The 70185-nt window shown below is 54.9% G+C and overlaps 1 protein-coding gene across 2 annotated transcripts; it reads left to right on the top strand.

Annotated features, from left to right (window-relative positions):
- Positions 1–21263: 21263 nt before the first annotated feature.
- Positions 21264–60067, top strand: LOC135978248 (maestro heat-like repeat-containing protein family member 7). Of its 2 annotated transcripts, none has more exons than XM_065579251.1 (22): positions 21264–21691; positions 22652–22752; positions 24360–24476; positions 25736–25815; positions 27221–27341; positions 27964–28050; positions 30303–30407; positions 31583–31712; positions 35446–35552; positions 36791–36940; positions 38101–38255; positions 38627–38762; positions 44365–44528; positions 44636–44773; positions 46191–46305; positions 48170–48310; positions 50520–50696; positions 56400–56555; positions 57437–57538; positions 57807–57909; positions 58354–58413; positions 59420–60067. In XM_065579251.1, the coding sequence occupies exons 1-22, from the start codon at positions 21577–21579 to the stop codon at positions 59602–59604; spliced, it is 2745 nt and encodes a 914-aa protein (XP_065435323.1). In that variant the 5' UTR covers positions 21264–21576; the 3' UTR covers positions 59605–60067. The 2 variants fall into 2 exon arrangements, with proteins under 2 accessions (XP_065435323.1, XP_065435322.1); XM_065579250.1 differs by having other exon boundaries at positions 21265–21691; positions 27218–27341.
- The last annotated feature ends 10118 nt before the right edge of the window (positions 60068–70185 follow it).

Here is a 70185-nt window from a genome sequence, read left to right as displayed (position 1 = left end):
CGTGTCAAGATCTTTACAGCTCACCTCATTATTCAAAAATCATTGGAAAACGTGTTGCACAGAGAGAATGCTTTGTGTTTCTCAGCTGTTCATTGCTCATTTGCCGGCTCCATGTTATAGGCCTTGTTCAGTCTATTTCTAAATGTGTGTGAATTAGGTTTTTCTATCATATTGTAACTTTGTCACAGGACAGAGCTCTCCACTGAGTACTTAGGGTTATACCTGTGTTGGGGTCCACTAGGTATAGCTACCAGGTAACTCCGGAGAGCGGAAGGCCAAAAGTGCTGATGAAGCTCTTTTGCTCTGGGCCTACCTGAACCACAGTGACTCCATCTTGGGAACTCTCACCTACTTCTGTGCTAACTGCTTACATGCTCTGAAGTAGGCTGAAGCAGAAATGTAATGTCAGCTTTTTAACAGATGGCTGCAGTTTCACTCACACTAGCAGAAATAATAGAGATAAGAAGCGAGGGAAAGGAGGGGTAGTTAGTTTGCAGGCGTCTAACTCAAGGTCGCAAAGACTGAGAAAGTTCTCTCACAAGCTTATGTAGAGCTTATTGTAACAGTTGTCTGGAAGAGAGGGGTAAGGGGGAACAGCCAGACAAAGAGATGTATGAAAACAGTTTGAAGTATAAAAGGTAAAATTTGTTTGTATTTGTTGCACTAGATTTGAGACATGCCGGTCTCCTAGTGCCATTTCAGAGCTCTGAAATAAACTTGGCTTGCTTTCTCCCCTCGGTGTCTTTATTGGTGCCAAGCACACCGGGCAACGAACCCCCTGTTTGCCATCTCGGGCCCAGTTCTGGGCAGGCAACACCTGTGTACAAGAACTTCCCATACATTCTCCCCTTTTTCCAACCAGCATGGATGCCTTCCCTCTACGGTAGCTCTCCATTTTGGAATGGATACTTTTGAGGGGCTCCATCCTCATAAGGAGATACCATTACCAGAAGCACGACTATTATATTGAAATGAATCTCTTGGTACTGAGGACTAGCCCAAATACAACATCTTCTGCATCTTCTCCTTTTGAATTCTCCTGAAGTATGTCTGTCTACTTGCAGCTTCCATTCAAGCAGCCAGAGAGAGGCACGTGTTCATTAAAGGTTGACTTGTCAACCGGACATTATCTCTCTCTCTCTCTCACACACACACACACACACACACACACACACACAAGCAGAGGAGAGTTCGAAAGCGAAAAGACAGATTGAAAAACAGAGTTTGATGATTTTTTTTAAAAAAAATCTCACTGATTGTGGGGCCAATCACATGATTTTAGAGGATGTGAGTCATGGTCCTGCTTTGAGCAGGGGGTTGGACTAGATGACCTCCTGAGGTCTGCTCCAACCCTGATCTTCTATGATTCTTGATCTCTTGAGGTTGGCAATACTGCTATTGGGTGAGAATCTCTAATTCACGTATCCCCTGTTGTTAAGAGGGAAAACGGAGCAAACCAGTTTAATACTCTATTAAGAGAAGCCCCCCACTCTCTCACTAAGTGGCTTGCTGATCTGCATGTGATTTGCATCCATAGCCTCCCAATAACTCTGTACCCAGCTAGCATTCCTTCCACAGCCAACTCCCAGGTCACCTCCACACCTGCTGCTCCTGCTCACGCACAGCCTCTTACTCCTTGAGGGAATTCTGCGCCGCCACACAATGCACAATTTTGCAGAATTCCGTTGCCACTGCAAAAACAACAAGGAGTCTGGTGGCACCTTAAAGACTAACAGATTTATTTGGGCATAAGCTTTCGTGAGTAAAAACCTCACTTCAAAATACAGACTAACACGGCTACCCCCTGATAGTTGCCACTGCAGAATTTCTAACTGCCACTAGGGGCCGCTGGACTCTGCAGAGTGGAGCACTTTGATGCTCATTCTCCCAGGGATGGAGAGGGCCTTGGAGATGCAGCCAGCTCTGGCAAAGGCTGAGGAAGGACACGGCTGCACCACACCATGTCCCCGGTGGGACAGTAAAGAAGCTGGGGGGAGTAAAGGCTCTGGGGGTGCCAGGGAGTGCCCCGCGACTGGGCTCTGCGGGGAGGGGGCGTTGGTCTCTGGGCAGGGAATGCCCTGCGGCTGGGCTCTTCGGGGAGGCGGTGTTGGTCTCTGGGCAGGGAGTGCCCCGCGACTGGGCTCTGCGGGGAGGGGGTGTTGGTCTCTGGGCAGGGAATGCCCCGCGGCTGGGCTCTGCGGGGAGGGGGTGTTGGTCTCTGGGCAGGGAGTGCCCCGCGGCTGGGCTCTGCGGGGAGGGGGTGTTGGTCTCTGGGCAGGGAATGCCCTGCGGCTGGGCTCTGCGGGGAGGGGGTGTTGGTCTCTGGGCAGGGAGTGCCCTGCGGCTGGGCTCTGCGGGGAGGGGGTGTTGGTCTCTGGGCAGGGAGTGCCCTGCGGCTGGGCTCTGCGGGAAGGCGGTGCTGGTGTCTGGGCCAGGGGGTGCAGTGTGGCTCGTCTCTGGGGACGGGAGTGCAGGTGTCTGGGCTCTGGGGGGGCCCCACACAACTCCTTCCAGCACCCCTCAACTGGAACTGGGTCATCATAGAGGTTTCTTTAATTCTCTACTCCTGGAAGAATCTTTTTTGCTGTTGTCTGCATTTTGTTGACATACTTGTTGACAGGTATTTTGAAATAAATTACCAAAATAATTGAAACTAAAGTGATTATATTGTGTCATTTTGACAAATAAAATATGCAGAATTTTTAAAATTTTGGCACAGCATTTTTAAAATTTTGGTGCAGAATCCCCCCAGAAGTAGCCTCTGTCTTCCTCCTGAGCCCGGCCCCGTCTGCTCCATTCCACCGTGATCTTGTCCCTCTTTATTAAGTACAGTTGAATATGACATCTGAGTCCCACACCCCCACTCTGGCCAGTCCCCCCAGCTGGGTCCCTCACTCCCACTGTGGCCAGTCCCCCCAGCTGGGCACCTCACCCCCACTGCGGCTAGTCCCCCTAGCTGCCCCCAGCCCCACTGAGGCCAATTCTCCCATCTGGGCCCCTCACGTCCACTGCAGCCAGGCCCCCCAGCAGAGCCCCTTTCCCCCACTTCAGCCAGTTTCCCATCAGTGGGGCCCCTCGCTCCCATCGAAACCCAAACTGAGCCCTGGTTTTGCCCAGGGCTGTGCTTGATGGGTTCGAGCTAGGGTGACCAGGTGTCCTGATTTTATAGGGACAGTCCCAATATTTGGGGCTTTCTCTTATATAGGCACCTATTACCCCTCACCCCCGTCCCGATTTTTCACACTTGCTATCTGGTCACCCTAATTCCAGCTCCCTTTGTGTTCCTGCCCCCACTAGTGGCAGGAAACTGAGGTTTGGCAAACCAGGGGAAGGGGAGAAAACCCCTAAACTCCATTTGGGCAGAGAGGATGCTGCCCCCCTCCTCTCCTGCCTTCGTCCAGAGGCTTTGCTGTCTGGTGCTTCAACTGACCCAGCGCAGCTGCCTGCGGCCATCAGGGCCCAGAATAGTTGCTGCGTTTTGCACCGGGCACAGCAGTGCCGGCCGCCTATCCATTACCCCAGCTGACGCTAATCACTGCCTGTTGCTGGGGCCTCTTCCAGGTCAGGATTTAAATACTTTAGATCCAGCCAGTTATTGGGGGGGAGGGGAGGTATTTATATTTATGTTTTTACATTCACACCCCACAATAACAGGGCTGGGAGATTCCCCACTTTCAGTTTGCTCTGGGGGCCGCTGAAATCCTGACCCCACCTGGTATTACACCCTGAATGCTCTTCGGAGCCAGACTCTAAGACAGATGCCCATCTCCTGCTGCCATCAATAGGGGTGCATGCCAGGTTTGGCCCACACATATCTTCCTAAGTATTCATTTGACTGGTAGATTAGAAAATACCAGAACTGAAAGAGTGAATTCACCTTAACAAAGGATGGGACCCAGGATTGAAATCTCCCGCCTCTAGGTGATGTGCAAGAAATCAGGCCAAAGCCCATGTAGCTCCCTTTTCACCTCCACACAGACAGCAAACATGCCAGGTATCACTGTATAGCTAGCAGCCCCATTCCATATTGTGACCCGAGAACCTGTTAATGCCAACCAACAAGGAGGTACAGAGGGGTACAGGTGTACCCTGAGGCCAGTATGCACCTTCTCATTCACCCAAGAATGTCATGAGAGGTATCCACAGAAAGCCAGTGTCACATTGGTTATTGATATCATTGTGAGATGGATGTACTGATATTATGTAAGGAGTTAGAATCATTGAATATCGGGGTTGGAAGGGACCTCAGGAGGTCATCTAGTCCAATCTCCTGCTCAAAGCAGGATCAAAGTATATATACTGAAAACATGGTCTTATAGAATGGATTAAGGTGTGGTGGAAATCTATGAAGTCTGGGCTACAGACTTAAAACTGCCTTCACCAAACAAGGGCACTCCACCAGAGAAACAGATCACATCAAGGAATGACCCCACACTGGAACCCATGTTGGACATCATCCAACAGTTACAACCTATACTCGATGGGGACCACCTCCTGAAAGAGCTTTCCTGAACTCTCTCTTCTGGCCTTCAAACAAGGCCCCCATCCTCTCCAAACTCATCATCAGAAGCGAGCTCCTCACGGACTAGGACACACCGACTCAAAGTGGCACCAGAACTGCCAGAACAACAGATGTAAAACCTGCAGACATAGCTCCACTGCTGCAATGACCAACACCCCACACAACACACCTTTCAAGATCCCTGGGTCCTACACATGCCTATCACAACATGTGGTGTACCTCACCCAGTGCCCAACAACAACTATGTGGGTGAAACCAAACAATCACTACACTCTCAAATGAACTTGCACAGTAAAATGATAAAAAACAAAAACACCCAATCACCTGCGGGCAAACACTTTTCACCAAACGACCACTCTGTATCTGACCTCTCAGTTCTCCACCTCAAAGGAAACCTGCACGACGCTTTCAAAAGACGAGCCTGGGAGCTTAAATTCATAAGGTTCCTAGACACCAAAAATCACCATCTTAATAAAGAGGCTCTGGGGTTTTTTTACCTTCCTCTGCAGCGTGGGGCATGAGTCACTTGCTGGAAGATTGTCTGCAACTTGAAGTCTTTAAACCATGATTTGAGGACTTCAATGGCTCAGACACAGGTTTGATACAGGAGTGGGTGGGTGAGATTCTGTGGCCTGCGTTCTGCAGGAGGTCAGACTAGATTATCTTAATGGTCCCTTTTGACCTTAAAGTCTGAGTCTATGACACTGGATTTATGGCTTATTACAACAATCTGTAACCCACTAACCCCCTTTGTTTGTCCCATGACTGCAGAGGTGGTAACGGGCCACTTCACCTTGAATGGTCCCTTAGAATATGTGCGAGACTAGGTGGGTGAATGTGTTAACTACTTATGCTAAATCATCTGTTCCACCTTGTATTTAGTACAGAGCACCTTTCCCAGACCCGAAGAAGAGCTCTGTGTAGCACCAAAACTTGTCTCTCTTGCCAACAGATGTTGGTCCAATAAAAGATATTCCCTCACCTGCCTTGTCTCTATAGTCTTTTTAAGCAGAGCAGAATCCCCTCCCCGGCTCTGCTTTCTACAAGTCTCTTTGGGTCTGTACCCACAGCCCATACACTCCATGTAGCAAGGTCTTATAGACCAACACTGGCTAGCCATGTGGCACATGTTTGTCTCATAGCTGTCCAGTAGGCCACCCCTCCTACTGCCAGTGGACTACTCTCCCCTCTGCCACAGTATTCACGCTGGCAACACACAGGGGACAAGGCAGGGAGGTAGGTGACACTGCAGGCATTAGGGTTTCCAGGGTAGGATGTATGCAGGGAATTGCTCATACATGGGCCATGGCCCAGTTAAATCTGGCAGCCAGAGTGCTGACCTGCAGGATCCAGACATGCATGGATAGGATAGACCCTCACGCCTCTGATACCCATTTGTCCTACATGCCAAGTACACATGTAAGCATCCCTCCTGCCAGGCCAACACGCCCCCTGGGTGTGTGAGTCACACCAACCTGCCAGTCTGTGCCTGGCACCTCAGCTCAAAATGCCCCTTTAGCAGTGACGGCAGTTCAGATATTGGAGAGGGGTGTAAATTCCAGTCCCCGCTCATCCCACCCCCTCCTCCTGCAGGGACCCTGGGTCTCCCTTGGCTGGGAAGTCTCCCCACTTTCTGACCCACACAGTGTGTGAGCCAGTGCTGCCAGGGGTCAAGTTCTTGGTGGACTCCCCTGTGTTCCACGGCACAGCAACAGACGCCCTGTGTGCCAGGTCACAACGCCATCTGTCGGTACAGGGGGGCAGCAGGCCATTGTCAGTGAATGGCATTACAACCCCCAGGTTGCCCAAGGGCATCCAGCAGCGCAGTGGCACAGCTGGGTCTCCTCACGCCCAGCCCAGTGCCTCACCCACTAGACCACACTGCCTCTTGGGCACCTAGTGCTATAGAGACTGATGGAGGATAGGAGTGTCTGTGGACAGCATGGTCCTGTGCTCCTTACTCAGCCCACTGTCAATCAGGTGTGACACCAATCGGATTATGCCGGTGTGAATGGGGAGCGAGAGGAGAACCAGGCCCTGGCTTCTTTTCCTGGAGCCTCAGCACTAGGGTTACCATATTTCAGCAAGCAAAAAAGAGGACGGGAGGAGCCCCGCCCTAGCCCCGGCCCCGTCCTGCCCTAGCCCTGCCCCATCCAGCCCTAGCCCCACCCCTGCCCCTCCCACTTTCCCCCCTCAGAACCCCCAACCCTCCACCCGCTCCTTGTCCCCCTGACTGCCCCCTCCTGGGACCCCTGCCCCTAACTGCCCCCCAGGACTCCACCCCCTACCTAAGCCTCCCTGCCTCTTGTCCTCTGACTGCCCCCTCCTGAGACCCTCCCCCAATCCTAACTGGCCCCCTAGGAATCTACCCCCTACTTGTACCCTGACTGCCCCAACCCTTATCCACACCCCCACCCCCAGACAGACCCCTGGGACTCCCACGCCCCATCCAACCACTCCCCACCCCCTGACAGCCCCGCCCCATCTAAACTCAACTCCCGACCCATCTAAACCCCTCTGCTCCTTGTCCCCTGACTGCCCCCTCCTGGGACCCCTGCTCTTAACTGCCCTCCAAAACCCCACCCCTACCTAAGCCTCCCTGTTCCTTGTCCCTTAACTACCCCCCGCAAATGCCCCCCAGGACCCTACCCCCTACCTGTACCCTGACTGCCCAAAACCTTATCCACACCCCCACCCCCAGAAAGCCCGCCCCCAGAACTCCAGACCCCCCCCGTCTCTTGACTGCCCCCTCCAGAACCTCCCTACCCCTTCTCCGACCCCCTGGCTCCCTTGTCATTGGCCTTCGGCTAACGTCTCTGTGAGCCGTTCTCCCGGCAGGCTGGCTGGCGGGGGAGGAGCTCCAGACTGCCGGAGGCGATCTGCGAATGCAGGGAGGGAGGGAGAGAGTGATCTCAGCTGCAGGGGGGAGGAGGGGGAAGTGGAGGACGGGCTCTCTCCGGCTGTCAGAGCCCCATGTAAGTGACACCATCCGGCCAGCTGCCCTGTTAGCCGCGCGCGCTCTGCATGGGGGGGGGGGAAGTCCGGACATTTACAAATCCCCCCCGACGCTATTTTTAGCTCAAAAAGCCGGACATGTCCGGGGGAATCCGGACGAATGGTAACCCTAAGCTTGCCTGAACTCCCAGAGGTCCTGCACGCAGTTGCCTGTGCACCCCACATCGGGCTCTCCTCTCTCCCCATGTTCATGGAAGCCCAAGCGGGTGCCAGAGCCCGTCGCTCTGTGCTGTGGTGTCGGGGAGCCCTGCCCAGCTCTGCCCAGTGGGCCGAGCCCGGCCCCCATTGGCCTCTCGCTCTCACAGCGCAGGAGCTTGTTCTATTTGTAAGCCTGTGTTAAAGCGCCCAGAGCTCTTCCTGCCCTTGGGGACAGTTCCCTGCGCTTCCTGGGGGGGTCAGCAAGGCCCAGCGGCTGGGGCTTTGAGCGCAGCCTCTCAGCTCTGGGTCTCTGCTTTAACTCCGGCCCAGGTCCCCAGGGAGGTACAAGAAGGTGAAAACCCCAGCCAGCCTCAGCCAGCTCCCAACCCCAGCCCAGCCGCAGGCAGCTCCCAACCCCAGCCCAGCCGCAGGCAGCTCCCAACCCAGCCCAGCCGCAGGCAGCTCCCAACCCAGCCCAGCCGCAAGCAGCTCCCAACCCCAGCCCAGCCGCAGGCAGCTCCCAACCCCAGCCCAGCCGCAGCCAGCTCCCAACCCAGCCCAGCCGCAGGCAGCTCCCAACCCAGCCCAGCCGCAGGCAGCTCCCAACCCAGCCCAGCCGCAGCCAGCTCCCAACCCAGCCCAGCCGCAGGCAGCTCCCAACCCCAGCCCAGCCGCAGGCAGCTCCCAACCCCAGCCGGCCTCAGCCAGCTCCCAACCCCAGCCCAGCCGCAGGCAGCTCCCAACCCAGCCCAGCCGCAGGCAGCTCCCAACCCCAGCCCAGCCGCAGGCAGCTCCCAACCCCAGCCGGCCTCAGCCAGCTCCCAACCCCAGCCCAGCCGCAGGCAGCTCCCAACCCAGCCCAGCCGCAGGCAGCTCCCAACCCCAGCCCAGCCGGAACCAGCTCCCAACCCCAGCCCAGCCGCAGGCAGCTCCCAACCCAGCCCAGCCGCAGGCAGCTCCCAACCCCAGCCCAGACGCAGCCAGCTCCCAACCCAGCCCAGCCGCAGGCAGCTCCCAACCCAGCCCAGCCGGAACCAGCTCCCAACCCCAGCCGGCCTCAGCCAGCTCCCAACCCCAGCCCAGCCGCAGGCAGCTCCCAACCCAGCCCAGCCGCAGGCAGCTCCCAACCCCAGCCCAGCCGGAACCAGCTCCCAACCCCAGCCCAGCCGCAGGCAGCTCCCAACCCAGCCCAGCCGCAGGCAGCTCCCAACCCCAGCCCAGACGCAGCCAGCTCCCAACCCAGCCCAGCCGCAGGCAGCTCCCAACCCAGCCCAGCCGGAACCAGCTCCCAACCCCAGCCCAGCCGCAGCCAGCTCCCAACCCAGCCCAGCCGCAGGCAGCTCCCAACCCAGCCCAGCCGCAGGCAGCTCCCAACCCCAGCCCGGCCGCAGCCAGCTCCCAACCCAGCCCAGCCGCAGGCAGCTCCCAACCCCAGCCCAGCCGCAGGCAGCTCCCAACCCCAGCCGGCCTCAGCCAGCTCCCAACCCCAGCCCAGCCGCAGGCAGCTCCCAACCCAGCCCAGCCGCAGCCAGCTCCCAATCCCAGCCCAGCCGCAGGCAGCTCCCAACCCCAGCCCAGCCGCAGGCAGCTCCCAACCCCAGCCCAGCCGGAACCAGTTCCCAACCCCAGCCCAGCCGCAGGCAGCTCCCAACCCAGCCCAGCCGCAGGCAGCTCCCAACCCCAGCCCAGACGCAGCCAGCTCCCAACCCAGCCCAGCCGCAGGCAGCTCCCAACCCAGCCCAGCCGGAACCAGCTCCCAACCCCAGCCCAGCCGCAGCCAGCTCCCGACCCAGCCCAGCCGCAGCCAGCTCCCAACCCCAGCCCAGCTGCAGCCAGCTCCCAACCCAGCCCAGCCGCAGCCAGCTCCCAACCCAGCCCAGCCGCAGCCAGCTCCCAACCCAGCCCAGCCGCAGGCAGCTCCCAACCCAGCCCAGCCGGAACCAGCTCCCAACCCCAGCCCAGCCGCAGCCAGCTCCCGACCCAGCCCAGCCGCAGCCAGCTCCCAACCCCAGCCCAGCTGCAGCCAGCTCCCAACCCAGCCCAGCTGCAGCCAGCTCCCAACCCAGCCCAGCAGCAGCCAGCTCCCAACCCAGCCCAGCCGCAGCCAGCTCCCAACCCAGCCCAGCCGCAGGCAGCTCCCAACCCAGCCCGGCCGGAACCAGCTCCCAACCCCAGCCCAGCCGCAGCCAGCTCCCAACCCAGCCCAGCCGCAGCCAGCTCCCAACCCCAGCCCGGCCGCAGCCAGCTCCCAACCCAGCCCAGCCGCAGGCAGCTCCCAACCCCAGCCCAGCCGCAGCCAGCTCCCAACCCCAGCCCAGCCGCAGCCAGCTCCCAACCCAGCCCAGCCGCAGCCAGCTCCCAACCCAGCCCAGCCGCAGGCAGCTCCCAACCCCAGCCCAGCCGCAGCCAGCTCCCAACCCAGCCCAGCCGCAGCCAGCTCCCAACCCAGCCCAGCCGCAGCCAGCTCCCAACCCAGCCCGGCCGCAGCCAGCTCCCAACCCAGCCCGGCCGCAGGCAGCTCCCAACCCCAGCCCAGCCGCAGGCAGCTCCCAACCCCAGCCCAGCCGCAGCCAGCTCCCAACCCAGCCCAGCCGCAGCCAGCTCCCAACCCCAGCCACATCCCACAAGGCCCCTGCTCCTCCCAGAGGGTCCAGCTGACATGGGCACAGAACCCAAGCCCTGCGGTCTCTCCCCTCCCCCAAGCAATAGGGCATCAGGGTCAGTCACATTCCCCGACCCTTGCAAAAACCAGCCATTTGGGTGTGACATGCCAGGGTGCCAGCCAGACCAATGAGTCACCCCTGCCCTGCACCCTGGGGTGCCCTTTCCACTGTATTGCTCCTGTCGCCTCCAACAGGGAGCCTTCAGCGTGGAAATCACTCCCAGCCATGTCTGCGTGTGCTGCAGGCAGCCAGCCACACCTGGGCTCTCACAGAGTGACCCCAACACACCCCCTGTCCCACAGTTCCCCCCAGAAATGCATGTTCTGTGGTGCCCAACCCCCTCCTGGCTGGGCAGTACTAATCTACTAAGTCCGTTATTCCTTTAAGGGAAGAATATGCACCCGAGTTGTTACCCCAAATGGAGTTACCCAGACACGACTGGAACATGCTGGATTAGATCAAACACGTGTATTACGTACAAAGAGAGATTCTCAATGAGTACAAGCAATGAGGCAGAAAAGTCAGACACAGTTACAAGAAAAATAAAGATAAAACGCTTCTGGTGCCCAACTTAACAGTCTATTAGATTCAAAACCAAGTTTTCTCACCACGTGCTTTCCGCAGTCTGACTGACCAACCTCTTCAGGATGGGACCCCTCTTCCAGATCCAACAAACGCTACCTTCGTCGCTTCAGGTGCAGTGAATGCAATGGGCAGGGAAAGAGAGAGGGGTGCCTGAGGGGGATCTGCCCCTTCCTTTTATAGTCCTGTCCCCCTTTGAGAAGCATTTCCCGATGGGAGCGAGGCACCAGGCAGGCTGTATGGGTGGGAACTTCATGCTGGTTCTTTGCTAAAATGTCGATTTTTTGCTCCTGCCAAAGAATGGCCACCTAGTAGGTAGCGATCCATCGGTCCTGTTTACACCTGGCTGAGGCGTCAGCTCGCTCTTTGTTTCCGAGGAACTGGTTCAACCACTCCCCAGACTTCTCTGGACAACATGCTTCTAGCCGGGAGCTCAGCTTGTGTTTAGCAGGTCACAGGTCACACCGCTCCGTGCACATTGCCATCGGATTATTGATCAGCAAATTATGAGTTGTGAACTGACCCACCACAAGGCGTCCCTTGCATGGACATTAGTACAAAGTGAACACAGCCATTGTATTCTGTCACACCTGGTTAAGGTCAAGGACAGGGAGGTGAGCCCTGGGGCACCCACGCAGAGAGCCCAGCATGGCCCCACAGACCCGGGAGCTGGGCTCCGTCTGCCAGGCAAAGGCCACTCTGCTGTGATTGGGTCAGGGGCAATCAGAGCACGCCCTGGGATCCCAGCAGATGGCACCACTATGTCCTTCCTCCTCACCCTGCCATACCCCCAGCTCCCCGGGCAGGGGAGAAAAGCTGGGAGGGAAGGGGCATGTCCCAGAGCCAAGCCCTCCCCACAGCCAGGGGCCACGGGGTTGGGGAGATGGGCCCAGAGGGGCTCGGGAACAAGTGCTAGGCTGTGCCCACCAGGGTGCTTTGGTGGCGAACGGGAGCAGCGAGCCAGCCAAGGCCACTGCAGCCCAGGCGACTTTGTTCCAACCAAAACAAATAAAACCCGATCGCTTCTTGCACCGGCCCGGGATGGGAGCCTGGAATCTCACAAGAGGCCGACAGAGACAGGCAGCAGGGTGCTCCCCAGGCAAAGATCTCGCCCCAGGAGCACCTCCCTGCTCCTGCACCAGGGATAGATCCCAGGGGAATCTTGGAGAGAGCCTCCTGGGAAAGGGAACCAGAGAAGCCAGGGATCAGTCAGCAGCCCCAGTCCCTGCCCCATGTCCCAGGTGTGCAACACGGAACATGGAACACACAGCCTCGGCCACAGCCACCACAGGAAGGGGTTAATGACAATGTGTGGGCTGGGCCTGTTACCAAGGGTATGTGCTTGGCATTCTTCCCCCGCCTGCAGAGCCCGCCCCCCCACGCCTGCTACAGCTCCTCAAAGCACAGACCCACCCGCCTGCTACACCCCAGCTCACTGCACAGCCTCTCCCACCTGCTACACCCCCTCACTGCACAGCCCCCCGCCTACTACACCCCATCTCACTGCACAGCCCCTCCCGCCTGCTACACTCCCTCACTGCACAGCCCCCTCTGCCACTGCACAGCCTCTCCTGCCTGCTACATCCCCTCACTGCACAGCCCCCCTCTGCCCACTGCACAGCTCCTCCCACCTGCTACACCGCAGCTCACGGCAGACCCCACCACCTACTACACCCCTCACTGCACAGCCCCCTGCCCGTTACACCCCATCTCACTGCACAGCCCCTCCCGCCTGCTACACCCCAGCTCACTGCACAGCTCCCCGCCTGCTACATCCCCTCACTGTACAGCTCCTCCTGCCTCCTACACCCCATCTCACTGCACAGCCCCCTCTACCGTTCCGCAGCCCCCTTGTCTGCTACACCCCATCTCACTGCACAGCCCCTCCCGCCTGCTACACTCCCTCACTGCACAGCCCCCTCTGCCACTGCACAGCCTCTCCTGCCTGCTACATCCCCTCACTGCACAGCCCCCCTCTGCCCACTGCACAGCTCCTCCCACCTGCTACACCGCAGCTCACGGCAGACCCCACCACCTACTACAACCCCTCACTGCACAGCCCCCTGCCCGTTACACCCCATCTCACTGCACAGCCCCTCCCGCCTGCTACACCCCCTCACTGCACAGCCCCCTGCCCATTACACCCCATCTCACTGCACAGCCCCTCCCACCTGCTACACCCCAGCTCACTGCACAGCTCCCCGCCTGCTACACCCCCTCACTGTACAGCTCCTCCTGCCTCCTACACCCCATCTCACTGCACAGCCCCCTCTACCGTTCCGCAGCCCCCTTGTCTGCTACACCCCATCTCACTGCACAGCCCCTCCCACCTGCTACACTCCCTCACTGCACAGCCCCCCTCTGCCCACTGCACATCCCATCCCGCTGAATTGCCCCTTGCCACTGCACACCCCACCCCTGCACAGCGGATCTCCCAGCTATTGGCTAGGCAGCAGCAGCAGATTCCTGGGTGGAGCTTTTGTCTGCACATCATTCCCGGGAACCCCGACCCCTCCCTTCCCCCCTTCTCTGTCCCCCCCCAGCACTCTGCTTGCCTCACCTCCCCCCTCTGCCCTTCCACCCCTCCCTTCATTCGCTCCCTTTCTCTCCCCTTCCTTGTCCCCGCTCCCCTCCCCGCCAGCCCCTAGCACTGTCTGGGTTTCACCAGCCTGCACTGGGCGTGGGAGCTGGCTGAGGGCTTTCAACCTCCCAGGAAATTGAGCTGCTGGCAGAGCAGCAAAGCAAACAGCTTTTCTCTCTCCCAGCTGCCAACATGTCTCTGCAGGGTTAGCCCTAACGGGAGCTGTGCCGCGGGGGAGCCGGGCACCCTGCCGCGCTGCTGGGGAGAACTTGGCTCCTCAGGCCTCAGCCCGTCCTCTGGATGCCCCTCTGCCGGTCTAGGCCCTTCAGCAGCAGAACGCCACAGGAGGAGGTGCAGAGAAAGAGCCAGGTGATGGAGGAGCTGAGTGAGGAAGGAGAATTGTTAGGCGCTAACTACACTGTGTAGGCTTGGCCGAAGGGCTGGGGGGAGGATGGCGACAAGCGGGTGACTGGCCCGGAGCAGAGGGCGGATGGAGGGCAGCCCGAGGGGAGAGCCAGGAGGCCTGGGGTGGAGCTCAGGAGAGGCGAACGGCTGCTGAATTCCAGGGCAGTTGCTGAATCTGGAATGTAGGGGAGCCCCAGCGGCAGGTACATTGAGTCATGGAGGCTGGGGCCAGCCCACAGGGCCCACTGGGATGGGCTAGGAACAAGGTTGGACAGTAGGGCATGGTCAGGGCCAGCCCTATCCCAGCCTGCTGAGGGATGGGGCCCAGCTCGGCAGCCTGTTGTCTACAGCACTCGGCCTTCCTGCCTGCTGCCCTGGCTCAGCATCACAGGGCAGGGCTGGAGCCTTGGACTGGGCAGGGAGCTGAATCTCACAGGTGGCCTCCCAGCGCCAGCCTGGGCGGTGGTGTGACATTGTGCAGTCTGTATGGTTTTATAAACATTGAATAAGTGAATATAATGTAACTGAGATATGCTTCGTGCAAAAGGTCTCTTGTAAGGTATCATTACAAAGCTTATTGTCTACTGAGTGTGATCATCCGATTTGTATAAATGTACCACTCTTGTATCTGAAACTAGAAATATGAAATATAGCTCTGAGGGCCTATTGTAATTATGCAAAATGTGGGCCATTAATGGTGATTTGGCATCTTGATGACTCCCATTAACTAGAAGAACAGGAGTACTTGTGGCACCTTAGAGACTAACAAATTTATTAGAGCATAAGCTTTCGTGGACTACAGCCCACTTCTTCGGTATGTATCCGAAGAAGTGGGCTATAGTCCACGAAAGCTTATGCTCTAATAAATTTGTTAGTCTCTAAGGTGCCACAAGTACTCCTGTTCTTTTTGTGGATACAGACTAACACGGCTGCTACTCTGAAACCTCCCATTAACTAGGACCATTGTCTGCAAATGGCTGTGTTTTACCTGTAAGTCTTCCTTTATACCTGTGTGCTGGCAAGTGGGTAATGAAGTCTTGCAGTGACATGTGATCATGTCCCTTGAACTGGAATCCATCTTTAACCTGGTGTCTTTCCCTTGAGAAGGAGGGGGTGGGAACTCAGAGAGGGACAAAAGGATTCCCGCCTTATGCAAAAGTTGTATAAGGGGGTGGAAGAGAGGAGACAGCCATCATGAAGAATCCCCTAGCTATCACCTGAGCTGCAACAAGAGCTGTACCAGGGGAAAGAATTGTGCCCAGGCCTGGAAGGTGTCCAGTCTGAGGAAAAAACTTACTGAAGCATCTCTGAGGGTGAGATTATCTGTATTTAGTTTGATTAGACATAGATTTGTGCATTTTATGTTATTTTGCTTGGTGACTTACTTTGTTCTATCTGTTTCTACTTGGAACCACTTAAATCCTACTTTCTGTATTTAATAAAATCACTTTTTACTTATTAATTTACTCAGAGTATGTATTAATACCTGGGGGAGCAAACAACTGTGCATATCTCTCTATCAGTGTTATAGAGGGTGAACAATTTATAAGTTTACCCTGCATTCGCTTTATACAGGGTAAAACGGATTTATTTGGGTTTAGACCCCATGGGGGTTGGGCATCTGAGTGCTAAAGACCAGCACACTTCTGTGAGCTGTTTTCAGGCAAACCTGCAGCATTGGGGCAAGTAATTCAGACCCTGGGTCTGTGTTGGAGCAGACGGGAGTGTCTGGCTCAGCAAGACAGGGTTCTGGGGCCCCAAGCTGGCAGGGAAAACAGGAGCAGAGGTAGTCTTGGCACATCAGGTGGCAGCTCCCGGGGGGTTTCTGTGATCCAACCCATCACAGGTCCCTCCCATGACCCCGGTGGGGAAGGACAGGCTCTAAAGCCCCGGCCAGGCCAAAACTAATCTGGGCTGGGGCATCCCATGGCTGGGCAGTCACACATTGGCTGGCTTGTGACTCGCCTGCCCATTGTGACATGCCCCCTGCTGGCTGCCAAAGCCTCATCCCCTCATTGCCAGGCTTGGCTCTGGCAGAGCGAGAGCTGGCACGTGCCGCTGGGAAAGCTGATCCAGCCGTTTCAGCTCCGCCACCGGCAGCAGAAAGTGGGTGGCCCATATACACGCCAGCTTCTGTCCACTCCTGACTCCAGGTAGGAGAATCTTCTATTGCCCGTCTCTGCTTTTCCATTGCATCGCCAGCCACACCGAGCCTTCCCCGAGCTCCTGGCTGGGCGGCGCACATCTACCAAGTGAAAAATCAGGACGCGGGGGGGGGGGGGGGGGAACAAGCCCCTCCCCTGTGCGCGCCTGACCCCCCCCCCCCCCAGCACCAGAGGGTGCGCTCAGGCCACATCCCCCAGCCCCCTCCCTCCACCCGCTCTCGGCCAACTGCCTCCCCTCCCGCTCCGCTTGGAACGTACCAACGCTGCAGATGGGGCTGGGGAGCCGATGACCAAACACACGCCTCCCCTCACATCCCGCACTGGGGCTGGACCGGGACGTGTGGGAGAACCCGCCCGACAGGACGCTGGGCTACTGGCCCTTTAAAGGGACGGAAAAACATCCGGTTCATGGCCGGATCGCGGTGCCCACAAGTGCGGCCCCATGGCCCTGCCCAAGGGCCGGCCCCGAGAGCACTGCCTACACCCCGGCCTCCCCATGGGTCTCCCGTCCCTGCACCATCATCATCCCATCCCGCACGGGCTACCCAGAGCAGCATCGGACCCCCCCCGTCCTCCCTCCCAGAGCCTGCCTGGCACAGCCCCCCCGCAGTGCTAGCCTCAGGATCCAGCAGGCAGGTCCCGTCCGGGGACCCCAGCACCCCGCACCCACTTACTGCTGCACTCTGGGTCGGTGCAGCGCTTGCACTCAGCGAAGCACCGGTCCAGATGCTTGGCGGCCAAGCAGAGGGGCCACTGTGCGGGCAGGAGCAGGGCAACTAGGGCGAGGAGCAGGAGGGAGAAGCGGGGCCGTGCTGCAGCCATGTTCACAGGGCTGGCAGCGGGAGGAGGAGGGAGCGTCCCTCTGGCTCCTGTCTGCGTAGCTCCGGCACGGGTCAGGTTGAGGGGCGGGGGGGCTCGTTGCTGGTGCCTACAAGCCCCGCCCCTGCCTTTGTGCGTGCCTGGGGAGTGGGGCTGCAGCACTCTGCAGGCGTCTGCCGGCCGGCCAGCCCAGCAGAAACTCAACTGCACTGCCCCAGGGCCCGGAAGAAGACGTGAGCAGTGCCGCGGTCCCCCCGATATCGGGACAAAGTGCGTCCCGACCGATGTAAGGTCGGGACGCGGGACAAGTCCCCTAAAATCGGGACTGTCCCGATAAAATCGGGACGTCTGGTCACCCTAACGGAGACAGGGAGGAGGGTTTGGCGGGGCTGGTGGCAGGGCACGGGAAGGCGACACAGGCTGGTAGATGAGGCATTGGGCTGGAATTCAAGAGAGCGGTGTTCAGTTCCCAGCTCTGCTGTAAGTCTTCTGTGTGAGATCAGGTGAGTCCCTGTCGCTCTGGGCCTCAGCAAACTAGGGAGAACAGGTCCCTGCTCCATGCGGGGGGTTGAGAGCCTAAATACAACAACACCCGCGTGCTCAGCCACTGCCATGATGGGGCCAGGTAAGGGTCCAGACAGGGAGGTAGCTGGTGACCAACATGGGCCATGTGGGGGTGATTAAAGGCAAATGGGAAGAAGCATGAGAGGTGTGTGTCATGGAGTCCCCAGACAATGCTCTGGAGCTGCTCCCTATGAAGCCACTCAGGACTCTGGTGAAGTCTCCTCTCTGTGAGCAGACTGTCTTCTGGGCCAGAAACTCAAAGGGCTTTCACCTTCCTGGGTCTGACCTTGGAGCATTCAGCATCCTCTGCCCCTCCTTGCACTTCCCACAGCGAGTCCGCCCAGGTGGGGTCCTGGGGAAGCCAGAGAGTCCTGCACCCCCACTTCGCAGTCAGACGTGACTCTTAGCCAGCCAGTAAAACAGAGGTTTATTAGATGATAGAAACACGGTCTAAAACAGCTTGTAGGTACAGAGAACAGGACCCCTCAGCTGGGTCCATTTTGGGGGGCAGTGAGCCAGACACCCACATCTGCACTTCACTCCTCGTCCCCAGCCAGCTCCAAACTGAAACTCTCCAGCCCCTTTCTCTGGCCTTTGTGTCTTTCCCGGGCCAGGAGGTCACCTGATCTCTTTGTTCTCCAACACCTTTAGCTATCCCCTTGCAGGGGGGAAGGGCCCGGCCATTAGTTGCCAGGAGACAGAGTGTTGGCCATTTCTGCACACTGGCCTTTATCCCCACACCTAGAGACTTAAGAAATGCATAGGGGAAGCTGAGGCACCCCTACAGTATTCAGAGGAAACATTAAGAACAGTCCCACTTCCTCACAGTGAGGGAGTTGGAGAATCTGTGGGAAGCCCCCTCTCTTGTGAAATCAACCACCCCCAGACGGTGCGAGCTGCTCCAGATCGGGGGAAGGGGCCAGCTGTGAATTTGGAGCCAGATCCTGGTTTGGATCTGAATCCACCGGTGCTGCGGAGCGTTCAGCTGTGGGGAGCTAGCTCCCGCCCGTGCCAGATCACAAAGTGCCACTTCAGCCAGCCGCCTGCCAGGCTCTGGCAGCGCCCTGTGTGGAGCTGCAGCTGGGCCCTCCAGAGCCGAGCTGCTGCTCCTCCTCTCTGCTGGCCAGCCAGCCGCAGCTCCTCAGCACCTGCCCGCTCAGCCCCACCTCAGTGCTCCTGCCTCCCCAATCTCCTCCCTGGCGCTGCACCTTGCCCCCTGCACCTGGCATGTCAATACCCAGAGGGCCGGGAGCCAAGCGTCCCGGGAGCCATCTGTAAGGTGCTGATTCCCTCCTGTGCTGGGCTCCAGCTAATCCACAAGCCAGGAACTGGCCTTGTGTCTCCCAGAGCAGGTATATCAGTCTCACAGCAGCAGCTCAGTCTGTTCAACATCACTCCAGGGCCAGGAACTCGCTCCTGCCTGACATTGGCAACAGGCTGAGCCTGCTCCAGCCCTGTTCCTAGTCCTACTCCAGCCCTGGTCTCGCTCCGGCCTTGCTCCACCCATGCCCTGCCCCGCCCCCTGAGTCCAGCTCCAACCACTAGGCCTGACCACCTCCATCACCTTTGCTGACACCATCACTTCCATAGGAAATGGCACTGAGGTTGCCAGGGGAACAGGAATTCTCAGGGTGCCAGGAGCCATTGTTCTATTTATCAGGACAGTCCGATGCCAGGACAGTGCCCCTGAGCACTGGAGAGGACTAGGGCTGCATTAGGACACCTGAAGTGCAGCTGCTGGAGAGTCAGCAGAACCGCCCGGAGACAGCCACGCTTGCCTCCCAGCCCGGGAAGCCCAGAGACCCAGAGCGTAGACGTCTCTCAGAGCATCTCTGCCAGCAGGAGACATTGGGTGAGGAATAGAGCCGTCCCTCCTTGGGGCAGGAGCCATTCAGGAGACCAAGCGTGGGGGGAATCGGGGGCTGTGTGTGTACAATGTCTAGCACTGCAGGGCCCTGATCCGGGACTGAGCCCTCTGGGCACTGCCGAAATACAAAGGAGAACAGCAGGGCTGGAGGATTTACAGGCTCCGTGTGAGGAGGGCTGGTTGGGTTGAGCCAGCAGTGAGTCCCCAGTAACACAGAGCTGCGCTAGTGATGGAAGATCTAGTTTGTCTTCCCTACTTAGCACAGTTCAAAACTTAGCACTGCCCAGCTGCAAGGATCCTGGCGGGCCCTGGTATGGTTGTAGCAGCAGACTCAATGTTTGGGAAAAGCGAGATATGTGCAATAGGCAATGTAGTTCCATCTGGGCACCAGCCAGCTCCTGTGCCCCAGAGAGCTCTCACAGCTCACACTGAACCAGGGGCAAAGGGGGCAGGAGGTTGGAAGAGAAGGTGCCAGCCTGGGACCCAGGAGACCCATAGTCAATTCCCAGCTCTGCCACAGATGCTCTGTGTGGCCTCGGGCAAATCCCTTATTCCCTCTGTGCTGCAGTTTCCTGTCTGTTCAGTGGAGGTAGCAGCCAGGCCCTGCCCTGCAGGGGGAGGTTAGAATAAATGCAATCGAGGTTGGACAGTGCTCTGATGCCATGGGGATGAGGGCCAGGATGGTGCCTAAGACACACCAAAGGCAAGGGGGAGCTACAGAACTGGTGGTGAGAGGGGTTTGGCCTTTGACTGTCTGCTCTGGGTGCCTGGGCTGTCAGACTCCAGCCAGCCACTGGCATTGCCAGACCTCCCTGATCTATGGTGCTGCTGCTCTCCCTGCTTCTAGGAGCCACTGCCTCCCCCTGAGCCGAGACTCTCTCAGCAATCATCTCCTGGGGCTGCCATGGCACTGAGCGGCTAGCAAGGCCTGAGACCCAGTTGGGCGGGGGCGGGGGGGGGGTGCTATGAAAGCAGTTTCTGTGTTGTTGCCGCGGTGGGAGGGGAAGCAGAGATGGGGCCATTTTACATCCTACGGCCAAGGCGCCCAGCAGCTTGGGCAAGCACAAAGAGCCGCCCGCGTAGGCTGGGAGCTGGGGGAGGGGAGCGTTCGGGAACCCCTGTTCTGCGCTGTCACAAGGAGGAGGAACCGGGATGGAACTGATTCTCCCACTCGGGGATCTGGAGACCTCCCCCCCGCCCCCGGCTCCAGCTGTATGGACGCGGGGAGGGGCTGTGGCCTGGGGTCCGCAGAAGCTGGGACTAGATGACCTGAGCGGTCCCTTCCGGCCTAAAGTCTGTGACTGTGGGGAGCGGAAGGTCCCTCCCATGACTCCGGTGGGGAAGGAGAGGCTCTAAAGCCCCGGCGAGGCCAGAACTAGTCTGGGCTGGGGCAGCCCATGGCTGGGCAGTCACACATTGACTGGCTTGTGACTCGCCTGCCCATTGTGACACGCCCCCTGCTGGCTGGCACAGCCTCATCCCCTCACTGCCAGGCTTGGCTCTGGCAGAGCGAGAGCTGGCACGTGCCGCTGGGAAAGCTGAACCAGCCATTTCAGCTCCGCCACCGGCAGCAGAAAGTGGGTGGCCCATATACACGCCAGCTTCTGCCCACTCCTGACTCCAGGTAGGAGAATCTTCTATTGCCCGCCTCTGCTTTTCCATTGCATTGCCAGCCACACCGAGGTTGCATGAGAAGGTACCAGCCTCCCTGCCGCTCTCCTGCCTTCTGCTCCTGCCCCTTCACGGGTGTGTCTGAGCAACTCCTGCTGCTCACGAGCCCGCCCCACCTCCCCCACCCCACTGGCCTCGCCCACCTGCGAACTGCCACGGCCCCAATATTCCTTGGGGAAGGGATCAGGGTCATTCCATGGGGCAGGAAGAATCCTGAGTGGTTGGATCCAGCCTGTCTGCTGTGCAGCTTGTGAACCAGGAGAAGGAGAGGTGGGAGTGACCCAGAGGAGGCCGTTTGGCCTGTGGGATGGGCTGCTGGCCTGGGAGTTCAGACACCTGGGTTCTAATCCTGGGTGACTTTGAGCACATCCCTTCCCTTGTTTCCCTGCTGGCTGCCTTGGCTAGTTAGAGTCTGAGCCCTCCAGCCCAGCGATTGTCTGCAGCACCTGGTGCAACAGGGCCCTGAGCTCAGCTGGCATCTGTAGGTGCTGGTGGGACAGAAATAACTGGGCTGGCCCTGATGCTGAACGGGGCAATCGCCTCTCGTCACTCACAAGCAATGCCTTGTCCTGGCTTCTTGTAGGATGGCTGAGGAGGGCCGCCCAGAGCCCAGGCGTGCCTGGGAGGAGACAAAACCTCCCCCAGGGAAGAGTCGGCAGAGGAGGGAATGGCAGCAGCAGCAGTGTGCGCACCATCCCGGTGAGTGGGCGCCTTCTGGGTGGGCGGAGGGGGCTGCAAAAATGGCTGTGGCCATGGCCCTGCATTGGGGTGGGACTTGGCCCCTGTGGGGGTTGGGGGGGCAAGACTAGGGTGTCATTGTGGGGAGAAGACTCCATAGACCTTGTACTGCTCTGGGTTGCCACGAGATGGAGAGACAGGAAAACCCAGGCAGGGGGGAATGGCCCCTCCTGCTGGCAGCAGCTGCAGCCACTAAAGCTGATCGGGGCATAGCGGCAGAAGCATCAGGTGGAGACTGACTGACTCGCCCACCCCGATCTGTCACGCTGCTGGGTCGGAGGATGTTTTCCACCAGTCGAAGGGGATGCTTGGTGCACGGTGGGTTGTTAAAGCCTAGGATTGCAGGGCGCCGGCCAGAGCGTAAGATGCTCCCTGATGTTGCAGCCCCATCTGTTGGCTCCTTTGTCGCATGTCGCAGCACAGGGCATTTGGGGGGAGTGTTGACGATGGGAGCCCAGTGCCTCTGGCTGATTGTTGGTGGCAGGAGAGGCAGTCAGAACAAGCAGAACGGGCAGGCCCTGGGTCCCCATATCCCATGCAGACTGGGCAGCAGTTCTCTCTCCTGCTGCAAGGACCAGACCGATTCACTCCCAGTCCCTCCGCCCCCTCCAGCAATGGGCCGGAGAGTGGGGACACCCCTCATGGCCTGACATCGTCCCTCCTTCCAGGTGTGGCGCTCCCCAAATCCCCAGACTGAGCCTGCATGCTGGGCGGGGAAGTGGGGTGGCCGCTGGGAACCAGGGCTCCGACTGGGTCTTTGCTGGGCTGGGCAGCAAAGAGGTGGGGAAGCCAGGGATCGCTGTGCCAGACCCTGCTCCCCTGCTGGGGCGGGAGTGGGGGCAAGGGTTTTCTCTAAGATCTCTGTCACCCAGACTGCAGCTTGGCAGACCCAGGTATTACCACTGCTCTGTCTTTGATCAGATTCACCATGGCCATGTAGCACCGCCTGCTTTAAGGGGCACAACTGGAAGGAGAGAGAGGCCCTGGAATGCATAGACTCCTTTCTGAAGGGCAATGACCAGGTACCAAGAGCCCTCCTCTGACCTGTCAGCTAGTGCCCTGTCCACATGCACATCTGCCCTTCTCCAGATGATGCATGGATTCTAAGGCCAGACGGAACCACTGTGACCTCCTGTATAACACAGGCCAGGGACCTGCCCCCAAATAATTCCTGTTTAAACTACAGCATTTTAAAAAGTCCCGTCTTGAGTTACAGTCCCTAGTGTGACGGGTTGCCCCCCTTTGAGGTGCCACCTGCTGTACCGGGCTACCACCGAGCCCACCTGTTCTGCCAGCCTGGGCCCCCTTTACCTCGTCTTGCTGGGCTAGGCTCACAAGCCTCTTCCAGCCATACACTCAGGCAGGGCCACGCCCAGCTGCAGAAAGACACAGACACTGAGATCAGCTCTGGGAAGACTCAGGTGAAAGGGCTTGTCCCAGTACTCTGGTGCCCACCTCCTTTGGAGTACAGACCCAAAGGTTTTATGAAATTCGCCCCCTCCCTCCATGTGGAGAGAGGTATGCACAACTCTTTGCCCCTCCCCCCAGTTGCTAATTGCACAAACTGGGTTATGGTATAAACAAGCAATAAGATTATTAACTACAAGAGGTAGCTTGTAAGTGGTTATAAGAGATAGCAAACGGTACAAAGCAGATTGCATTAGTAAATAAACACAACACGCAAACTAAGCTTTCCACACTGGATAGATAGGCTCTACATGAGCAAATTCTCACCCTGAGTGATAAACAGGTGGGCAGATTCTTAAGGGACAAGCTGCCTTGGCTTTGCAGCTTGGATTTCCCAGGTTTTCTTACACAGGCTAGGAATCTCTCTCCAGCCTGGCACCATCACTTCTCATAGTTCAATCTTTGTCCCTCAGGTGTTTCCATGTGTCTTATTGCAGGGAGCGTGAGGTCCCCCCCCGATGTCATTGTTCCCCTTTTATCTCCTCTTCCCACCCGCTGGAAAACTCTTTTGCTGTGACCTGGGTCCAACGGTTCCCATTGTGTAGCGTTCTCTCGGAGAGGTTTCTATTGTGGACAGTTCCTGGGCTAACCCTGCTGCTTATGTGCATTTCCTCAATAAGCCATTGTTTGGCGTTTTTACTGTTGTACCTGAAAGGCTGTTTTGAACCTCACAACGTGTTTCAGGAACACAGACATAGCTGAACTTCATAATTTCACATACAACGATAGCACATACAATCCAATGAGACATTAATGTCTAGCAGATAAAGACTTTTAGAATGATACCTTACAATACGTACTTTGTACAAAACATGTCCTAATGACATGACAGTGGCGAATATTGGGGTGTCAGGGTGTCCCACCCAGCTGTTCCTCCCACTCTGTCAAGCCCCCAGTAACACTGTCTGGCTGCCTAGCCCCCATGTTGCAGTTCCTCTTTGGACACCTACCCCGTGAGATCTGCTCCCTCTCTAGTCCGGTTTCACACAGAGCTGCCCTGCCCTCCCCAGATAGTCACTCCTGTTACCAGATGAATGGCCTTCTGCCACTCGGCATATCAAAGCCTGAGCAGCACTGGGGGGAAGCTTTCTAACATCTCTCCCACTGGCAGCTCCTTTCCACGCTAACCTTCCTGTTTGTGTCTCATCTCTGCGGGGCGTAGGACGAGGCCCAGAAAATGAATTTTTTGAATTCCATCCTCAACCTCGTCATAGACATCGTGGCATGGAGCCCAGAAAAAAATATGGACCGCAAAGCCCTGCTAGTGGAGAAGATAACGGTGAGTAAAACACACACTGGGGCTGTGTTACCTGGCGGGTTTAGTGATTGGCCTGGAGATTTCTGCAGATTTGTCTAACTTGAGCTACCAATCATTGGATCGTGTTAGACGTTTGTCTGTTAGACTGAAGAGCCCATTATCAAATATTTGCTCCCCGTGTAGGTACTTACAGACTGTCATCAAGTCACCCTGTAACCTTCCCTTCGTTCAGCTGAACTAATTGAGCTCCTTGAGTCTCTCACTGTCAGGCATGTTTCCCAATCCTCCAATCACTCTTGTGGCTCTTCTCTGACCCCTCTCCAATTTATCAACATTCTCCTTGAATTGTGGGCACCGGACCTGGACACAGGATCCCAGCAGCGGTCGCACCAGTGCCAAATACAGAGGGAAAATAACCTCTCTAACAACTGGAGTTTGCCCTGTTTCTACATCCCAGGATGGCATTAGCCCTTTTGGCCCCAGCGTCACACTGGGCGCTCATGGGCAGCTGATTACCCTGACTGCCAAGTCTTTTCCAGAGTCACCGCTTCCCAGGTTAGAGCCCCCCATGCTGTGAGTGTGGCCTGCATTCTTTGTTCCTAAACATAGAACTGTATGGAAATGTAGATTGTTCCCTTGCACCCAGCTTCCCAAGTCACCGGGTCGCTCTGTATACGCCAGTCTCCCTGCCCAGAGCCCCAACACTCTGCAGTCAGTGCCCACTAGGGAACTAGCAACAAATCTGCTCCATAGATTTGGCAAGTCTTTGCTCTCCAGCACTGCAGAAAGCTTTCCAGAGCTCACCTCCCTTCCCTGAACGTGGGACAGCGTGGGCTGGTGGGTGGTCCAGTGGGCTGGGGCTCAGCACACCTGGGTTCTACTCCCAGTTCTGCAGTAACACTTTGGGCAAGTCACTTCCCCCTCTGTGCCTCAGTTTCCCTTCCATGCCTTGTCTCTTCTAGTTAGCTCGTGAGTTCTCTGGGGCAGGGACTGGCTCTCACTGTGTGTGTGCAGCACCGGGCACAAGGGGGCCTGATCTCAGGTGGTGTCCCTGGGTGCTAATGCTGATGGAGCCTTTCAGTGCACTGGCGCGTGACACTGGGGCACTGACCACAGGCCCTGCACTGCGCTCCCCGGCTGGAGCCCTGCACACCATCAAGTCCACAGTAGGACGACCTGGCTGCCGAGCCCACATGTTGCAGGCCCTGCGCTTTGCTCCCCAGTCGGAGCCTTGAAGGAGCTTGGAGCCTGGCTGGCATTTCCCCACATTGTCTCCCCAGGAGATGCTTCAGCACGAGTCCGTCGACTCCCTGACCGACATGGTGCGTCAGCAAGCGATGCTCATCATCATGGAGATGAGGTACCCAGCCTGCCCGGCCCAGCCAGTGCTGTGTGCAGCCAGACACGCCAGCCTCTTGGCATGGCCAGTTCTCCAGGGCATTCCCCCCTCTGCTCCTCCCCCATCTTCTGATTCCGCCGGGCACGTGGCAGCAGGTGATGGTGCTGGTGCATGTGGGCTGGCACCAGTGGGTAGATGGTGGAGGATTCTTCGGTGCCTGGCGACCTCTCCACGTGGCCTTAGGAAGATGTGGGGGAGGGAGTGAGGGGGTTAGGACTGGTCCCCTCTGGGACCCCGCAGGAGATGGCTCTGGGGGGAGAGGGGCAGTTGGGTGCTGCTGGAGCGGAGCGACCGAAGTCACTGCCAGCTGTGCCAGCTGCGTCACACCGGCAGCTCAGCGACCCCCTGTGGCTGAGAAGTTGGGCAGGCTGAGCCCTGGCCCGTGGCACTGCCTGTGCCATGGGGGGCTCTCTCTCAGCGCCGCTGGTGCCCTGCTCTGAGCTTCCCAGAAGCCTGCCCATCAGGCGTCCGGAGGTGGCAGATGCTGCTGGCTGGAGCTGGGCTCTCGCTGGTGGCTCAATAGGTTCCCCAGGAATGGGAGGGGGAGGCAGGGCAGGCGCTGGAGCGGCTCTCCCCACTGGGCACTGGCTTCCTGACAGCGGGGCAGGGGACGGCATTGGCCACGATCCTGTCTCTGCTGGGGCGGAGGGAGGTGATTTGCGTCAGCAGTGGGCGTAGCTGCCACCTGCCACGAGGGGCGTGGCTCTGTCCTGCAGGGGGCAAGTAGTCACCTGGTACCTCATTGCATGTGCTGGGGCCATGCTCTGGCAGTGGGGGTGAAGAGGTTAATGCTGTCTGGGCTGTCTCCACCTTCCTCCCCCCCTGCACACAGCTGGGTGCCCTGTCCAGCAGGCTGAGAGCCCTGGGCAAGGGGCAGGGCTTGGATCCCTGCCTGGATTCTGCCCTGCTGCGGGCTGATGCAGCATCTCTCTGCTGGCCCGGACTGTGCAGCCGCAGTGCAGACGGCTGTGGTGGAAGAGTCTCTTTGCCCCCAGCGGGACAGGACTGGCAGGCTCCTTTGCACTGTGGCCACTTGGTTCAGAGGCACTTTGGTGCCAGCAGGCTCTAGTCTCCCGTCCGTGCCGTTTGCGGGATGTCATTTCTCGGCGAAGCGCAGTGCTCTCTGCCCCAGCTGGTGAGTCCTGGTGGGGTCACAGCAGACAGCTGCAGACTGCACTAAGTCCCTGCCTGTTGGTATGAGAGAAGGCAGCACCAGCTCCCTCCACCGCCCCCTGACCTGTTCTCGTCTGCCACCCACCAGTTGGAGCCCCCTCAGGTGTTTCCATGTCCTGGGAGCCTGACGCCAACATTAGCGCGTCAGTCCCGCCTCAGCCCTCCAATCCGCACGTGTTTCTTCTCTTAGCAGAGTGAAGCCACCGCTGCAGGACCTGGAACGATCCAGCCTGCTCACAGCCTGCTTCTCCAGCGTCTTCTCCCTGCCTCCAGCAGAGACCATGCAGGGCGAGGAGGCTGCTCTCTACACCAAGGTAAGCCCCAAACCGGCCACGCAGAGCCACCCGAAACCAAGTGGGAATCCTGCCGGTCGCTCGTGTACCTGTCCCCCGGGTAACCTGGCACTGGCACATGAGTATAATAATCACAGCTCCTCGGCAGGACTTCAGCTCAGGACCTGCAGCACCAAAGCACAGGCCCCACCACTGCAGATAAAGGAGTAACTCCCTCATAGGGTAGCAGTAGTAGGCATTTCTCCTTCACATGCACCGACAATTAGTGGGGAACAGACACTCCCTTCACAAGCACATTCATCCCCAGTGCGTGGCGGGGGGCACAGGCCTGTGATTGGCTGCTTCAGACGCACACAGGCCAGAGGAACCGAAGCTTGGCTGGAAATCTCCCCTCCAAATGTGCAGTCCTTTCTGACTCTTCCAGTGGGTTAGACTCCATGCAGTGGCCTTTCTGGGGACAGCAAAGGCAGGTGGTGTCCTGTTGCCAGGAGTTTGCAGTAGGTCCCCTGTGGGTACAAGTGAGTGGGTGAGCTGGAATACCAGGTGCTGCCGTGGCCTGGGGGGTGTCACATGCCAGGGCCTTGGTTCATCTCCTGGCTGGGTAACGCCACTTGCTCTGGTGTCTCCTCTGCTCTGCACACAGACTCTGAGAGCCATGGATCAGATGCTGAAGGCCTTGGCGTGTGAGAATCAGGAGCCCAGACTTCTGGTGGTGGAGAAGATCTTGGAGGTCTGGAGGCGTGGGGGCAGGAAGGGGACTAGTCCTGTAGCTGGGGTGGGGCTCAGGGACCAAGACTCCATTTAATCACAAGCATGGGACACTCCCCCTCCTCTTCCCCTCCCCCCCTGGTGCCTTTGGCTCCTCAAAGTACGTTCTATACAAAGGTTCTTGGGCTGGAGGGCCAAGTGCCCCCGCTATATCTGAAAAACGTCTGCACGGGGTGGGGGTGGAGGAGTGCAGGATCTGTCGTGTTTTCCACTGAGCCCCCATCTGACCCTGGCATTCATTTGTGTTCACCATGGGCCCCACCAACCTGGCCAGAGCCCAGAGCGAGATTCCCCCAACGTTCTAGTTCTGGGGCCACAGGAAGTAGATTCTGTGGGTGGTTTGTGCTCCAAAAAGAGGGAAATGTCCTTGACAGAGATTCGGTCTCCTCGATTCCAGAGCCTGGGAAGAGGGAACACAGAAGTGCAGGGCTGGAAGGGATCTCAAGAGGTCATCTACTCCACCCCCTGCACTGAGGCAGGGCCAAGCATTCCTAGACCGTCCCTGATGAGTGTTTGTCCAGCCTGTTTTTTAAAACCTCCGTGATGGGGAGTCCACCACTTCCCTAGGTCACCTGTTCCAGTGCTTAGCCACCCTTAGACTTTTTCCTAATATTTAACCTAAATCTCCCTTGCTGCAGATTAAGCCCATTACTTCTTGTCCTACCTTCAGGGGACATGGAGAATAATTTGTCACCATCCTCTGTATAACAGCCCTTAACGTATTTGAAGACTGTTACCAGGTGCCCCCTCCGTCTTCTCAAGACGAAAATGCCCAGTTTGTTCAACCTTTCTTCACAGGTCAGGTTTTCTAAACCGCTGAGCACTTTTGTCGCTGTCCTCTGGACTGGCCCCAGTTTGTTCACATCTTTCTTAAAGCGTGGTGCCCAGAACTGGACACAGTGCTACAAGCTAATACACCTCAGAATGACATTTCCCTTTTTCACAACAGCATCACACTGTTGATTCCTATTCAGTGTGAGACCCATGATAACCCCCAGATCCTTTTCTGCAGTACTGCCACCTAGCCAGTTATCCCTCACTTTGTTTTTATGCATTTGATTTTTCCTTCCTAAGTGCGTTACGTCACATTTGTTTTGACTGAATTTCATCTTGTTGACTTGAGACCAACTCTCCAATTTAGCAAGCTCATTTTGAATTCTAATCTGTCCTCCAAAGTGCTTGCAACCCTTCCCAGTTTGGTGTCATCTGCAAACTTTACAAGCATACTCTCCTCTCCGTTAACCAAGTTCTTAATGAAAATATTGACTAGTACTGGACCCAGGCACACCCCTGGGGAACCCCACTTGAGACACCCTTCCACTTTGCCAGCGAGTCAGTGATAACTCCTCTTTGAGTATGGTCTTTCCATCAGTTGTGCACCCACTTTATAGTAATCTCATCTGGATCATACTGGCTTAGTTGGCTTCTGAGAATGTCTTGTGGAACTGTGTCAAAAGCCTTACTAAACTTCATATACATCATCATATACTGCCTCCTTCCATCCACTAGGCAAGTAACCCTGTCAAAGAAGGAAATTAGCTTTGTTTGGCATGGTTTGTTCTGGACAAATCCATGGTGCTCTTCCTTATCACCCTATTATCTCCTCTAGGTTCTTACAAACTGTTTAATAAGTTGTTCAGTATCTTTCTGGGTACCAAAGTTAGGCTGACAGGTCTATAATTCCTTGAGGCCTCCTCGTTCCCCTTTTTGAAGATAGGTTCTGTGTCTGCCCTTCTCCAGTCCTCTGGGACCTCAGCCCTCCTAACGGTTCAGAGATTGCTTTGCCTAGCTCCATCTAGGGTGAATATCATGTGGCTCTGCCAGCTTGAATTCATCTAACTGTCCTAAATTGTCTTTTACCTGTTCTCTCCCGAGTCTGGCCTGTATTCCTTCCCCCTCGTTGTTAATATTGTGTTAAGCATCTAGTTGCCATTAACCTTTTTAGTGAAAACTGAAGCAAAAAAGGCATTAAACACCTTGGCTTTGTCTGTGTCATCCATTATTTGCTCTCCTTCCCTGCTGAGTAGTGGCCCCTCACTTTCCTTTGTCTTTCTCTTGCTCCGAATGCATTTATAGAGCTGCTTCTGATTGTCTTTTATGTCCCTTGCCAGTTAGAACTCATTTTTGCCTTCAGCTTTCTGATCTTCTCCCTATGTGCTTGTGCTATTTTTTGGTACTTCTCCTCAGCAATTTGTCCCAATTTGTTTCTCTCAGGCCCTGCTCCCCTGGACCGCATCCAAGGAGGTGCATGGGCGGCTGAGGGCAGTGGAAAGGATCACCTGCCTGATGAAATTCATGGCTTGTCAACCTGAATGCAAGGTGAGCAGCCTGTGACCCTGGCCGCCTCCTAACTGCACTGAGCAGCCTCGCGGTGCAGCGCTCCCTGGCAGGGAAAACCCGGGCCTAGAATAGTGACTCAGCAAGATCCTCGGTAGGAGTCCAATCTACCGAGCACTGATGTCGATGGGTCTGTCCTCTGACTCCAGTGGGCTTTGGGTCGAGCCCCATAATTCTGTCTCCAAGGACTCTCCCCGCTGTTCCCCTAGCACCAAAGTCTGCTCCACAGGGTCAGTGCATTTACACAGGATGGCCCTGAGAGCAGCCTCTGAACCCAGGTGTCTGTTCACCCCCTTTGTCAGTTGCCTGTGGGATGCTTTGGCATCAGCTCCTGCCAGGCTGCCAGAAGAACGCCCCCTGCTCTGGGTGCTCAGGGCCATTTAGCTGCTCCAGCTGCTCCATCCCCCCTGTGTCAAGGCCTCCCCTTCGGCAGCTGGAGGGGGGCGTTTGGATGATGTGCCCCCAGAGGCTGAACAGAAGGAGGGAGGTGGGAGGGGACACACCGAAAGGGATGGGAGGGACCAAAGGAGCCAGAGCACTGGGGAGTGGGTGTGGGGAGGCTGTGCAGACCCCTGGAGAGGAGGGCAAGGGGTTTGGTGCGAGGTGGGGAAGAGCAGGGAGCCAGCGCAGGTGCTGCAGGAGGGGCAAGGGAAGGTCTGGCAGGAGGGGGAGATGAGAGGACAAGGCTGCAGTAGAGAGCCGGCGGGAGAGAGCCGGCAGGCTGGGGATGGCGCAGGAAGGGAGGACTCTGGGGAACTCCAGGATGGAGTGAGAGAGGCGGGATGCAGAGCAGAGGAGTCCAAGGTGACCCCAAGCTCCTGGGCCTGAGGTCAATGGAGGGTGGGGGGTGGGAGAAGGGGCTGGGATTAGGCGCTTGCCCTTGAGATGGAGACTGGACGTTAGTTCATTCGTTACCCGGGTCCCCACTCGGGAGCAAGGTTTGCTGACTTTGCTGACCAGATTTCCCCGTCCCTGCTGAGCTTTCCTCAGCCCCTGGTGATGGGCCCCACGGCTCCTCCTGCTCTCCTTGTCCCCAGTCTCTCTGCACTGGGCTCTGCCTCCCCCAGTTCTAACCCATTGCTAGGGCAATGCCAGGGGGACACGCTGCGCTAGGCCTGCAGGGGCGAGTGACTCCCTTTGCGCCCTCTCTCCATCAGGAAGCGGAGGAGTTCAGAGTCCTGGGCCAGCTGGTGGCGTGTGTCACTCTGTGCCATCCGGAGCAGGAGATCTGCCGATCGTCTATGGAGGCATTTTACCACCTCTACTCCTTCATGCTGCAGCTAAAATGTAAGAGCCATGGAGACCCTTGTCCTTCCTAAATACACTAACATGGGGTTTCCAAACATGGAAAACATATTTCTTGAACACTTCTGCCTTTTCTGCAACCTTTTAAAGAGTCTCCATCTAGTAATGAGCCTACACCACTGCTAAGATTTCTTTTGTTCCTAAATCACTTTTTTAAAAAAACCTCCTTATTATCCTTAGTCCTGCAAGCCATGGAGTTTCCCCTGATGTCTTTAGCTTCCCCTATCTATATGCTACTCTTCATAACTCACATAAGAATGGACATACTGACTCAGACCAATGGTTCATCTAGCCCAGTATTGTGTCTTCTGATAGTGGCCAGTACCTCATGCTTCAGAGGGAATGAACTGAAGAGGGAAATTTTGAGTGATCCATCCCCTGACATCTAGTCCCAGCTTCTGGTAGTCAGAGGTTTAGGGACATGCAGAGTATGGGTTTGCATGCCCTGATTATCTTGAACCCAATTATACTTTTAGCCTTCACAACATCCCACGGCAACAATTTCCACAGGTTGCCTGTGCATTGTGTGCAGAGATACCTTCTTCTGTTCGTTTTTAACTTGCTGCCTATTCATTTCATAAAGTGACCCGTAGTTCTCGTGTTATGTGCAGGGGTAAATAACACTTTCCTATTCACTTTCTTCACACCAGTCATGATTTTATAGACCTCTATCATATCCCCCGTTAGTCATCTCTTATCTAAACTAAATGGTCCCAGGTCTATACTACAGACCTATATTGTTATAACGACATTGCTCAGGGGTGTGAAAAATCCACACCCCTGTCGCAGGAGCACCTCTCCCACTGACCTAGCTAGCGCCTCTCCGGGAGGTGGATTAAGAGCTTGTTGGCATAGGAACATCTTCACTTAAATGCTACAGCGCCAGTGCAGCTACGGCGTGTGCTGTACCCAACCAAAAGAGTGAGAACTCTGTTATTCTCCGACAGGCGATACAGTGTTTGAAGTGTAGACTTGCCCCCAGTCTTTTTCATCCTTCCTCATATGGAAGCTGTTCCATCCCCCTAATCATTTTTGTCGCCCTTCTCTGCACCTTTTACAGTTCTGGTATATCTGTTTTGAGATGGGGCGACCAGAACTGCACGCAGTATTCAAGGTGTGGGCGCACCATGGATTTATATAGAGACATTATGATATTTTTCTGTTTTATTATCTATCCCTTTCCTAATGGTTCCCAACATTCTGTTTGCTTTTTTAACTGCCACTGCACGTTGAGTGGATGTTTTCAGAGAACTATTTACGATGACTCCAAAATCTCTTTCTGCATCTGAAGAAGTGGGCTGTAGTCCACAAAAGCTTATGCTCTAATAAATTTGTTAGTCTCTAAGGTGCCACAAGTACTCCTGTTCTTCTTTTTGCGGATACAGACTAACACGGCTGCTACTCTGAAACCTTTCTTGAGTGGTAATTTAAACCCCATAATTTTGTATATATAGTTGGGATTATGATTTCCAATGTGCATTACTTTGCATTTATCAACATTGAATTTCATCTGCCATTTTGTTGTCCAGTCCCCCAGTTTTGTGACATCCCTTTGTAGCTCTTTGCAGTCTGCTTTGGATTTAACGATCTTGAGTCATTTTGTATCATCTGCAAATTTTGCCACCTCACTGGTTACCCCTTTTTCTGGATCATTTATGACTATGTTGAACTACACTGGTCTCAACACAGATCCTTGGGGGGGACCCTGCTGTTTACCTCTCAGCACTGTGAAAACTGACCATTTATTCCTGTCCTTTGCTTCCTATCTTTTAACCACTGACCCATGAGAGAACCTTCCCTCTTATCCCATGACATCTTCCTTTGGTTAAGAGCCTTTGGTGAGGGACCCTGTCAAAGGAGTCCAAGGACACTATATCTACTGGATCACCCTTCTCCACATTCTTGTTGACCCCTTCAAAGAATTCTAGTAGATTGGTGAAGCATGATTTCCTTTTACAAAAGCCATGTTGACTCTGCCCCAACAAATTGTGTTCACCGACGTGTCTGATAATTCTGTTCTTTCCTATAGTTTCAACAATTTGCCTGGTACTGAAGTCAGGCTTACCAGGGATCACATCTGGAGACTTTTTAAAAATTCACTGTCACATTAGCTATCTCATACAGAGGCCGATTTAAACGCTAGATTACATACCACAGGGCACATAAGTCTGTCTGGATGTCTCGTGAGAGCTGCAACCTTTGCACCAGGCAGGCAATTTACCATGTGGTTCTCCCAGCCATCACAAACCAAACTGCTTATATGTCTATTGATTGAATCCCCCATTATTATTACCAGGCTTTTCTTTGTAACTGGGGTTCCTACCTCAATTTGAGAGGACATCATGACTTCATCTGGAAGGTGGGTCCCAACTATGGGATCGTCTCCCTCTGCTCTAGCTCGATGTTCTCCTTCCCCGAAACTTTCACCCTCCTCAGCAGCACAGAGGCTGTCAGACTGGGGGTGGGACCACTCTACTGTGTCCCTAAAAGTCTCCTCTATGTACCTCGCTGCCTTCCTTGGCTCCACCAGTTCAGCCCCTCTGGCCTCCTGGTCTCCGAGGGCCAGTAGCTCCTTGGGCCAAATGCCCACATATGCTACCTGCCCATAGGGCTGGTAATCATACATGCTGCATTCAGTGCAATCAACTGGCGAGCCCCATGCTGCTGCTGCCCTTCTGCCTGGTTTATTTTTACTCTTCCAGGGGGGTTAGTTTGTTTAGTTTTGTTTCTGGGGAGGGGGTTATTGGCCTGAGTTTACAGTATGGTTGTTAGATGTACTTGTCTCTCACACACCCTCTCTAAACTTTCTTGCAAAACTCCCATTTGCTAACCGAACATCTGATTTATATTGCCTGCTGTCTGTTTCCCCTCCCTGGCTCAGCCTCAATGATGGTGGCTGTCAAGGCTGCTTCCCCACTCTGAACTTTAGGGTACAAATGTGGGGGCCTGCATGAAAACTTCTAAGCTTAACTACCAGCTTAGGTCTGGTCCGCTGCCACCATCCCAAAGCTAATTCCCTTCCCTGGATAGCCTTGAGAGACCTTCACCAATTCCCTGGTGAATACAGATCCAAACCCCTTGGATCTTAAAACAAGGAGAAATTAACCATTCCCCTCCTTCCTCCCACCAACTCCTGGTGGATCAAGATCCAAACCCCTTGGATCTTAAAACAAGGAAAAATCAATCAGGTTCTTAAAAAGAAATTAATTACCTTTTTAATTAAAGAAAAAAGGTAAAAATCATCTCCGTAAAATCAGTATGGAAAATAACTTTACAGGGTAATCAAACTTAAAGAGCTCAGAGGACCTCCCTCTAGCCTCAGGTTCAAAGCATAGCAATAAAGATAAACACTCTAGTAAAAGGTACATTTACAAGTTGAGAAAACAAAGTAAAACTAAGACGCCTTGCCTGGCTTTTTACTTACAAGTTTGAAATATGAGAGACTTGTTTAGAAAGATGGGGAGAACCTGGATTGATGTCTGGTCCCTCTCAGTCCCAAGAGCGAACGAACTCCCAAACAAAGAGCACAAACAAAAGCCTTCCCCCCGCCAAGATTTGAAAGTATCTTGTCCCCTTATTGGTCCTTTGGGTCAGATGCCAGCCAGGTTACCTGAGCTTCTTAACCCTTTACAGGGAAAAGGATTTTGGAGGCTCTGGCCAGGAGGGATTTTATAGTACTGTACACAGGTCAGCTGTTACACCCTTCCCTTTATAGCTATGACACTGGCGAACAGTGAAGAGCATCGGCAGCTCCTCAAGGACAAGCAAATCCTGTACGGCTCCTGGGACACCTTGTTCACCAACACCAGCGATATCACATGGGTAAGTACAGTCAGTGCTTCACGGGATTGTTGTGCGCAGAGTTATCAGGAGTCAGAAATTAGCACCCTAAGAGTCGGGGGAAGGGACAGACCCAGGCGTGTGACTGAGCCCATTCATCTGGGTCAGAGCCCTGCCTATGGCCCACTCTACCTCATAGAATCATAGACCTCAGGAGATCATCTAATCCAACGCCCTGCTCAAAGCAGGACCAACCCCAACTAAATCATCACAGCCAGGTCTTTGTCAAGCCGGGCCTTAAAAACCTCTAAGGATGGAGATTCCACCACCTCCCCAGATAACCCATTCCAGTGCTTCACCCACCCTCCTAGTGAAATCATTTTTCCTAATATCCAACCTAGACCTTCCCCACTGCAACTTGAGACCATTACTCCTTGTTCTCTCATCTGCCACCACTGAGAACAGCCTAGCTCCATCCTCTTTGGAACCCCCCACCCCCTGCAGGTAGTTGAAGGCTGCTGTCAAATCCCCCCTCACTCTTCTCTTCTGCAGACTAAATAAGCCTAGTTCCCTCAGTCTCTCCTCATAAGTCTCTCCTCTTGCATCTGAAGAAGTGAGGTTCTTACCCACGAAAGCTTATGCTCCCAATACTTCTGTTAGTCTCAAAGGTGCCACAGGACCCTCTGTTCCTCATAAGTCATGTGCCCCAGGCCCCTAATCATTTTCGTTGCCCTCTGCTGGACTCCCTCCGATTTGTCCACATCCTTTCTCTTGTGGGGGGCCCAAAACTGGATGCAATACTCCGGATGTGAACTCACCAGTGCCGAATAGAGGGGAATAATCACTTCCCTCAATCTGCTGGCAATGCTTCTACTAATGCAGCCCAATATGCCTCCCTACATGCCACATCCCAAGATGCACTGGGGCTCATCCAAACCTGATCCCAGCTCCTTGTCAGGCGTGGTGGGAGCTTCCCCAGAGATTAATGCAACAAAAGGCATCATTGCATCTGTGCACCAGTGCCAGCCCCTGCTGAGAACTAGAGAGTGTATCCGTGCTGTGCAGTATTGTGCCCCCGTGGACTGCCCGGCTGGCCTCTGCCATGCACGGCAGTTCCTGATTGCTGACTGGATACTGTGCTGCCCAGGTGCAGTAACCCAGCCCTGTCCCGGCAGAGTGGGGTTTGCCTGCACTCCTGGCTGGGCCAGTCCTGGCTGCTCGGCCACTGACTGGAACCGCGCTGGGCAGCAAAAATGGTTTCACTGGCGGGTTTGTTTCAGATGTTTGGGAAGTACTTCAACGGATCCGAGCGCATGGACTTCCTCTGCACTGCTATTGATAGCATGAAAGACACCAGCGTCCATGACTCGGTGGTGGCCAGGCACATGCTGCATGAGATCCTGATGGTCCCCGGCCCAAGGCTGGAGAGGGTAAGAGCTGCAGTGAGAACACCCTGCTGGGGGAGCCCATCCGTGGGAGACTCTAGGTGTTATTGGGGGGCAGGTCTCTGGCTTGTGCAATGTGGGGGGGAGGGGGGGTCAGTCTAGGTCAGGGGTCTCAAACACACGGCGCATGGGCCACATGCGGCCCGCGAGGTAATTTTCTGCAGCCCCTCGCAGCCCCCGCTCCTGCCCTCCCCCAGCGTTTACCTAGAGCGTCTCTGGCCCGACGTGCACTGGGGCAGGGCAGACTCCCTGCCTGCCTGCCCTGCCCCCGCGCCATGCCGGGAAGCGGCCGGAACATGGGGAAGAGGGGGCACATTGCTGTGTGTGTTGATGTTGCTTCAGGCACCGCCCCCAGCAGCTCCCATTGCCCGCGTTTCCCCATTCCCGGCCAATGGGAGATGCTGGGGGCGGTGCCTGAAGCAACAGCAATACATACATCCCGGAGCAGCGCGGGGGCGGGGCAGGGCAGGCCAGAGCCCGCCCCCCGAACTCCTCCTGCAGCCGAACGCCCTGCCCTGAGGCCCTTGCCGCATCCTGCACCCTGACCCCCTGCCACAGCCCTCCTGCACCCCAACCCACTGCCCTGAGCCCCCTGCTGCACCCCTCTTGCACCCCAATCCCCTGCCCTGACTCCCTGCAGTACCCCTCACCCTTCCTGCACCCCACACCCCAACTCCCTGCCCTGAGCCCCTGCCACATCCCACACCCCTCCTGCCCCCCCTGGGGGCAGGGAGGGGGCGGAGTTGGGGTGGGGATTTCGGGGAAGGGGTTGGAATGGGGGCAGGGAAGGGGTGGGAAGAGGCGGGGCAGGGGTGGGGCCTCATGGAAGGGGTGGAGTGGGGGTGGGGCAGAGGGCGGCGGGGGGGAGGTGTCAGTAATGCGGCCCTCGGGCCAATGTACTAGTCCTCATGTGGCCCTTGTGGTCATTTGAGTTTGAGACCCCTGGTCTAGGTGATCACCATGGCCGCTTGTGGCCTTGCAGTCTATGAATCGATAGGCTGGGAACTGGTCCTGTGCTCTAGGTCTGGGGCTGGCAAAGAGGATCTGGGAGGGCAGATGGCTTTCAGGTGCAGCAGGTCCCTGGCACCCCAGATCAATAGCAGTGCGAGGAAGCCGAGGCCCCCATCTCCTCATTTCCCTTCCAGGTGTCGGAGGCTGTGATGAGCATTTACAAGAACCTGGAATCCATCAGCGAGCCGCTGTCCCGGAAGGAGCTGTTCATGACCCTTCTCATGCTGGGCAACCAGTACAGCGAGGAGGTGGTCAGAACCCTGCTGGGCTGCTCGCTGTCATGTGACAGGTACGGGGCTGGGGCTGCCGTCGCTTGCGCTCCGGGTCCCCCGGACTGGTCCCGCTGCCAGGGACAGGGGAGTGCAGAACCTTCCAGAGATCTCCTTCTCCCTGCAGAGCTGCTGCTTCTCCTGGAGGGTTTTGCAGGCTGGCTTGCCCTGGAGACAGGCCAGCCTGCAAAACCCTGTATGGCATCCCTCAGCCTCCCCTGGGGCTGACACTCAGACCCGGTCCCCAGGCAGCCTGCACCAGCAGCAGTGGGAGGGCAACAAAGAGCTGGCTGGTGCAAGGAGTCCCAGCAGGGTGCCGGTGCCGGGGGGGGCGTGGTGCAGGAGGCTGGCGGGGCTCTGACCAAGTGCCGTTGGCTCTCTCCCTTTGCAGCGTTGCTGCGGAGATGTGGCGGATGCTGGCATCCCACTGCCAGAGCATAGAAAAGGTCCTAAAGGAGCTGCTCAACACGCTGCGGGAACAGCCGCTGCACCACCATCATGTCTCTCAGAGAGAGGCCCCCTTGGCTGTAAGTATCAGCCCCTGAAGCAAGGGAAGGAGCGCCGTGTGTCCCCATCACTGCCTGAGGGTGTCTCTCAGTCTCCCACTGGGTATAGTCATTGGGCCGAAGAGAGAGAGCGTGACTCTAGCCAGTGCTATAGTCGAGCCGGAACACGCCGAAACGCTCTCCTGGTGCTATTCAGCAGCACTCCTAGAACCACAGGGTGAGAAGGGATCGCAGGGTCAGCTCGTCCAGCCCCCTGCCACGAGGCAGGACTTGTTGTGTCTAACCCACCCCAGACAGATGGCTCCAGCCTCCTTCTGAAAACCTCCAGCGAAGGAGTTTCCACAAGCTCCCTAGGCGTCTGTCCCATCGTCCTACTCTTCTTACCGTTAGGAGCTTTTCCTGAGGTTTAATCTACATCTGCTGTGCTGTAGTTTGACCCCATCGCCTCTTGTCCTGCCCTCTGTGGAAAGAGAGAACAACTTTTCTCCATCTTTTTTTTATGGCAGCCTTCCAAGTATCTGAAGACCGTTATCAAGTCCCCCCTTAATCTCCTCTTTTCCAAACTAAACATAGCCAGTTCCTTCAGCCTTTGCTTGTATGGCTTGTGTTCCGTCCCTCTGATCATCTTTGTTACTCGCCTCTGGATCCATTACAGTTTCTCCACATCCTTTCTAGACATTGGTGACCAAAACTGGACACTGTCCTCCAGCTGAGGCCTAACCAGTGCTGAGTAGAGCGGTACTATCGCCTCCCATAACTTGCATGCTATACCTCTGTTAATGCAACCTAAAATTGCATTTGCTTTTTTTGCAACAGCATCGCATTGCTGACTCATGCTGAGGTTGTGATCGACCACAGCTCCCAGATCCTTCTCAGAAGTGCCACGGCCAAGCTGGTTATCCCCCATTCTGTATCTGTGCATTTGATTTTTCTTCTCTAAATGTAGCACCTCACATTTGTCTTTGGTGAATTTCATTTTGTTGTCTATAGCCCGGTCCTCCAATTTACCATGATCCCTCGTAATTTTAGCTCTTTCCTCTAAAGTATTGGTGACTCCTCCTAGCTTTGTGTCATCTGCAAACTTGACCAGTTTGCTCTCTCTATCTACATCCAGGTCATTAATAAAGATGTGAAACAACACCAGACAACAATATTGTAATCGAGCCAGAACGCACATAGTAGGCAAGCTAAATGACATGATTCACATCTCCGGCACAACTGTCTGTTACAGCCAGCAGTCCTCTGATGCAGTGAAAAGAGCATTAGGAAATTCTTCTCTTCCTAACTACTTCTTTGAGAAGGCTAAAGGTGCTGACGAAGACAGTAGCAGCCGTGCTTCGACTGCAGACACAAACACAAAAACAGAGCTCTTCCTGTAATGGAGTTCACTGAGGTGGCTATTGCAGTGAGAACGAACTGTGAAGATTACCCTTCAACAGCCAAAGACCAGCTGGCATGAATTCTGGTTAGTGGATGCTGAAGAAGAGGGATTATCCTTGGTTGTCCTGCCATGATGGTAAGCTTGGATGCCTTAACGGTAGCAAAGTTTCATCAGGGTCTCTCCATAGCAGTAGGGTGGTGGTAGTTTTCTGTTTCTCCTTATGGACCTAGCTGAGAGTCCAGATTAACATCTCTGCCAATGAAGATAAAGGAACACAAAGATTCAACTGCAGGTAGCTTTACAGCTTTCAACAGAAGCAGAAACCTCAACTTTTGAAGATGAAGTGGTTAACATGACAAAATCAGAACTTGACACAACTGTGCAGGTAAAGCGAATGGCATATTACATTGCTAAACATGGCAGACCCTACTCGGATCGTCCCGATTTAACTGAATTCCACATACTGCATGGTGTAGATATTGGTATCGGTCTGTGTTCACAATTCAGTGCTACAGACATGCTAGACCCTATCTCATCTGCAATGCACCGAAAGCCTTGCAAATGACGAATGTGCGCTCAGATGCCGGAGAGTGACGGAAAGATAGCCATGTCTGTTGATGAATCAACTACTCTGAGCAATGAATCAACAGTTAGAATCTATTTAAAATGTGACACTTTGAAGGATGATTATCCTCACTTCATGTTTCTTGATCTGATTGCACTTCCACGTCAGACGGCTTCAGGCACTGTAGATTGTGAGCTGAAATGCCTCAATAAATCGAATTCTGATTACAATTACTCTTGTAGTATTTGCGAGTGGTGGTGCTAGTGTTATGCTTCGGAAGAACTCTGGCGTAGCGAGCTGTATTGTGAAGAAGTACCCAAATGTTCTAGCGAGGTAGTGTGTGAATCACAGGTTGGATTTGGCAGCTGCTGAAACGTTAAGTGAAGTAAGAGCTGTAAATCACTTGGAATTCTTTGACAAACTGTATACGCTTTACTGCCGGTCACCTGAAACCAAGAAAGAACAAGAAGAAGGTGTGAGTATCAGCAGAGGGAAAATTACTTTTTGTAGTGACCCATTATTCTTAGATAAAGTGAAAAGGAGGTAGGGCAGCTGTGCAACCGATTTGGAATAGTCAATGCCTAGCGTGACTTTCTTGACTATACTGGTCAGCTGAAACCTCTGTTCAGCTCCACGTGTGTGATTTCATGCAGCACGGCTGAGTGTGAGCGTGGATTTAGCCACATGACTATGATTGTGAATGGCAAATGTAGCAAGCGGCTTATTCCGCATATGTCATTGCTCATGTTTAGCAAGCTCCGTGGCCCTTCATGTTCCATGTGGCATCCTCTCAGCTGTGCCAGAACTTGGCTCAGACATCCTTGTTCTCCCTCTGATTCACAGACACATAAATTACAAGATGGAGAAAGACACTTTGTGGAAATACTTGTAGAAATTAGATAAATGCATTACAGCAGGCCTTTGCTACTTCAGCCCCTGTTATGCCTTGATGTATTTTGTGTTACTTGTGTAACCTACTAGCTAGTTTCAATTTAAAATAAACGTTTATTATTTCCGCCTGATAGAGTAATGTCTATAGTGCAGCAGCATGATTTATTTTGTATTTTCATTAGCCTATAGGCTAAAGTAAAAAGAAAACGTGCTACGCATTCATTGGGTTTTTCTCACTGTACTGTCTAGATTTAGATCTTTTACATAGTGTGTTGTGTACACATTAATGGCATTTCAGCATAATGATTTCAACAGTTAAAATGAATTGAATAGCTACTATAGGTGTGTGTGTGTGTGTGTGTGTGTGTGTGTGTGTGTGTGCGCGCGTGTATACCAGGGGTCGGCAACGTTTGGCACGCGGCTCGCCAGGGTAAGCACCCTGGCGGGCCAGGCCAGTTTATTTACCTGCTGACGCGGCGCGGGCGAGGGATGTGCTGGCCGCGGTTTCTCGCCGCCCCCATTGGCCCGGGATGGCGAACCGCAGCGAGTGGGGGCCGCAATCGGCCGAACCTGCTGCGTCAGCAGGTAAATAAACTTGCCTGGCCTGCCAGGGTGCTTACCCTGGCGAGCCGCGTGCCAAATGTTGCCGACCCCTGTGTACACAATTAAAAAAAAGAAAATCCAATACCTTGTTATTTTGGACAGCCAGCCTGTCTCCAGCCATGCCTGGTTTAGCCAAGTATTACTGTACCAGAAATTCAGTAGACAAATAAAATGTGAATTTGTATAATTCATGTTTATGAAAATCAATATTTTAGTGGCATTCCAGTACCTTCCGATTTTGGACTACACCACTGTCTCTAGCCGAGTGGTTAGGGCACCCAACTGGGAGACCCGGGGTCTAAACTCTGCTCCAATGACTATTTAAGTGTTCCCAAGTAGAGATAGATACCGAATTCCCTTTGGGGGTGGGGCTTAGGCCACACCCCTCTCCTCAGCATTTCCTATTGGCTGGTTTAGGCAGCTCCCCACTCTTAGCTTCATAGATTTCAAGGCCAGAAGGGACCTCTGTGATCATCTAGTCAGATCCCCTGCATGACACAGGCCAGAGAACTGCCCCCAGATCATTCCTAGAGCAGGTCTTTGAAGAAAAACATCCCATTGTGATTCAAAAATGGTCAGTGATGGAGAATCTATCACCACCCTGGGTAAATTGTTCCAATGATTAATTACTCTCACTGTGACGTGTATGCCTTATTTCCAATCTGAATGTCTACCTTCAACTTCCAGCCACTGGATCATGTTAGACCTTTCTCTGCTAGACTGAAAAGCCAATTACTAAATATTTGTTCCCCAGGGAACTACCTATAGACAGTAATCAAGTCATCCCTCAACCTTCTCTTTGTTAAGCTGAATAGATCGAGCTTCTTGAGTCTCTCACTGTGTAGGGTGACCAGATTTTATAGGGACAGTCCTGATTTTAGGGTCTTTTTCTTATATAGGCTCCTATTACCCCCCAACCCCCGTCCTGATTTTTCACACTTGCTGTCTGGTCACCCTATCACTATAAGACATGGTTTCTAATCCTTTAATCATTCTCACGACTCTTCTCTGAACCCTCTGCAATTTATCAACATTCTTCTTGCATTGTGGGCACTGGAACAGGACCCAGGATCCCAGCAGTGGGTCACACCAGTGCCAGATACTCCCACTCGAGATTCTTCTGTTTATTTATCCCAGGATCACATGAGCTCTTTTGGCCACAGCGCCACACTGGGAGCTCCTGTTCAGCTGATTATCCACCAGGACTCCCAGGCCCTTTTCAGAGTCTCTGCTTCCCAGGAGAGAATCCCCCGTCCTGTTCCTAGATGTATTCATTTACAATGAGCCATAGTAAAACACATACTGTTTGATTGCCCCCCAGTTTACCAAGCGATTCAGATCGCTCTGTATCAGTGACTTGTCCTCTTCATTATTTACCACTCACCCAATTCTTGTGTCAGCTGCAAATTTTATCAGTGATGATTTTATGTTTTCTTCCAGGTCATTGATAAAAATGTTAAATCGCGTAGGGCCAAGACCCGATCCCTGCGGGGACCACACTGGAAACACACCAGTGCAATGCTGATTCCCAGTTTACAATTACATTTTGAGACCTGTCAGCCAGTTTATAACCAATTCATGTGTGCCACGTTACTTTTGTATCCTTCTAGGATTCCGATCAAACTGGAGTGCGGCGCCAACTCAAGCGCCTTACAGAAGTCTACATACATTATGCCAATGCTATTTCCTTTCTCTACCAAACTTGTAATCTCATCGAAAAACAGATCGCAATTATCTTGGCTGGAAATATTTTCCATACACCCATGTTGATTTGCATTAATTAAATTATCTTCTTTAATTCTTTATTAATTTAATCTTGTACCAGCCGCTCCATTATCTTGCCTGGGATCGATGTCAGGCTGACAGGCCTGAAATTACCCAGGCCATCCCGTTTACCCTCTTTAACAATTGGCCCAACTGACTCTCCCTCTGGAGCGTATATGGAGCCTGGGCACTTAACTCAGGGCTGTGAGTCCACTGGGCAGCAGGGCACATGAAGCTAGGCATGGCAACGCTGAGCCAAAGTCCCTTCTGTGGTTCTAGCCAAGGTCACACAGGCTAGGAATTGAATCCAGCATCCCAGGCCTTAGCCCCCAGCCCACCCCTCCTCTCTAGGTGCCTCGGGGGAGCGTGGGAAGGGCGAAGGCCCTGCAGTGACATCTGTCTCCTGTTCTTGGCTGCAGGCCACCAGAGCCCTGTACGAGATCTTCAAGGAGCAGAACTGCAGGCAGCAGGTGAAGGAGCTCTTCCCTCAGCTCTCCATCGCCCTGCTATTCCAGATCACATACATAGTGGAGCTGTCCATGCATAACCAGGAGGACACGCCCGCACCCCTCAGCCCTGTCAGGTACCACCAGCCCGACACCCCACCTCGGTTCTGAACCGTCGCCCGCAGGCACGCGGCAGGGCCTGGCCTGGGCTCGCTCAGTAACAAGAGGCTCGCTCTGCATGCAGGTGTGCGGTGGATGCCATGCAAGCCTTGCTCCAATGTGCTGGCTACAGGGACCAGACCACGTTCATCCACAAGCAGGGTGGCTGGGGCATGCTCGTGAACGCCGACATGCACCACAAAGGCGTCTTGGTGCTTGCCCGGTGAGTGTCTTGTCCCTGGGGCTGCTGCCCAGAACTGACCGCAGTAGCATCTCCCGTCCCTGGGCCCAGGACACGGCCACATCGCCTTCCCCGCTGGGTGAGACGCGGCTCCCAATCGCCTGTGTGGAAGAGGCCACAGCCTCTGTGCCATTGGCCGAGGGGTCAGTCGGCTACTTCTCCACCCTGCGCTGCCTGGCGTAAACCGCTTCCTGCGTGGCTCTGGCAGGCGTGGCTGGGCAAAGACAGCCTCCGTCATGTCTGTCTGCAGCGTTGGTGTAGCCCTGTCAGGCCCAGCACATGAGAGAGACAAGGTGGGGGAGGGAATATCTTTGGCTGGCCCAGCATCTGTGTGTGAGAGAGAGACGCTAACACAGAAAGCTCTAACACTTGTCTTAGACCAATCTAAGATATTCCCTAACCCACCTTCTGTCTCTCATCACCCAATATCTGGGCACATGAGAAAGGCCACCGAGCCCACCGACGCCCTTCTTTGTCTGCAGTTCTCTTGCAGCCTATCACGGAGTCCCTGGGCAATGCTCTGGAACTGCTCCCCACAAAGCCAGTCAGGACTTTGGGGAGCCTCCTCTCCCTCGGAGCAGACTGTCTTCAGGGCAAGAAGCTCACACGGCTTCACCTTCCTGGGTCTCTCCTTGGAGCATTCAGCATATGCCCCTCCGTGCGCTTCCCACAGCGAGTCCCCCCAAGTGGGGTCCTGAGGAAGCCAGAGGATCCTGCACGCACCCCCACTTCGCAGTCAGACGTGACTCTTAGCCAGCCAGTAAAACAGAGGTTTATTAGATGACAGGAACACAGTCTAAAACAGAGCTTGTAGGTTACAGCAAACGGGACCCCTCAGCCGGGTCCATTCTGGGGCCCAGCGAGGCAGACAACTCCGTCCGCACTCACTTCCCGTCCCCAGCCAGCTCCCAGCTGAAACCCCCCTCCAGCCCCTCCTTTCTGGCCTTTGTCTCTTTCCTGGGCCAGGAGGTCACCTGATCTTTGTTCACCTTTAGCTATCCCCTTGCAAGGGGGGAAGGGCCCTGGCCATTTGTTGCTAGGAGACAGATTGTCAGCCATTTATGCACACTGGAGACTTAAGAAATGCATAGGGGAAACTGAGGCACCCACACAGTATTCAGAGGAGACATTAAGAACGGTCCCACTTGGTCACACAGCCCAGCGCTGCGTGCTCGGAGCTTGGCCTCGTGGAAGGGCACCCTGTAGAGTGATTAAGGGTCTGGGTCTCTAGCAGTTAGGCTGCTGGGCATTTTAAGCCAGCAGGAACTTGTCCATGCCAGCTGCACGTGACTAGTCACCCGGGATCCCCTGTCCTGTGGCACTGGTCTGGTTAGATTTGTAAATGGAGAACCAGTCCTTGCCCACCTCAATGATGTGGTGTTTGTGTTTCCCATGCCAGGGCCATGGTTTCGGTCAGTTTCCAGGAGCGTTGCTGGATTTTCCAGGAGCTGATGGCCATCCTCAACTGCAGGGATGATAGGCGGTACATCCCGGCCATGGCGTTCTTCATTCAGGTGAGCCTCACCGGCGGGTGAGGGTCGTGAGAACAGCCCTAGCCCAGCGGTGACTGTGGCATGGGGCTGACCTATGGCCAGGGGCGGCAGGTTTGTAGAAATGTTGGTGGTGACCAGCAGAGCCCGCCCCTCCAAACTGCCTCCCACCTGTCTAAGTCTCTGGGAGGGAGTTTGGGCGGGGGGAGGAGGTCTGGGGTACAGGCACTGGGCTGGGGTAGGGGATTGGGGTGCAGGAGGGGTGAGAGGTTGGGCCCTGGGAGGGAGTTTGGGTGGGGGAAGGGGCCTGCGGTGCAGGCTCTGGGATGGAGTTTGGGTGCTGGGTGCAGGCTCCAGGCTGGGGCAGAAGGTGGGGGTGCAGGAAGGGGTGAGGGGTGCAGGCTCTGGGAGGAGTTTGGGGGCAGGAGGGGGTGTGGAGGGAGGGGGTACAGGCTCTGGGAGGGAGTTTGGGGGCCGGAGTGGGGTGTGGGAAAGGGGTGGGGGTGCAGGCTCTGGGAGGAGTTGGGAGGGTGCGGCGCTTACCTGGGGCTCCTAGGCAGGGCGGGCCTGGGGGCCTCCGTGTGCTGCTACCCCCAGGCACTGCCCGCGCAGCTTCCTACTGGCTGCAGGGGCGCTTGGGGTGGGTGTGACGCAATAGGGAGCGGGGTGGATTGACCTGGATATGTCGGTTAGTTTTACTGGACTGTCTGCATGGGGGATGGGAGAGCAGGGGATGACTTTAGGTGAGGGACAGTACCTGAGCCTGTTAACCTGAGCCAGGAAGGGGGGTGGGGCAAGTCGACACCTTTGCCCTGGAAACTGGACAAAGGGAGAGGGGGAGAGAAGGAGGAGGAGAGAGCCTGCAGGAGGGGTTTTGGTTTCAGTTTTGGGCTGGGTGGGAAGAGGCAGGGAACCCCAAGTCTGGGGTCTAAGATCCTTGCCCCCCAGAGGGACCTGGCTGAAGGGGTCCTGGTTGTACTTACAAGCCCTGCTTGGGACTGTGTTCCTGTCATCTAATAAACCTTCTGTTTTACTGGCTGGTGAGAGTCACGGTGAATCACAGGAAGTGGGGGGTGCGGGGCCCTGACTCCCCCACACTCCGTGACAGTGGGACACAGACCCACCCCACTCAGGGGCCGCAGGGAGGGGCCGGCAGCCATGTGGAGCAAGCAGGCAGGAAGCCGCTCAGCTCCGCTGCACTGCGGGTGGTAAGTGGGGGCCCCGGGCTCTTTTAAATGGCCCGGGAGACGTGGGGGCAGAAGGCGGGGCTGAGGCCCATGGTGCCCAGGCACCGGGGGCCCATAGAACTCGCCGCCCATGCCTATGGCCAGGAGAGGAGTAGGTGGCTCTGGGGGTGGGTGGGTGACCAGGGGCAGGGAAAGCTCCTAAAGCCCTAGGGGTGGAGTCACTGACTCTGGACATTGTTACCGGCCCCAGCTGGTGTTGCGGGGCTGAAGCAAAGCCCAGGGTCGGGTGTCTCTTGTTCCCCAAGGCTCAGCTCCATAGAATGGTCCCTTGTGTGACCTCGGCCCTGAAGCCCCCTCTGACGTCCGTATGCCATGCGCAGGCCGGGCCCATCCACGGCCAATTCACCTGCCCCCCGTAGACCGGGCGGCCCTTTGGAACACAAGGCTGCAGCCCCCTCCCTCCCTGCTCCGCATGCAGCTGAGCCTTAGTGAGGGAGCAGGGTAGGCCTTGATCTCGGCTGGAGCCTCGAGGGCCCGTTGCGCTAGCAGCGTTTCAGTGGGGCACACAGGGTGACCAATCGCGGTGCCCGGCGTACAGCGCAGGCTGTGCCCGTGGCAGGTGGAGCTAAGGGCCCCTTGGCAGAGATGAGTCGTGAGGGTCCAGCCCCGTTCTCTAGCTTGTTTCGCTGTTGGTGTGTTAGCTCCTCCAGTGCCCTGACCTTGGCAATAAGCAGGAAGACGCCATCCTGGACCAGTTGAGTGGGCAGCTGAGAGACCCCAACACTGTGGTGCGCTGGCTGGCGCTCAAAGGCCTCCTGAACCTGTCCCTGTGCCCAGAGAAGGTGAGAGGGGAGGAGGGCTGGGGGATAAACCCAGAACCGCAGGGAGCTGCTGCAGGGCTGGGGTCATTGAAACCTTCCATGGGGACATGGCCCTGGCCTCGAGTCAGGAGCCCTGGCTTCTATTCCTGGCTCTGTCACTGACCTGCTTGGTGACCTTGGGCAAGTCTCCAAGCCTGGCTCCTGCGGGGTGTGTCTCTGGGTGTGTGCAGTACCTGGCACTGCCGGGCCTGATTGTGTCTGGGGTCTCTGTGATCCAAAGAACCCTAGCACTAGATTAGCAGCAGAGCTGTGGACTCTAGACCCCAGGGAATGCTGGCGACACCAGTGATCAGGGACGCCCAGACAGAGCCATTTCGCTTCAATTAGGAACCATTTTTTCCTACAAATCCCCTTTTAAAGCCTCATAGGTTTTAACTGTTGATGTCACAGCTCTGTCCCGCAGCACTTGCTCCTCTGAAGAGCTCTACAGGGGCCTTTTGCTGCTAAGATCTCATAACAAGTTTGATACACACAGTATAGTGAAGGCAGAGAAAACCCTTGGGGCTTAAATACACAGATCTGGCAGCCTGGTAAAGAGGAGACAATCTGAAGGCAACTTTCACTAATGATAATTTACTTACCCTGAGAATAGCGGGTCAGTCCGGTTTATTAAACCCGGACTACGATTCGATCAGACATGGAGAGGGCGTGACTGTAATTCTTTGTCATACACCATTCCCATCGTTCCATGCGCCTCAGCCTGCTTTTCACTTGCTTGTGGTTCATTTTTTCTTCCGGAACCGGTTAGCCTGTATTTCACACATTTTTTCCCTGATGCCGGTTGAGATTTTCATAGATTCATAGATTCTAGGACTGGAAGGGACCTCGAGAAGTCATCGAGTCCAGTCCCCTGCCCTCATGGCAGGACCAAATACTGTCTACACCATCCCTGATAGACAGTTATCTAACCTACTCTTAAATACCTCCAGAGATGGAGATTCCACAACCTCCCTAGGCAATTTATTCCAGTGTTTAACCACCCTGACAGTTAGGAATTTTTTCCTAATGTCCAACCTAAACCTCCCTTGCTGCAGTTTAAGCCCATTGCTTCTTGTTCTATCCTTAGAGACTAAGGTGAACAAGTTTTCTCCCTCCTCCTTATGACACCCTTTTAGATACCTGAAAACTGCTATCATGTCCCCTCTCAGTCTTCTCTTTTTCAAACTAAACAAACACAATTCTTTCAGCCTTCCTTCATAGGTCATGTTCTCAAGCTCTTCTCTGGACCCTCTCCAAAAATGTTTTGTGGGGCTGTCTTTGAAAGGTTCAAAAACCAAATACAGAAATGATTGAATCTGGCTTTTAGTAACAGACCAACCCTAGAACTCGTGTGCAAAATTGGCTCCCTCCTCTAGGCTGGGCTGTAAGGACAGGGACTCGGGAGAACCCAGGTTCGGTTCCTGGCTCTTCCAGACTCTCTGGGTGACCATGGGCGAGTCACGTAGCCTCTCTGTGCCTGAGTTCCATGTCTGTACAATGGGGATAGAAATCCTTCCTTTGTGTGCCTAGCCTGTAAGCTCTAGGGCAGGGGACGTCTCTTACTGTGCCTGGAAATCCCCCAGCACAAGCCCTGATTGCAGATAGGCCCTCGAGGTGCTATTTGAACCCCTATAACAATAATAGACTTGATTTATTTGGGGTCAATGTGTTGTGCAGAGAACTTTCCACAGATGATACCCGCTAATAAATACCATCCCCTGAGATCTGGGGTACAAGGAAGCAGCTGCTTATATTGCAGGTAGCCGGGCCTGCTGCCCGTGATCCTAGCTGGCTGTGCAAAGGCTTTGAGGTTCTAACATGTCACCTGGAGGCAGGGGCGCTGGAAGACTTTTTATAGTGGAGGTGCTGCACCCCACCTTACCCCTGCCCACACCCCCTGCCACCCCTAGAGCTGGGCTCAGGAGCAGGGCCATGGCTCCAGGAGCCGGGGGCGGGGGAGGTGGATGGAGCAAGGGGACCGAGGCTGGGGCCACAGATGGGGGTTGGCGCAGGGCTGGCAGCTGGGACCCTGTGAGCGGGGCCAGGAGCAGAGCCCCGTGTAAAACCTGGGAGTGCTGCAGCACCCCCTTAGTTCCCATGCTTCTATCTGCAGGGGAGGTGGACGTTGTTTTGGAAATGGCTTGTGGGTCACTGGAGGGTGTTTTGTAAAGCAGCTCCTCATTTCACGCAGGTGGGGAAACTCCAGCGTCTGCTGCCAGAGGTCCTGGAGCAACTACAGGAGGTAGACAGGGACATCATCGCCGAGGCCATCACCGTGCTGAAAAACATCCTTGCCAGCATGGACAGGCAGAGCGCCAGCCGCGCGGCTGTGCAAGTGGCTGAGAAACTCCTGCCTTTCATTGATGATGTAAGGCCTGGTGGCCCATAGGAGACCGTTCAAACTGCGGACCTGTGAATGGGGGCTGGCGGGTGGGCTAGCAGGGCCTGTGTATGGTCCTAGCCAGAAAAAGGATTGTTGTAAATGATGTGAGCCCATTCCCGCCTTCCTCTGCTACCTCACTCTCCTTCAGAGCGTATGGCAGAAAGGATGGGAACCCTTGTGTCCTGCAGGCCTGCTGACAAAGATCAGGGCAGCCTGGGGACAAGGCTCCCCTTGTGGAAGGACATGCATTCCTGAGTCTGCATGCAGTGAGGGGGCCTCTGCAGCACAGGGTGCTGCAATGCTCTTGCTGGCTTCCAGGGTGACAAGTGATGGTACCCTGGTGAAAATCCTGCCCCTCCTCTCCCTGGCCAGGAATCCCACAGCTGGCCTGGGAGCTCCATAAGGAAACGGCTCCGTTTGTAGGTTCTGCAGCTACCACCCTTTCCTCTCCCCTTCGTTCTCATGGCAGCGCAGCGTCAAAGGAGGGCCTAGTTCTCCCCAGGCCTTTCATAACCACAAACTAGCCCCCGCCGACACGTTCACCAGACTGATGTCCAGTCCCCCACTGGATGGTGAGATCCAGCAAGTGGGCAGGAGAAAGGGGCCCATCCATTACTGCCTTCTAGGGGTAACCCCCAGTGGGGGCTCCTGGAGCGTCCACCCACCTCCCCAGCTTTCACAACACTAAATACTACCCTCAGCCCTGCCGAACTTTGCTGGGACCCTGCCGCTCTTTATTTAGTAGTGGCACAGGCCCGGCTCAAGCTGTTCCCAGGGTCTCCTGGACCCCAGCTGCAGGATCTCGCCCTGGTGCGAGCCCTTTAAACCAAACCCCTCTCGGGCCCGGGGGGAACAGAACAGGTTCTTTATGGGGGGGTGTTAAATCCAAATAGCGTTAATGAACACAACGCCCATCACCAGGGAAAGGCAAATAGGCCTCAACAACTGGAGGGAAGACCAGCGAGGTGCCAATTCAACATCTGCCTATGCCCACTGCAGTGCAGCTCTGATGCCCCCAGACCGCTCCCATAAGTTTTGTGCAGAGCCTGCCCGGCTGCTCTGAGCTGACACCGGGGGCAGGAGCAGCTGGCTAGTAAGATTAACATGGGATGGAGTCTAGCAAACAAGCCAGGCTACCTGTGTAATGGCATGTTACCCTGTATGATACTGTTCGACTACTAGGTGATGCTCTGTAAAATACCTTATTTCAATGAACCTCAGCTGTATCCAGCAGAGCATTAACGGTTCTTATGATGAACCCATCTGCAGTGCTCAACTTTTGCCAGGGCTTAGCCCTGGCACCTCTGGGCTTGCTGCATCAGTTATGATTGTAAAAAAATTGCTTGAGCCCCAGCACCTCTTTCATTACAAATTAAGCACTGTCCATCTGGTGTGTGTAAACAAGCTCTGTAGGCAGTACATATCTGGTACAGAACATGATATGGTGTCAGGAGTAAACTAAGAACAGAAACCAAAGGAAAACAGCAACACAGGTTGCAGACGGAAGGAACAGCAACGAAGTTTGCAGGACCTCATCAACATGCCCCACTCTGATTCCCCAGAGAACGTCACCTTTCATAACCCTTCACAATGGACAGACTGGAAACAATGTTTGGCACGATTTTGCATTGCAAACAAGCTGCACAAAGGAACTGGGGATATACAGGTATTGACTTTAATTTAGGCTATGGAGAAGCACGCAGAGCATATCTTTACCTCCTTTGACTTTACTGAAGACCATCACAAAGACAACTATGCAAGGGTTGTGGTTAAGATTGATGCACACTTTATAACCGAGGGAAATGTGGTTTATTAAAGAGCATGTTTTCAGCAAAGAATTCAAGAACCAGGGGAAAATGTTGAAAGTTTTAGAAGACCTCTGCATCCCCTGGCTGAAAACTGTGATTTGGGGAATGTAAAACATGAAAATTTCAGAAACAGGCTGGTTATTGGGTTAAAAGATAAAAACCTTTCATAGAGACAAGCCAGGTGAGGTCTAAATGATATTCCCTCACCTACCTCTAATATCCTGGGACTGTCACAGCTATAACAACACTGCTAAAAACCTTTCACAGTAGCTACCGCCGAAGAGAGATTTAACTCTACCCACAGCTATACAGCTAGCAAGAGTCAGAATTAGTCAAACAACAGGCAAAAGCAAATTGAAAAACCTGCAACTAGCTTAAAAGCTACAAACAGACACTTAAGTGTTAAAAGTCTTTCTCATAAAATCCCTGAGGTAAGGAGAGAGAATTCGCAGGCTAAGAGGGACAAATGCCAGTCTACATGCACAAGGTGTGGAAAAGTCATATCCCAAGGGATGATACATGTCCAGCCAGAGGCTCATGCTGTAATAAATGCCTGAAATATGGACATTTTGCAGCTGTTCGTTGCACTGAAGCAGTCAGGGAGTTGACTCATATTGCAGACAATCAAGACCCATTGATTCTGGGATCTATCACTTGTGATGACATGGCGCCCGCCTGGAGAGTGACATTGAATATTCAAAGCAAGACTATTGACTTTAAAGTTGACTCGAGAGCTGATGTCACACAGCTCTGACCCTCCCTCAAGGGATTTTGAACTGCATGGGCACCGAACCAATTTACAAAGACAAAAGCTTTGCGTTCCGTGTGTATGAGATCAAAGACCAACAACCTTCTCAGCTGCAGTGTAGCAGCCATGATGGGCCTAGTGAGAAAGATGGAAGAACTTGAGGATCTGATGCTATTGGGCTTTTGAAAGGTGATCTAGTCCAAATCAACTTAAGAGGCAATGCTGAACCAGTGAACAACCACCTCTACAAGAGAGAGAACTGGGAAAGACTAGCTGCAGATTTTTGTGAATTCAGAGGACATCATTGCCAGGTCATTGTGGACTACTTTTCCAGCTATATAGAAATAATGTACTTGAAAGACATAACATGTTGCAGTGTTATTGAGAAACTGAAGTGTACGTTTGCTCATTTCTGTATCCAGAACAACTAGTGATGGACAATGTCCCACAATTCACTGCAGCAGAATTTAAGTCAGTCTGAATGAAATATGATTTTGCTCATATCACTGGCAGCCCAAATTACTCACAAGCGAATGGAGAGGCTGAGAGAGCTGCGCAGACAGCCAAAAACATCTGACAGCAGGAAGATCCATTCCTTGCTCCTCTGAATTACAGATCAACACCAACAGCAGCTCCTGCATCTAGTCTAGCACAACTCCTCATGGAAAGACAACTCAGAACTACTGTTCCAAGAACCTACTACGAAGTGGCCAGACAGGAAGAGCGCAGCCAAATCAGATAAACAGGCTAAAAGAATCATAGAATCATAGAATATCAGGATTGGAAGGGACCTCAGGAGGTCATCTAGTCCAACCCTCTGCTCAAAGCAGGACCAATTCCCAACTAAATCATCCCAGCCAGGGCTTTGTCAACCCGGGCCTTAAAAACCTCCAAGGAAGGAGATTCCACCACATCCCTAGGTAAAGCATTCCAGTGCTTCACCACCCTCCTAGTGAAATAGTGTTTCCTAATATCCAACCTAGACCTCCTCCACTGCAATTTGAGACCATTGCTCCTTGTTCTGTCAACTGCCACCACTGAGAACAGCCGAGCTCCATCCTCTTTGGAACCCCCCTTCAGGTAGTTGAAAGCAGCTATCAAATCCCCCCCCTCATTCTTCTCTTCTGGAGAATAAACAATCCCAGTTCCCTCAGCCTCTCCTCATAAGTCATGTGCTCCAGACCCCTAATCATTTTTGTTGCCCTCCGCTGGACTCTTTCCAATATTTCCACATCCTTCTTGTAGTGTGGGGCCCAAAACTGGACACAGTACTCCAGATGAGGCCTCACCAATGTCGCATAAAGGGGAATGATCACATCCCTCGATCTGCTGGCAATGCCCCTACTTATACAACCCAAAATGCCATTAGCCTTCTTGGCAACAAGAGCACACTGTTGACTCATATCCAGCTTCTCGTCCACTGTGACCCCTAGGTCCTTTTCTGCAGAACTGCTACCTAGCCATTCGGTCCCTAGTCTGTAGCAGTGCATAGGATTCTTCCATCCTAAGTGCAGGACTCTGCACTTGTCCTTGTTGAACCTCATCAGGTTTCTTTTGGCCCAATCCTCCAATCTGTCTAGGTCCCTCTGTATCTGATCCCTACCCTCCAGCGTATCTACCACGCCTCCCAGTTTAGTGTCATCTGCAAACTTGCTGAGAGTGCAGTCCACACCGTCCTCCAGATCATTAATAAAGATATTAAACAAAACTGGCCCCAGGACCGACCCTTAGGGCACTCCGCTTGAAACCGGCTGCCAACTAGACATGGAGCCATTGATCACTATCCCTTGAGCCTGACGATCTAGCCAGCTTTCTATCCACCTTACAGTCCATTCATCCAGCCCATACTTCTTTAACTTGGCGGCAAGAATACTGTGGGAGACCGTATCAAAAGCTTTGCTAAAGTCAGGAATAACACATCCACTGCTTTCCCCTCATCCACAGAGCCAGTTATCTCCTCATAGAAGGCAATTAGGTTAGTCAGGCACGACTTCCCCTTGGTGAATCCATGCTGACTGTTCCTGATCACTTTCCTCTCCTCTAAGTGTTTCATAATTGATTCCTTGAGGACCTGCTCCATGATTTTTCCAGGGACTGAGGTGAGGTGAACTTATGAACACTTTTACAACAGATGTCACGCAGAGAACTGCCTTGTCTAGAACCTGGTGCCCGGAGGTGACATGTAACTGCTGATTGGGGTCACCGTTTAAAGGTTCAGCCACTCCCAGAACAGCTCAAGTCACCCCGTCCCCAGGCTGCCCCCTCAGCCTCACCTCCCAGAAAGCAGTGGCCCCTCCCTACAGCATCCAGCTATTGCTCCTGGTTCTCCCTGCTTGGCACAGCTCGCCCAGCCTCCCTGGTCACTGGACTGGTTCAGCTCTGCCAGCAGCCATGCAGGGCGGGGGCCCAGCAGCACCATGTGACCAAGCGGGGCTGGCTCTGATTTAACAAGAAACCCATGCACAGGAGTGGGGCAACCCTCAGCCCACTCCGAGCCCCTGGAGGCTGGGTGGCTTCCAGTCATGGCTTCCAAGGCCCCCTATCTGGGAACTCCTGCACATTTACCACTCCTTGGCCCTGGGTTAAATCCACCCCAGGTCCCTGTGCGTGGCTTGAACAAACACCAGTGTAGGAATTTGCCCCCCACGCTTGGCCCCCTTGGCCTGGCTAGAGGGCCGCTGTGGGTCAACAGCAGTGTGAGCTGGGCCCGCAAAGCGGGAGGACAAACGACACCCCCTCCTTCGCTCTTTGAATCTTTCCTCATCACTCCCTCTCTGCCGCCCCTGTCCTGGCGCTGCTCTGCCCTGAGCATTCCCCCTTGGCTGACACAGGTGTGTGCTGATGTCAGTGTGCCCAGAGCTGGCTGTGAGAGTCCAGGGGCAGTCTCACCCCACCTTACTGCTCTCCCTGGCCAAGAAGTTACCAGGCCAGCCCCTCAACTGGTGAAAATCTGCATCTCTATTGCCGTCAATGGCGCTATGCCCAGGAGACTCTGGCCCCAGCTGTGGCTGTATGGCTGGGGGTGAGTTACCAATACCCCCTGCAGGGCAGACATCTCTGGCACAGTGAGCGCTCGCCCCGCTGGGTGAGAATGACTGTCACAGCGTCTCCTCCCCACGTCGTCTCTTGCAGGTGTCCAGCAGGCTCCGGGTGCTCTCCATCACCCTCTTTAAACACCTGCTGGAGCTTGTAAGGGGGCTCGACAGGTGGCGGATGAAGGCGCATGTGCTCCAGAGCCTGGTCCCGCTGCTCCTCCTCGTGCATGATGAGCGTCCCAACGTGTCCCAGGTGAGGCCACGAGCTGGAGCCTGCAGCGGATACCGTTACAGAGTGACCAGTAATTTGTTTTGAGGGGGCAGCATGTGACACCCCCTCTTTAAAGGGTCTCGCTGACAGAGGGCAGGTGCTCAGTGCTGTGACAGTCAGGCGTTCAAAATCACTTGAACGTTGAGTGCAGTAGCGCCATGACCATGGCGCCCCACCCAACTGCTGAGTCTTCCCTGCATCCTCTGAGCCCAACACTCCCCCCCTGCAGCCAGGCTGAGAGATTGGGTGGGGGGAGGGGTCGCCTCACCACTCCTACAGCCACTGGCCTCCGCACATTCCCTGGCTGTGCTGGTGGGAAGAGCACAACCCTGGCCATGGCCCCTACCAGGAGCAGGGCTACCCAGTCTCCAGATGGTGCGCAGGACCCAGTGTGCCCTTGGCCAAGCGGCCCGTACAGCCCGTACGAGACATGAGATGCCCAAGCCGCCCCCCCTCCCCCCGCCCCAGGTGTCTCTGCACATGCTAGTGCTCATGGCCACCATCACTTGGGAGCCAAATGCCACCAGCACTAATGAATTCACCCTCCTACCCACCATGAGGTGGGGAACTGAGGCACAGCATGAGGCCTAGCGCCTCAAAAGTATTGATCACCCATAGGCATTAGGCACCTAAATCCCTTTGCAGCCCTGGGCCTAAGCAACTTGCCTGAGTTCCTGCAGGGAGAGCTGGGAATTGAGTCAGGTCTCCAGCTATTGCCTTAGCCACACCACCGCCCTTCCGCAAGCAACCTGGGGCCGGGAAGCGTTCAGCATGCACGGTCTCCCCGCCTCCGGGTAACGAGGCTAGTGGCTTCCAGCTCCCGTAACCGTGGCCGGCTCGCCCTGGCCCCACTTGTTTTGCAGGTGTGTTGGGACACCCTCAGCAGTGCGGCAGAATTCCTGAAGTGGCACCAGCTTGGTGGCTTCATCCAGCGCAAGGATACCTGGCAAAGCTGTGACTGCCTGGTGAGGGAGCCCTCAGGTCATTCACTGCGCAGCCCTCGTGGTAGGAGCGGGGGAATCGGTGGATAGGGCACCCCCCATTGCCCAGCTCTGTGCCCACACTGAGCCCCAGCCCTGGGACCACTCCTGGCCCTGGGTGTAGTCCCTCTGCGTGATCCCCCCGGCACAGGAAAGAGGGGTGAAAACAGGACATGCGCTCCACACACCTGGAACCCGGCCTGCGGGACGGAAAGGCCTTTAATAACCTTGTGCTCCCTTGTTCTGGTCCTAGCTGACGCGCTACAAGGGGAGAGCCAACAACTTTCTGTGCCAGACCATGGCCTTTCTGGAGAACCCACAGACTCCACTTAGACAAGCGGCCATCAGGTTCATAGGTAACCACAGAGCAGGGGTCCCTTTAACAGGGGGGCTGGATCTGGTCCCAGGCTCTCCTCAGTCCCTGCCAGCAGCGATAAGTAACCCTTGGGCTCCTGATTGTCCAATGCAGGATCAAGGGTGTCAGAAGTCCGCAGGAGCAAGCTCACCCCAAACTGCCCTGATCGGCTGATGGGCCCCCTCTAACCCCATTGCTCCCCATGCAGTCCCCATTCCCCCCCGCATACCCCACCATGGGCTCTTGGTAGTGAACCCTCAAGGTGCTGTGCTCTCCTTTGGCAACCAGCCCTGTAACCATCCCTGGGGACTCACCCTTTGCCCTGGGGACTCGGGAGCACCATCCTGGCCAGTGAGGGGCGGGGGAAGCGAGGGGTTGCTTGGAGGGTGACATTTGACACCCTCGCTGGGGATGCGGGGATGTGACGAGCTGTTTGTATGTGTAGGGCTCGCTGCCCGGCAGCTGGACCAGAGGAGCCAGGACAAGCTGGATGCCATCTGCAACGGTGGGTGGTACCTGCTTTGAGCACTGAGCGCTAGGGGGATGAACGGCCCAGAGCCGTGGGCTGGGTTCAATCTCCGACGCCAGCAACATGATCTCGGGCGAGAGCCACAAAGGGATGCAAAATGTAGATCCCCAAACCCCTGATCAGCTGCCCCCTCACCCTGTCGTGTCTGCTGGTTGGCATGTGCCAGGCACTTAGCCCTGACCTCAGAGCTGCGGCCTGGCAGATCCCCAAACTGGGCCTGAGCTGGCTGGCCTTCAGAGATGATTGCCCCCCCCCCAAACACAGCCGAGGTGGGGTGCTGCCTCCCCTCTTGCACTCACTAGCCCAGTGTTTGGAGCAGTCACCTCCACGTGGGGTGCCTGGGGTGAAGCCACTGCTCCAAATGAGGCAGAGGTGACGTCCGGTCACCTACCTCCTTGCTGCGTGCCCGGACCCCTGGGCAGCGCAGGGCAGAGCAGAATCTCCACATCTGTTGGCGAATGGCGGGGGGCGGGAGTGATATAGCTCAGGCTTCTCAATCCCAGAGCAGGTTCACAGCTGGGCCTCCCAACCAGAGCTAGAGAATGGCTGAGCTCCCTCCTCGGTATTTCCTGGATGGCAGCAGGGCACCTAAAGTTAGGCATAGCCTAACAATGTCCAAGCCCCCTTTATGACTCTCCCCCTCTCTGGATCTAAGTGCCCATCTGTGCATTGGGGGGAAGGCGGAGGGTAAATACAGCCAGGGATGAGGTGCTCAGATACTGCAGGGATGGGGCAGTCCTAGAAATAGTGAGTAAATGGGGTTCATTGGGACTTCTTGCCTGTGTCTGGAGGCTCCCTCATTTGTGGAGGGCAGCAGGGATGTTTAGTGAAGGTTGCTGGTTGTTCCTGCTAGTCCCCTGCCTCCCGCCTCCCAGCCTGCTGCCTCCTTGTCACAGGCCGAGAGGTACAGCGCTGGCTTGGTTTGCTGGGGCTCTCCAGAGCGCTGTGGCTCTGACCTCCATTTCCTTCCTTTCAATCTTAGACCTCAAAGGCTTGCAGCAGGACAGCAACTCCTCGGTCCAAAGCCTGGCTTCTCAGACCATCTTCATCCTGGAGGCATTCAAGAACCACCCGCCAGCCCACAGCAGCCTATGGACATGCTTTCATAGGATAAGAACAATGTGCACTAAGGAGAGCCCGGTCATTGAAGCTGCCCAGCTGCCCTAGCTCTGGGAAAAGCCAGCCTCCCTTCCCTGGGAGCTTCGTGCCAGACCATGGCTTCTTCCCCATTGGCCGCCTGCTCTGCGCAGCCATGTGAGTAGTTAACTGCTCGATAGCTTTCATCACCATGTACTTTTTGATAGGTTTCCATGCACTGTGTAGCATTTACGTCCCGCCCTCCATCCCCATTTCCAGTCGTGTATGTTTTTGGTGCCGTCAGCCATTTTGAAAATTTATTTTGTATTATTTTTCTGTGTTTGGCCGGGGGAAGGTTGTGTGCCTGTGTTTTGACATATTTAGAGAAAAAGTATGAATGAGTAGAAAGAGAGACTGTAAGGGGTTCACGGCTCCCTCCCCGTCCGTCCGGGCGGGAGACCACGCCCTTTGCTATGATACTTCCGGGTACCTTGGTTCAGGGGAAAAGTAGCTCAGTGTTAATGGTTCTAGCCTGCAGTCAGGCCAAGTAATGGTAGAGAGTCTGTTTGCCCAGGGCCCTCAATCAGGGCAGGGCAGCAATTGAGAAGGGGCTGTGGCCTACAGGCAGGCAGGCAGAGCAACAGAAGGTCCATTTGCCTGGCCACTGATCAGGGTGGGGCAGCAAGCAAGTAGGGGGGCTCTGACCTACAGTCCAGCAGAGCTGTGGCAGTCTAGGGGAGGTTATCTCTCTGGTGGGAGAGTCAGCACAACCGTCTGGCATCCGGATTCAGGTGGGAGCCAGACCAATGCAGGCCTCCTGACAACCAGGTGGGGAGGCTACCACTCCTGACGTTGGGTTGCCGGGGGTAGGGGAACCCAGGCCCTCCCACTCACCTACGTCCCATCCCAGGGCCCTAATAGAAGCGGAGTGGCCTGCCACTGGGTCAGCGGGGAAAATCCAACTGCAACACACTGGCCGGCTTGTAGTCAATGACACAGCTGAATCTGATTTGGCTTCCCTGGGCTACTTCCTACACGACCATTCTGTGTGTACATGGGTTCCACGGTTGTTGTTTGCTTTGGACCACGAAAAAGTTCAAGGAGCTGAGATTACAGAAAAGTCCCATAAAATGTAAAAGGGCTTAAAGCCAATGGGGTTCTCTCTCTCCCTCTTTCTCTCTCCACATACACCACATCTATCTATCTACCCCCATACACCCCCACATCTATCTATCCCCATACACCCCCTCTATCTATTTATCTATCCCCATACACATATCTAGCTACATCATCCCCCTCTATCTATCTATCTATCCCCATACACCCCATCTATCTATCTACACACTCCCCCTCTATCTATCTATGTATCTATCCGCATACACCCCATCTATCTATCAATCTACATACTCCCCCTCTAGATAGATAGATAGATAGATAGATAGATGGGGTGTATGCGGATAGATAGATAGATAGATAGAGGGGGAGTGTGTAGATAGATAGATGGGGTGTATGGGGATAGATAGATAGAGGGGGAGTATGTAGATAGATAGATAAATGTGGTATATGGGGATAGATAGATAGATGGGGTGTATGGGGATAGATAGAGGGGGGAAGGAAGAAGTAGGACCGCTGAAGACTATAGCCGGAGAGGAGATTAAAGATAATCTAGGCATGGCGCAATATCTCAATGAATATTTTGCATCGGTGTTTAATGAGGCCAATGAAGGTATTAGGGATACTAGCACCGTGACAGAGGGGCAAACAGAATGGGGGATTACCGTATCCGAGGTAGAAACAAAACTCGAATGCCTTAATGGTGCTAAGTCGGGAGGACCGGACGATCTTCATCCGAGAATATTGAAGGAATTGGCGCGGGAAATAGCAGGCCCATTAGCGATAATATTTAATGAATCTGTAAACTCGGGGGTGGTTCCGTTAGACTGGAGAATAGCTAATGTGGTTCCTATTTTCAAGAAAGGGAAAAAAAGTGATCCGGGTAACTACAGGCCTGTTAGTTTAACATCTGTAGTGTGCAAGGTGCTGGAGAAAATTCTGAAAGGGAAAGTAGTTGAGGACCTTGAGGTTAATGGCAAGTGCAATAAATTACAACATGGTTTTACGAAGGGCAGATCGTGCCAAACGAATCTGATCTCCTTCTTCGAGAAAGTAACGGACTTATTAGATAAGGGAAATGCGGTGGACCTAATATACCTGGATTTCAGTAAAGCGTTTGATACTGTACCCCATGAGGAATTATTGATTAAACTGGAAAAGATGGGGATCGATATGAAAATCCAGAGGTGGATAAGGAATTGGTTAATGGGGAGAATGCAGCGGGTGGTATTGAAGGGTGAACTGTCAGGTTGGAGGGAGGTTACCAGTGGAGTTCCTCAGGGTTCGGTTTTGGGACCCATTTTATTTAATCTATTTATAACTGACCTCGGAACCGATTGCAGGAGTGGACTGATAAAGTTTGCGGACGATACGAAGGTGGGAGGCGTTGCCAATTCGGAGGAGGATAGGGATATTCTGCAGGGAGACTTGAATGAGCTTGTGAATTGGAGTATCAGAAATAGGATGAAATTTAATAGTGAAAAGTGTAAGGTGATGCATTTAGGGATGACTAACAACAATTTTAGTTACAAGCTGGGGACGCATTGGTTAGAAGTAACGGAAGAGGAGAAGGACCTAGGGGTTCTTGTAGACCGGAGGATGACTATGAGTCGACAATGTGACGTGGCGGTGAAAAAAGCCAATGCGGTCTTGGGATGCATTAGGCGAGGCATATCTAGTAGGGATAAGGAGGTGCTGCTTCCGTTGTATAAGGCGCTGGTGGACCTCATTTGGAGTACTGTGTGCAGTTCTGGTCTCCCATGTTTAAAAAAGATGAACTCAAATTGGAACGGGTGCAGAGAAGGGCCACTAGGATGATCAGAGGAATGGAAAACCTGTCGTATGAAAGGAGACTGGAGGAGCTCGGGTTGTTTAGTCTGACAAAACGAAGGCTGAGGGGGGATATGATTGCTCTCTTTAAATATATCAAAGGGATAAATACAAGGGAGGGAGAGGAATTATTCCAGCTTAGTACTAATGTGGACACGAGAACGAATGGATATAAACTGGCCGTGGGGAAGTTCAGGCTTGAAATTAGACGAAGGTTTCTGACCGTCAGAGGGGTGAAATATTGGAACGGCCTTCCGAGGGAAACGGTGGGGGCGAGGGACCTGTCTGGTTTTAAGATTAAGTTAGATAAGTTTATGGAGGGAATGGTTTAATGATAAAACATATTAGCTGAGGAATACCGAGCAATAGTAGGTAAATAGTATAATGGCTAGCAAGGGTCAGGCCGGAGACTCTTGCCTACATGCTCGGGGTATTACTGATCGCCATATTTGGGGTCAGGAAGGAATTTTCCTCCAGGGTAGATTGGCTGAGGCCCTGGAGGTTTTTCGCCTTCCTCCGCAGCATGGGGCAGGGATCGCTAGCAGGAGGGTTCTCTGCCAATTGAAGTCACTAAAACACAGGATTTGGGAACTTCATCAGCAGAGTCAAGGGAAGGGTAGGGACGGTTTTGTGGCCTGCAGCATGCAGATGATCATAATGGTCCCTTCTGACCTTAAAGTCTATGAGTCTATGGAGTATGTAGCTAGATAGATAGAGGGGGTGTATGGGGATAGACAGATGTGGTGTATGGAGATAGATAGATGTGGGGGTGTATGGGGGTAGATAGATAGATGTGGTGTATGTGGAGAGAGAAAGAGGGAGAGAGAGAACCCCATTGGCTTTAAGCCCTTTTACATTTTATGGGACTTTTCTGTAATCTCAGCTCCTTGAACTTTTTCGTGGTCCAAAGCAAACAACAACCCTGGAACCCATGTACACAGAGAATGGTCGTGTAGGAAGGAGCCCAGGGAAGCCAAATCAGATTCAGCTGTGTCATTGACTACAAGCCGGCCAGTGTGTTGCAGTTGGATTTTCCCCGCTGACCCAGTGGCAGGCCACTCCGCTTCTATTAGGGCCCTGGGATGGGACGTAGGTGAGTGGGAGGGCCTGGGTTCCCCTACCCCCGGCAACCCAAGGTCAGGAGTGGTAGCCTCCCCACCTGGTTGTCAGGAGGCCTGCATTGGTCTGGCTCCCACCTGAATCCGGATGCCAGACGGTTGTGCTGACTCTCCCACCAGAGAGGTAACCTCCCCTAGACTGCCACAGCTCTGCTGGACTGTAGGTCAGAGCCCCCCTACTTGCTTGCTGCCCCACCCTGATCAGTGGCCAGGCAAATGGACCTTCTGTTGCTCTGCCTGCCTGCCTGTAGGCCACAGCCCCTTCTCGATTGCCGCCCCGCCCTGATTGAGGGCTCTGGGCAAAACCCCAGGCTGCAGGCCTAGATAAAGGCCTACTGTAGCAGGGTAGCTACCCCGCTCCTGCCTGAGAGGTTTAAAACAGCCCTGGAAGAGGGCTGGGGCAAAGGGAAAAGCTACTGGGCTGATTGGGGAAGTAGCCACAGCTGGGCCATGCCCCAATCAGGCCCCAGCTGGCCTGTATAAGAAGGCTGGGAGCCAGGAGCTCAAGAGTCTCTCTCTGAGTGCAGAGAGAGAAGGGCCTGGCTGCAGGGAGCTAGACAGGGTACTGGAGTGGAGCAGGGCTGGGGAAAGGCTGAGGAGCTGGGGAGCTCCAGTCTGGATAGCCCCAGGCTGTGGCCTGGTAATAGGCCAAGGGGTACTGGGGGTTGCAGAGGGCAGCCCAGGGCTAGGCCAAGGCAGCAGGTCCGAACCCAACCTTGCCGATGATGAGTGGCCTATACTGCAGTCTACCCCAGAGAGTGGGGGCTAGCTGGTGACTGGCAGTGGCCTTATCCTGAAGTGAGGTGGGGTTAGTGGGTGGGGGTTCCCCTGGGAGGGGAGACCTAGCGTGTGTGGGTACTGCCAGGGGGCAGCACCCAGAGCAAGGGGCACCGGGGTCCTGGGAGGGATACGGGAGCCTGAGTGCAGAGGACAGGCGGATCACTGGCCTGCAGAGGGCGCTCCAGAGGCTGGAGAGCTAATTCCCTGGACGACCAGCAGGAGGCGCCACAGGGGTGAGTCCGGATACTCTTACATATGGTGGAGAATGCGGGTATAGCGGTCCACCCGTGACACAAGGGGCCAAGGCAAGGACTGTGGACTATTGCCCAATGCAGAGACTTGAGAACCGAAGGTGGAGAAAACCATGAAGGACTATTATTGGAGAGCCCGTGTGGCCCGTCTCGCCAAGCAGCAAGGCAGGCTGCTCCAGCTGCTGCAGGGGAGGGCACAAGGATCTCATTGGGGTCCAGGCACCTTGGGCAGGAGGCCGGTGCCAAGGTCAAAGAACTGTTGGGCCTGTGGAGAACCAGGACACTTGAAGAGGGTGTGCCCTCACAGGGCCCAGGCGAGCCCTGAAGGAAGGGCTGTGCCAGAGACAGACCATGGACCGACTCGAGTGCCCCCTGTGAAGCCAACAGGGGGGCTCCAATTGTGTTGGGCCTGTGGGGAGCCAGGGCACAAGAAGGGGGAGTGCCCTCACGGAACTCGCAGGGCCCAGGCTAGCCCTGAGGTGGGCAGGGGTGAGCACTGGCTGTGCCTCCTCTGCCACAAGGGGCGCCGGGGAAAGCGGCCTAGCCCCCAGAGACGGAGGGGGAGGCCAGAGGATCGGGCCGGGTCTGAGACTGCCCCGAAGGAGGGGGTGGTGACGACCAGGGCCCCACAGAGGGGATTGTCAGGGGCAGGGAGGCCCCAGACAAACCTAGGATCCCATGGGGGAGCTGAAAAGGCAACCATGGGAACCCAAACTATGGAGGAAGTGAGCAGCTGCTCCTTGCACTGGACAGCCTGCAAGCAGAGAGGGATTTCCTGCGGGCCCAACTGAGAGGAGTGCTGGGGCGTTAGGGATAGACAGACACCCTACCCCCCCGGTGGAGGGGATCTTGAGGTGGGGTGTGTGTAGCAGGGTGGCTACCCCACTCCTGCCTGAGGGGTTTAAAACAGCCCTGGCAGAGGGCTGGGGCAAAGGGAAAAGCTACTGGGCTGATTGGGAAAGTAGCCACAGCTGGGCCATGCCCCAATCAGGCCCCAGCTGGCCTGTATAAGAAGGCTGGGACCCAGGAGCTCAAGAGTCTCTCTCTGAGTGCAGAGAGAGACGGGCCTGACTGCAGGGAGCTAGACAGGATACCTGAGTGGAGCAGGGCTGGGGAAAGGCTGAGGAGCTGGGGAGCTCCAGCCTGGATAGCCCCAGGCTGTGGCCTGGTAATAGGCCAAGGGGTACTGGGGGTTGCAGAGGGCAGCCCAAGCCAAGGCAGCAGGTCCGAACCCAACCTTGCCGATGAGGAGTGGCTTATACTGCAGTCTGCCCCAGAGAGTGGGGGCTAGCTGGTGACTGGCAGTGGCCTTATCCTGAGGTGAGGTGGGGTTAGTGGGTAGGGGTTCACCTGGGAGGGGAGACCTAGCATGTGTGGGTACTGCCAGGGGGCAGCACCCAGAGCAAGGGGCACCGGGGTCCTGGGAAGGACACGGGAGCCTGCGTGCAGAGGACAGGCGGATCACTGGTCTGCAGAGGGCGCTCCAGAGGCTGGAGAGCTAATTCCCTGGACGACCAGCAGGAGGTGCCGCAGGGGTGAGTCCGGATACTCTTACACTTACAAAAGGTACTCGGGCTGCAGAGGGGCACCCGAGAGATAGGCAGAGGCAGCTGGTCCAACCCCCCTTGCCGCTGATGCGTGGTTTATATACTGCAGTCCGCCCCAGTGAGCGGGGGCTAGACAGTGACTGGCAGTAGCCACTGAGGCAAGGTGTGGTTAGAGGGTTGGGGGTTCCCCTGGACACCCAGATAGTGGGTTACTGCCGGGGGCAGGACCCTGACGTAGAGGGGTACCGGGGTCTGGGAGGTACACCGGGACCAGCGGCAGGCGAGACACCAGCCTGTAGAGGGCACTTAGAGGCCGGAAGAGATCATCCCTCACCGTTGCCCTGTGACACAGACTCTCTATCTTTGCTCGGTCTGACTGCAGGCCTGAACCATTAACACTGAGCTAATTTCCCCCTGAACCAAGGTATCCCAGAAGTATCATAGCGAGGGGCGTTGTCTAGGGTGACCAGATGACAGGAAGAAAATATCGGGACACAAGGGGGGTGGGGGGGGGGGGTCACTGGTGGAGCAAAAAAACCCAAAAAACTGAGTGCTGCCGGTATAAGGACACAAACAGCTCCCTCTCCCAATTCCCTACTGTGGCCCAGTGCTGCCGGCAGTCGGGGGCGGGAGCTGAGAACAGCGGAGTGCTACGGGCAGTCAGAGGAGATTATGCACCCTTCCTTAGGTATGCATCCCTTCAGCCTCTGGTTTTTAAGGGCGGGGGGGGGAACCAACGGAGAACAGCTGAGTGCTGCTGGCAGTCAGAGGAGAAGGAAAAAAAAAGCCGAGAACAGCCGAGTGCTGCCGGCGGAGGAAAAAAAAAAAAAAAAAAGCGGAGTGCAGCGTCCCGACCGAAGATCAATCGGGACGCGGGACAAATACCTAAGTATCGGGACGGTCCCGATTTTATCGGGACGTCTGGTCACCCTAGTGTTGTCTCCTGCCCAGACGGACGGGGAGGGAGCTGCAAACCCCTTACAGCCTCTCTTTCTAGTCTTTCATACTTTTTTCTCTAAATATGTCAAAACACAAGCACGCAACCTTCCCCCGGCAAAACACAGAAAAATGGGGACGGCGCCGGCAATGGGGATGGGGTGTGGTAACCTGTCAAAAACTATATGGTGATGAAAGCTATCGAGCGGTTACCTACTCACATGGGGTTGTCAGGGAGGGGTAGTACCTCTGATGGGGGAGCAGTCGTACTCCTAGGAGTAGCTCATCCACTTTGGTCCCCACTTGACAATACCCAGCTCTCACCTGTGGCTCCAAGTAGCTGTCAGCATGTGACAGCGGCCACACCCCGGAGACCGTCTCGACCGGTGGGCTAAACCAGGTGAGGGTAGCCGATGAGTATGAGACTCTCTGTGAGTTAGGGCCTGTCTACCCATTGCATGCGAAGGCTGGATCTGGCTGACTGAGGCAACCTGGTTCAATGGTCAGGAAGGCGATGACAGCAAGCGTTGTGGAACGCTTAAGAGCACGACAAGACACGTAGGCGTCCTGGTCATCCACTGCGCCCTGCCCTATCTCCAGCCGTCTCGACTTCTGTCTTGCCACTGGGAAGAGAGAGTGAGGCTGACGTCGCGCAACTCTCCCTCACTTTAATCCAATCCATGCGCAAGTCTCGACATAATATCGTATCCTATTACATCATATCAAGTCCTGTGGCGATGGGCGAGCGACGAAGCAGCAGGTGTGGATACACTGGGAGCTGTAGCTGCGGACCCGCACACAGGCGGCTCAGGCATAATGGTCGTTCCTCACTGACCGAAGCAGCAGTGGAGCTCGGCATCTTCTTGAGCGACTGAGCAGCCCTATTCAGGATTGCACTGCTCACCTCCCTAGAATGAGGAGGGGGCTAGAAAAGGTGCCTTAAACATTGCCTGCTTCACCTTACCTTGGCCAGCATACCGCGGCTGGCGGGGATCCCACAAAAGTGGTCGTATAAAAACAAAACAGAGTGACACCGATCACTATTGGCACATGGAATGTGCACACGTTACTGGACAACATCACGGCAGATAGACCGGAGAGAAGAAAAGCACGTGTCGCTAGAGAGCTCGCACGCTACAACATTGACATTGCAGCCCTTAGCGAAACTCGCCTTGCTAACGAAGGACAGCTGTCCCAGTCAGGCTGTGGCTATACATTCATTCACACAGGCAGTAATACCTCTGAGGCGAGGCGAATTGCTGAGGCTGAAAAAAAGCGTGAGCTGCGCAAGTCCAGAGCTGCTTGTACATCATCGACAGTGCCATTACATGTCTGCCCGACATGTGACAGGACGTTCCACGCTCGAATCGGACTGATCAGTCATCTTCAGACGTACAGAGCCCGGTCATCGAAAGAATGAGTGGTTGAGGTCTTCATCGATAACGATGGACAAACATCACTCACATGCAATCTCCCACCCTGTACATAGCAATCCTCTGTTTCATTTTGATGTTTTTTGATGTACTTTAATGCTTTTATTCATTTTATTGATTAGATAATTGTAATTACAGTAATACATCGAGGTATAAAAGATCTACACATCTTCTCCTGTACACAGAACACAGACCGCTCCAATGGATCCCACAACCCATACAGCGAGAAAGCCGTAGCAAGCGTTAACATCTTCAAAATCCTATCCGGGCAGGAAAATGCACCTGCTGTTTGCAACACTTCTGTAGTATAGACACAGGGTGAGAGCTAGACAAAGTGACCACGGTTAGTCCTGCTCCATCTCTACTGTCTGGGTTTCCATCTACAGCTGTTCACACTGGAAATGCAGGACAGGGGTAAGGTTAGCCCATCACCAAAAGAACCTTAATGTAAAGCAGTGCTCCTGCCAGTGCCTGGTGGGGATCATGCAGACAGACTACACCCCAGGCTGGGCATTGTCCCAGGGTAAAGCAGGGCTGTAGTGGAAGGTGGAGGAGCCCCTGGACGAACAGGGTGAGGCATGGGACAATTCAGCTAAGAGTTGCAGGGCTGGGCACCAGAAGAATCACGGGGTGGAACTTTGGGGTATGGCAGGGAGGGGTGGAACGAGCCCCGCTCTGGGTCAGTCCCAGTGCCAATGGCCCACTGCCTTTGAAGAGGCCACCGATGAAGGCCATTTGTCCTACTCCCCTGGGTCCCACAACCCAGCTCTGGCCAGAGAGAAACTTTGCCTTGGAATCTTAAAGCAAGTGACTTTGTTTCTAGGGCTGAAGGGGGTGGTGGCATGGGAGACGCTGTCAGCTTAGAGAAAAAACTGACCCTTGTGCTCTTTGGGGGATCGTACCTGAAATGGGGGTCAGCGGGAGGTGGAAGGGCTGAGTGTAAAGGACCAGGAAGGAAACAGGGTCCTGGGAGAGAGTCAGTGCTGGGACACCCCGTTGCTCATGAGACTCCACCTTCCGAGTAGTGCGGCCCCAGGTCTGTAACCCTTATGCTGGGGAGCGCTGCCAAGCAAAGTCTCCTGCTGCAGGCCCACGGCCCTGCCCAACATAAGGGCTGCAGAACGGGGCCCTCAGAAGGGGGGTTACTACTGTGTCCTGAGGAGCATAAGGGATGGGACCTGTCGGAACCACAGGCTTCCCCCAAGGCTTTGGGGGCTAAAGGAGTCAGCTTCTGAAGTGGACACTGTGCCCTGTCACCAGTGATTAGTGGGAACCGGGCTAGCACTCTGGCTCTACGGTGCTAACAGCTAATTGGGGGCCTGAAAGGGGTGAGCCGTGGGGTGCTAGACCTTAGTCAGCCCTGCCCCTGCAGCACACATGGTAGCAGATGGGACAGAGTGAGTCCCAGCTCCAGGATGGTACCACAGCCAGTGCTGCGAACGGGGCTCCATGCACCCTGCTGGTGCTAGGCTGGGGTCGGCAGCACACAAGCCCTCTCCGTATTTCGGTACCGGCCGGCAGATCCCAGCTCTGCTGAACGACGAAGCGTGGAGAGGGGCCTGCAGCCGCTTGCAGAAGGAATGAGACCCCAGGCACCCAGGAGGTGCAGAGGCCAGCAGCAGGATGCAGGATCCCTCTCGCACATCCAGGATCTGGGGCTGCT

This window comes from Chrysemys picta, unplaced genomic scaffold (genome assembly GCF_011386835.1).
Source record: "Chrysemys picta bellii isolate R12L10 unplaced genomic scaffold, ASM1138683v2 scaf181, whole genome shotgun sequence".
NCBI lineage: Eukaryota > Metazoa > Chordata > Testudines > Emydidae > Chrysemys > Chrysemys picta.
The sequence above is the reverse complement of the archived record's forward strand: the minus strand, read 5'-3'. Positions and strand labels throughout refer to the sequence as shown.

Coding starts and splice junctions, on each gene's coding strand:
- LOC135978248 (XM_065579250.1), top strand. CDS start 21,577: ATGGCTGAGGAGGGCCGCCCAGAGCCCAGGCGTGCCTGGGAGGAGACA. Junction 25,816..27,217: donor CTCATCATCATGGAGATGAG/GTACCCAGCCTG, acceptor TTCTTCTCTTAG/CAGAGTGAAGCCACCGCTGC. Junction 35,553..36,790: donor ACACCAGCGATATCACATGG/GTAAGTACAGTC, acceptor GGTTTGTTTCAG/ATGTTTGGGAAGTACTTCAA.